Consider the following 68,638-nt stretch of genomic DNA (forward strand, 5'->3'; position numbering starts at 1 on the left):
GGGTGCGCACGCACACACACACACACACACACACACACACACACACATTTTCCATTCAATAATACTGTGTTTTTGAAAATTTATCCTGAAATCAACATCTCTTCCCCATTTGCCTCATCATTAGAATGTGATGGCAATCAGCAGTGCCTGAAAATGCAATAGCAATTGCCTCTTCTAAAAAGCAGTAAAGTAGCTTGGTGCTGCCCTGATAACTAAATGTGTACCCACAGCCATCTACTTCTCTGTCCCATCCTCCAGACAATAGAAATATTACAAGAAATAAAGAAATAAAATGCAAGCCACCTGTGTAATTGTAAACTTTCTGGTAGATAGATATGTTAAAAAACTAAACAGAGAAATTCATTTTAATTGCATTTTTATTCAACATAGTAGATCAAAAGTGTCAATTCAGCATGTAGTCAATATAAAAGACAGTCAATGAGGTATTTTACATTAGTTTTCATATTAATTATTCAAAGCTCCAGTGTGTATTTTACACTTAAACCATGGCTCAATTTGGATGATCACATTTCAAGTACTGGATACTGTATATGGCTAGTGGCTATTGTATTGGATAGTACAGCTCCCAGTTAACTCAGACTACAACCAAGGTACCCCTTGAAATGAAACTCCAAATTCTGACCCATGAGTGTTGAAATACCTCTACCCTACATCTTTATACCCCATCAAATTATATTTCTCTCACCTGGAAGTTCTCATTCACTAAACTTTGTCCCTAGAGCTCCACCTACCAAGTCAGAGGTGCCCATCTTGCATTTATCTGAAATCTAACATACTTCCCACTCACACACTACAAAATTCATCAGAACTGATCTTGTCGTTTTGCCAAGACCAACTCAACAAAATCTTTCACCTCCTACTCTCTTACAAAATGTGATATATTAAAATTATCCTGTGAGAAGTAGCATGAAATTACTGTGAACATATTCATAAGTTAAATGTGCTAGGTCAACAAACATGCAAAGTAGAATATTCCAAGAAAGACATTAGGCAAGAAAACATGGCATAAAGAAAACAAACTAGGTTGGGATTCAAGCTGAGATTTCAGTCCCAGCTGTGGCACCAGGTAGTTCTATATTCTTGGGTAACATACATTTCTGAGTCTCCAAAGTGTGATGTATTATACACTGGCACTGGATTAAATGATTCCAAAGTCCCACTCAACATTGAATAGTCTATAATATAGCAACTACTTCTGTAAAATAAAGAAGGAAGAGGGGAAATGAGGGTGAGGGAGGATGAATCCACTTGAAAAAAAGTTAAATCTCCTTTATATATTGGACAGAACGGATGCACTGGAACTTTTAAGTCCACACCAAATAACAACAACAATAATAACAAACATTCCAATAGAAAAATATTGGATCCTTTTTCTCAATTTCTAATATTTCTTCAAGACAACGTTATTCTATCCAAGGTTTTCTTTAGGGCAAATTTGACATCCTTATTCCTCAAGCTATAGATTAATGGATTGAACATGGGCACCACAATGGTATAGAACAAGGAGGACACTTTTCCCTGATCAAGAGGTAAAATAGAAGGTGGTTTGAGGTACATAAAAGCTCCTGACCCAAAGAAAAGAGAGACTGCAAGTATGTGGGAACTGCAAGTACTCAAAGCCTTGGACCTTCCCTCAGTGGAGCTAATGTGGAAAATGCTAGAAAGAATAAAACCATAAGAGATAAAAATGGCAACAATGGGCACCCCAATGCCAATGGTCACAACAGTAAAGACTACCAGCAAATTTACATAAGAGCTGTTACAGGAGAGCTCAAGGAGGGGAATGATGTCACACATATAGTGATTGACAAGGTTGTTACCACAGAAAGTCAGAAATACTATATTTCCTGTATGGGCCATAGCCCCAAACACTCCCATCCCATAGACCCCCAACAAAAGAAGTAAACACACCTGAGGAGACATGGTGACCGTGTACACCAGTGGCTTACAGATGGCGACATAACGGTCATATGCCATTGCGGACAGGATGAAGGATTCAGAAAAGACAAAGAAACAGAAGAAAAAGAGCTGAGTCATACACCCTGCATAGGAAATGAAGTTCTTCTCTGAGATGAAACTTGTCAGCATTTTAGGGACGATGGCAGTAGAGAAACTAAAATCTATGAAGGACAAGTTGAAGAGGAAAAAGTACATGGGAATATGAAGGTGAGAATTCAGTCCAATCAAGGTTATCAAGCCCAGGTTGCCCACTACAGTGACCATGTAGAAACACAGAAACAGGAAGAAGAGGGGGATCTGGAGTTCTGGCTGATCTGTTAAGCCTGCGAGGATGAACTCTGTCACAGAGGAGGTGTTCGCTTCGGCCATTCTCCTCTAGGAAGATCTGTGAGGGGAAAAGATTTGTTCAGAGAAAGAGAGGAAAAAAGTCCATCTTGAGAATGGCATTTGAACTGAGAGATTTTTGAATTTCAGGAAGATGGCATTTCTTCATACCTACTCTGTTTTCATGGTCCCCAAATGCCATGAACCACCCTAGTAACTGTCTGTGGGTGATATTTGCTTTCAGAGTAAAGGCTGATACAACCAAAGAGAGCCCATGAACTCATCCTGCCACCTTTTCCTGTACCCCTTCTGTGCACTTCCTCCCCTCCACAGCCCTTGGTCAAGTATGTAAGACCTGGGGCCCTTCTCTAGGGTTGCTCTTGAGACATGGAAGCTATTCAACCCTGCCTAGACCTTCCACCTTGGGTCTCAAACTGCACAGAGCAAGATGATGAAGTCATGTGCCCAGGGTCTTTGGTTGGAATGGTTGTGAAATGATTATGTGATGACAATAATAATGATGGTTTCCCAGGTTGCTCAGTGGTAAAGAATCCACCTATCAATGCAGGAGATACAGAAGACATGGATTCCATCTCTGGGTCAGGAACATCCCCTGGAGCAGGAAATGGCAATCCACTCCAGTATTCTTGCCTGGGAAATTCCATGGACAGAGGAGCCTGGTGGACTGCAGTCCAGGGATTGCAAAGAGTCAGACACGACTGAGCATTCACACACACACTAATAATAATAATGGAGTCGTAATGCAAAGTTATCGATAAACTTTAAGAAAAAGAAAAGGAACACTTACACGGCTCTAACTTTGGGATAGGTATTGTTCTAAATGCTGCATAGCGTTATAGTTATCTCCACGTAACTGATGAGGACACTGGACTTAAGTGACTTGCATAAATCCCAGTTGTAACAGAAGGTGAACTCAGGTGGTCTGGCTCAGAGCATGATCTTGTAACCTCTCTGCCACAGGATAGACCAGGTCAGGCAGACACCCACTCACCCTTCAGTTTGGAGTCATAGTTCTGTGCTCTGCTGGCTCTCATCTATCTCTTTCATGCAACTCAAATGCCCTGGTGAAAAGAAAGTGAAAATTCAGAGTTCAGATGCTTCTGCTTCTGCTTCTCAACTTTAAGGATCAAAACCTCTAGTTTATCTTGCTTCTCTTGCTGAGCAGAAGAACTTGTTCTCTGACTGTGGTTTTGCCCTGAGCCTCCTATCTAGCTTCCAGGGATGAAGTAGCAGCCTTTCCTTATGCCCATAGATAACAGGAAACTGAAGACTTTTATTCTGGATCAGAGATCTCAGTTGACCTCATTACAAGAGACTCCTCGGGATTACGGCTCCAAGAGACCACCTTCCCCAGGGAAGAAGAAATGTTTGTTTACATCTCTGACAATGTTTGACAAGGCTTTTAATGACCTATTCTGTTATTCAGGATACATCTTTTTAAGAACAAAGAAGAGCAAAGCAGTGTGGGAAAAATAATTCTTAAGACTTTGCATTAGGCACTTATACTGTGTTCCAGAAACCTCATAGGAAGGATCCAAAGTAACACACAAATAATTTTATCTCATTAATTCCTCATCAGTTCAGTTCAGTCGCTCAGTCATATCCGACTCTTTAGTGAAAGTGAAGTCGCTCAGTCGTGTTCCACTCTTTGCGGCCCCATGAACTGTAGCCCACCAGGCTCCTCCGTCCATGAGATTTTCCAGGCAAGAATACTGGAGTGGGTTGCCATTTCCTTCTCCAGGGATCTTCCCGACCCAGGGATCGAACCCAGGTCTCCCACATTGTAGGCAGACGCTTTTACCGTCTGAGCCACCAGGGAAGTCCATCTGACTCTTTGCAACCCCATGAATTGCAGCACGCCTGGCTCCCTGTCAATCATCAACTCCCGGAGTTTACTCAAACTCATGCCCATCAAGTCAGTGATGCCATCCAGCCATCTCATCCTATGTCATCCCCTTCTCCTCCTGTCCCCAATCCCTCCCAGCATCAGGGTCTTTTCCAGTGAGTCAACTCTTCGCATGAGGTGGCCAAAGTATTGGAGCTTCAGCTTCAACATCAGTCCTTCCAATGAACACCCAGGACTGATCTTTAGGATGGACTGGTTGGATCTCCTTGCAGTCCAAGGGACTCTCAAGAGTCTTCTCCAACACCACAGTTCAAAAGCGTCAATTTTATAGCGCTCAGCTTTCTTCACAGTCCAACTCTCACATCCATACATGACCACTGGAAAAACCATAGCCTTGACTAGATGGACCTTTGTTGGCAAAGTAATGTCTCTGCTTTTTAATATGCTATCTAGGTTGGTCATAACTTTCCTTCCAAGGAGTAAACATCTTTTAATTTCATGGCTGCAATCACCATCTGCAGTGATTTTGGAGTCCCAAGAAATAAAATCTGACATTGTTTCCACTGTTTCCCCATCTATAACAACCTATTAATAGGCTAGACCTGTTAATCTTCACTTTAAAGGTGAAATGGGCACACAGCTTGTAGGTTTCAGAATCTTAACACAAACTCTGGTCTCTCCAACTCCAAACTTCACAGGAGCCAAGGACATCGTGCTTATTGTATGTTACTGACAGCAACCAATTTGTCTCTAGACATCAGGCTTGGCTACTGTAAATTGTACACATTCTCAAACAGTTTTCAGAAAGGAATTTCATTCAAATAGAGACTAAAGAGGCAAGTTGTACTCTGCATCTCTTACCAGGAGCTTTTATATACTAAGGATGACAGGTTTCATAGTCAAGAAATAAATCTTGATATGGGGAAACTTGAGATTTAGTGTGCCAGTGGCTTAGAGAAGTTTTGGTTCCGGGATAATAGCAGAAGTCCTCTTACAAAAGTTATGAAATGAAAGCACAAAGGCAGAAGTCTGTCTTCCTCCAGGAAAGTCTTACTAAAAGCACTGCACCCAGGCCAGTGTGTGGTTATGAGTTTGTGCACATACCTCAGTGAGGACCTGCTCACCCTCAGCTAAGACTTAGCAATAATGGTGCTTTATCTTTCTGATATGCATTTAGAATTTTCCACGTCCCAGAGTAACCCTAACGAATCGCAATCCCACTACACAAAAGTTGAAAATGAAGAAAGATAATTCATTAAAATGAAATTAAAATAGGCTCTCCTTGAGATACAAGTGCAAAGAAGATATGGGGTGGGGGGAGTTTCTCAGAACACTCTAAGGGGATTTGTTATTTCAGAGACAGTTACCATGGCAACCTGATTCCCAAATGTATCTTAAGCAGAACTCCTCTGAAGCTATGTTACCTGATGCTTCAGTACAAGCAGAAAGTAAAATCAGAAAGAAAAAAGAAAAGGCCATTTTGTTTTTCTGTTTGTATAGTACTGTTACCTGTCCCAAACCTGAATCTCTGAAAAATGACTTCCTTCTTCTATTTTTTTCTAACTTACAAATTATATATTATACATGAAATATCAAAAGGCAGGTGAAGATTTACACATGATAAAATGTCTGCAAATATGTCTCATACATGTGCATTAGCTCTCAGACTTCTGGTTGTTCATTGGAGTTGTACAAGCAAGGGCCCAAACCAATCCCTACCTCTCATAGAATTGTTTCTTTCGTTATGCAGAAGCTCTTAAGTCTGATGTAGTCCCATTTTATTATTTTTGATTTTGTTGTTTATACTTTTAGTGTCATAATCTGAAAAAAATCATTGCAAGAGCAATGTCAAGGAGATTCTTCCCTATATTTTCTTCTAGAAGTTTTATGTTATTAGGTCTTCTCTTTAAGTTTTTAAAGTTAAAATTAATTTTTGTGAAATGTGTAAGAGAGTGGGCCAATGTCATTGTTTTGCAGTATTTATTCAGTTTTCCCAGGAACACTTCTTGAGGAGACCATCCTGTCCCTATTGGCTCCCTTACTCACTCGGCAATATTAGCTGACTTTGTATGCAAGGGATTAATCCTGGGCTCCCTTGCATTGGTCAATATGCCTATTTTTTATGCCAAAACCATACTGTACACACTATCACTTTGTAGTGTATTTTGAAATCAGGAAACAATCAGGAAATTATTCTTTCTCAAGATTTCTTTGGCTACTTGAGGTCTTTTGGTGTTTCCATAGAAATTTTAGAATTTTTTTCTATCTATGTGAAGAATGCCATTATAATTTTGACAGGGCTTCTATTGAATCTATAGATGACTATAGATGGTATGAACGTCTTAACACTACTAATTCTTCCAACCCATGAATGCAATGGTATATCTTTTCTTTCGTGTCTTTGATTCCTTTCAACAGAGTCTTGTAGTTTTCATTATACAGATCTTTCACTTCCTAGGTGAAGCTTATTCCATATATTTTATTGTTTTGATGCTATTGTAAATGGGATAGTTTTATTTATTTTTCAAGTATGTATCAAAATTCATTTGTTTCTGTATATTAATTTAATATCATAATATCCTGCAACTTTACTGAAATTGTTGATTAGTTTCAAAAACTTGTTGGTTGACTCTTTGGGATTTTCTATATACAAAATCATATCATCTGCAAATAGCAACACTTTTACTTCTTTTCTGATTTTAATGTCTTTTATTTCTTTGTCTTACCCAATTGTTCTAGCTAGGATTTCAGTTCTGTATTGAATAAGAATGGTGAGAGTAGGCATCCTTTTCTTGTTCCTGAAATTAGAGGGAAATCTTTCAATTATTCTTCTCTGAGTGTGTTAGCTGTGATTTTGTTATATACTGTCTTTACCATGTCATTCTATACATAATTTATTATGTTATCATGAAAGGATGTTCTATTTTGTCAAATACTTTTTCTGCATCTACACTGATGTGCATGTAATTTTTATTTTTCATTCTATTAATGTGATATATTTCATTTCCTGATTTGCATATGCTATTATGTTGTGAGTTTCTAGGAATTTGTCCATGTTGTCTGTGTCACCTAGTTTTTTAGCATACGTGTACTCAGTTGCTCAGTCATGTCTGACTTTCTGTTACCCCGTGGACTGCAGCCTGCCAGGCTCCCCTGTCCATGGGATTTTCTAGGCAAGAATACTGGAGTGGGTTACCATTTCCTCCTCCAGGGGACCTTCCCAACCAAGAGACTGAACCCTTGTCTCCTGTGTCTCCTGCATTGGCAGGTGGATTCTTTACCACTTAGCCACCTGGGGGCAGACACTAATAATATGCTTTTGGGGTCCTATGTATTTCCATAGTATCATTTGCAATGTCTTTGCTTTCATTTCTAATTTATTTGTTTGCTCTCTTTTTTTCTAAATTAACCTAGCTAAAGGTTTGTCAGTTTTGCTTATTTTTTCAAAGAACCAGCTCTTAGTTTCACTGAACCTTTCGATTATTTTCACTGGTCTCTATATCATTAATTTCTACATGGATCTTTATCATTACAGTCTCTCTGCTAATTTGGGGGTTAATTTGTTCTTCTAGTCTTTTGAGTGTACAATTAGGCTGTTTATTTGAGATCTTTTTAATTCCTTTTTATTGAAATATAGTCTATTTACATTATATTAGTTTCAGATATGTAACAGTGATTCAATATTTTATAGATTATATTTCATTCAAAGTTATCACAAAATAATGGCCATATTTTCCTGTGCTGTAAAACATATCTATATGACATTTATTTTCTATGTGGCAGTTCATGTCTCAATCTCCTACTCCTATATTGCCCTCCCCCTTTCCTCTCTCCATGGGTAACCACTAGTTTGTTCTCTGAATGTGAGTCTATTTCAGTTTCAGAGACCTGTTTTGAATCTATTTCTGTGTTGTTATACGCATTCAGTTGTTTTGTTTTCTTAGATTACACATATAAGGGATAACATAGAGTACTTGTTTTTGTCTGACTTATTTCAATAAACATAATACACTCCAGGTCCATCCATGTTGCTGCAAATGGTAGCATTTCATTCTTTTTATGGCTGAGTAATATTCCACTGTGTGTATATAAACATACAAAAAAAATACATATATATATCACATCTACTTTATCCATTCATCTTCTTATGGATCTAATTCCTTAATATATGTATTTATTGCTATAAACTGTCTTCTCACAATTGTTTTTGCAGAGTCCCACTGGCTTCCCTGGTGGCTCAGTCGGTAAAGAATCTGCCTGCAATGCAGGCGACCCAGGTTTGATCCCTAAGTGGGGAAGATCCCCTGAAGAAGGAAATGGCAACACACTCCAGTATTCTTGTCTGGAAAATCCCATGGACAGAATAGCCTGGCGGGCTACAGTCCAGGGGGTCACAAGGAGTTGGACACAACTGAACAACTAAACAGCAGCATGGGATTTGATATGTTGCTTTCCATTTTCATTTGTTTCAAGATAATTTTTATCTTTTGATTTTTTCTTTGATCCGTAGTTGCTCAGAAGTATGTTATTTAGTTTGCACATATTTTAGAGTTTTGAACTTTCCTCTTGTTATTAATTTCTAGTTTTATACCATTGTATTCATAAAAGATAGTTTGTATAATTTCAGTGTTAATTTTGCTAAGATTTGTTTGGTGTCATATATGATATATTCTGAAGAATGTTCTAGGTGCACTTGAGAAGAATGTGTATTATGCTGCTGTTGGATGGAATGTTCTGTGTACATCAAGTTCACTTGGTCCAAAGAACAGTTCCATTCCAATGTTTTCATGTTGATTTTATGTCTGGAAAACCTATTCATTGCTCCCAAGGAAGTATTGAAACCCCATACTATTATTGTATGGTCCATTCAGATCTGTTAGTATTTGCTTAAAAAATTTAGGTGCTCTGATGTTGGGTGAATATATATTACTGGTTATTATATCTTCTTGATGTAATAACCCCTCTATCACTATGTAATGACCTTTCTGTCTCTTGTTATCATTTTTGGTTGAGCTCCATTTTGTCTGATATATATATGACTATCCCTGCTGTCTTTTGGTTTCCACTTGCTTGAGCATCTACTTCCACCCTTTCACTTTGAGCCTGTGTGTGTCTTTAGAGCAGAAATGAGTGTTCTATAAGCAGCGTATAGTAGGGTTTTAGTTTTTATCCGTGGTTACAAAAAAAACTACATAAAATGTCTCATAGATAAAACAATCTATTTTATGCTGATAGAAACTTATCTTCATTCCCCAAAGACTTCACCCTTTTACTTCTCCTCTGCTGACAAGGATGCTGGTATTGCTACTGCCAAAAGTTCAGTCCCTTGCAGAGTTGCTCTAGGGAGTATGCCTGCCTTGATGAGTTCCTTTCTTGCCTCTGCATCAAAAATCATCTTTATCTCACATCAGTGGCTTCCAGCATCTCCTGTCTGGCAGGCTATAGGATCATCAGACATTTTCACAATATGCTTTACAGAAGAAGAAAATGGAGTAATACATTTTAGATACTAAAAAAATTAAACATGAATGATGATTAATTTTGATGCAGCCAATCTGATTTCAAATACAAAAGGTGCAGATGAACTACTATTAACTGATAAAAACTCAGGGGATCTTGTTACAATGGACAAATTTTACTAAACAGACATGTGTAGCATTAAGTACTGTTTTTTACCTTTAAATCTAAGAAGGGTCATTGCCAGGGGTTGGGCATGGGGAAAATGAGGGTACAGATTTTCAATTATAAGATGAATAAGTTCTGGGGATCATATGTACACCATAGTGCCTATAGTTAATAATATTGAAATGCACACTTAAAATTTGCTAATAAAATAGATTTTAAGTGCCCTCAGCACAAAAAAAAGGTAACTATGTGAGATAATGGACATGTTTATTGGCTTGATTGTGGTAATCATTTCACAATATATATGTATGTCAAATCATCACATTGTACACCTAAAAACTCACATGTACTTAAATGTATATAATCTTTGTCATTCATATCTCAATAAAACTGGAAAAAATAAAAAACAGAAAAACTAAGCAAGGTTAATTACCGAAACATAAAAAAGTTTATTCTAGTTGAATGAAAAAAGCAGTTAACTAAAAATTTTAAAGTTTCATTTACCACTACAATATTGTAAAGTAATTAGCCTCCAATTAAAATAAATAGATTTATATTTCAAAAAAAATTTTAATAGTTTCATTTTTACTAAATTCAGTGAATTTGTTTATGGAGAAATGTCCCTAACAAGATATAAAATAAAGCCTTTGCATAATAAAGACTATAAATATAGTTCATTATACGTAAAGATGAAAACTAATGATGAATATTAACCAGGATGGTAGGGACTGACGGCAGAGGCAATGATGTTGGTGAAGGTGATGAAGATGGTGATGACTGAAGTGGTGATGGTAATGATGATGAATCTAAAAGTGTCTTAGTGTTGACATTAAGCACCAAACTTACCAGGCTACAGGTAACTCTCCCGTTAGAAGAAAAATTAACACACCTGGGAGGTAAAACATCTTTCATAGTGCAAATGGGAACCCAGACTAATTGCTCATTCAACAAGGACCCAGTCTCTGGAGCAACTGCATTCCAGGAAAGTCCACCTGTATAAACATACTCTGTGCTCCCAATTCCAGTGACCCATCTCTATGACTTTGTTAGTCCCTTTGACTGGAAATAGATGTAAAAATTTTAGCTTTCTATTTTCTGATTTTTATTTCTTGATCGCTGAAAACAAAGTACCTCCTAAGAATTTCAGGTAACAGTGTTCCAGTTTTCCTCAACACAGGTATTCAATTATAGTTTTAAGGCAATTGTGTATAAGTTAAGAACAAGATATCGTCCATGAATTCCCATTTCTACTACCGACCTTTTTATATACTATTTCTCAATCATATATCCCCCTTGTCTCAGTGCTTTTTCCCCACTTGCAAAGGAAATATATTTGTCTTCATAATTCTCTTTGTTGTCATTAGCAGCAATTTTGAGCTTCTCCTGAGCTGATAAAACTAGTGGTAAGATTTTTAGCAACCAACTAGAAATTCTACAATCATTTATAAACTAGCTAGAAAATTGCAGAAATAAAATTTAAATTCTTATTTTCTATTCATTAGAAAAGATGTTCACATCAAGAGGCAGGAAACAAAATCTCTGCTTTGTAACAATATTCTGTTTTATAAGGAACTCTGATTGCTGGTAATGATACATTTTTGTGGATTTTCTGTTACTTATCATTTTAGGAGACTCCGATTTGAGGGGATATGTAAGATATCTTTAAAATCTACTGTCACTCTCTAGATAAAATTTGTTTATCTCTTTTCTTTTAAAAATTGAAATACAATTCAAAATTCTAACTCTTACTAGTTACTAAGAAGTTTATTACCTCACTGCCAGTAATTTAAGGTATAAAGTTTAAGATAATGCAGGTTATCTTATCTTCAATACCAAAATGAACACAGGTAATATTATTGCTGTTGCTGAGCAAGTGAGTCAGTGTCTTTTCATGCTGCACAACAAACCAGGTTACAAACCAACATGTATAGTATGCTCATTTTTACTAAAAAAAAGAAACATATATTAATGCACATATATGTTAATGCATATATGCATAGAAAAATATCTAGTGGAACATACCTAGCAATTTTAGATTTTCAGTCATTAGAATAAATGAGTTGATTTTGCTTATCTGTATGTTTATTTTCTACGGTACAGATATATTGCTTTTCTAATTAAAAAAAATTCTGGAAATATAGCAATAAGATCCCTCCTTGACCTTAATGTACTAAATTAAGTTTACTTAAAATATGAAGTGCCACAAGGACATAAGTTACAGCAAGACAGCTGGAAATCAAAATAAACAGACGGTCACAACTCCTGGGTTCTGGGATCAATTCTGCTTTTCACTTGTATGACCTTGGGTGAATTGTGCAACTTGAGTCATGTTTCCTAGAGCAGGGGTTTGCAAGTGTTTACAGGAAGGATGAGATAGTAAATATTTCTTAGGATCTCTGTGGTCACTTCTCAGCTCTGTCATTCTACCACAAAAGCAACATTAATGAAGCATAAAGGAATGAATATGGCTTCACTCCAATGAAACTTTATCCCCAGAGGGATGGGATGGGGAGGGAGGTGGGAGGGGGTTCAGGATGGGGAACACATGTAAATCCATGGCTGATTCATGTCAGTGTATGGCAAAAACCACTACTGCAAAGTAATTAGTCTCCAACTAATAAAAATAAATGGAAAAAAAAAAAACAGGTAGTGAGCTGGATTTGACTGTTTTCTGAAGCCTGTCCTGGAGAGTATTTAATATTATGTAGCATCTCTCTCCCTTGTTTTTCCTATGCTCTCCTCATACTCAGAAATGAAGAGTAAACCTCAGTAGTTTGCAGCTGCAACATTGCCACAGACCTGCAATTGTATGGATTTTTATAAGCTTACAGACCAAGGGAGAGGAAAGGGCATACAGATTTTAAAACAGCAGAATTAGGTTCAAGTTTCAAGTCACCACGGGTAAGTTTTGGGACCCTGGGGGAAGCCTTAAAACTTCTGCACATCAACCTGGAGCTAATACAGTATGTGTTAGTCACTCAGGTGTTTCCAACTCTTTGCAACCCCGTGGACTGTAGCCCACCAGGCTCCTCTGGCCACAGAATTCTCCAGGCAAGAATACTGGAATAGGTAGCCATTCCCTTCTCTCTTAATGAGAATCTACTGTTTTTTCCGGGGAACTCTACTCAACAGTCTGTGGTGACGTAAATGGGAAGGAAATATTAAAAAGAGTGAATATATGTGTACAAATAACTGATTCACTTTGTTCTACGGCAGAACTAACAACACTTTAAAGCAGCTATACTCCAATAAAAATGTATTTCAAAAAAATGAATGGTACCTCAGTTCCACTGAAATCCAGCAGGACCCAATTCTAGGAAAAACTCATTAAGTGACTATGTTCATTGCTCCTGAAAGTTGATGCTTCCTTGTAAGATAAGTGCATTATCTCTGTCCTTCCATGAGTTTTACTTTCAAATGCTCCAGAAAGTGTTTCTTCCTTTCCTTCTCTATTCTGCAATCGGCCCTCATAATTTGTTGTAAGAATTCAAATTGTACCTAACACAATCTGTATTATTGTTTTACTGTTCAGAGAGAAATAATTGACTATTTTGAGTATTTAAAAAAAGAATATTTGAAAGTAAAATGTTTACATAATTTGCTTCAGATCACATAGTGACAGTCAAAGCTGGAATTTAACCTCACTGTGTATGACTTTTGAGTCTATAGCTACTACCACACTAAATGTCAAACATAATATTTTAACACAATTATGCCCTTTATATAAAAATACAATCCATAATATATTAATTCCACTAGTAAAAACCATAAGGGAAGACAGTATATTAATCATTTTTTTAAAGTAATGCACCACATAGTTTAAAATTCAAATGCTACTAAAAGAGTAGTCAAGAAAACTAATGGTTACCTTCCCCAAGCAGCCCCACGTCCACTCTGCTATCCAGAGGAAACCCCTTTAAAGTATGTTTCCTCTGGTATTCACTTCTGTTTCCCCATTATATGCTTATCATACACTTTGAGGATTTTATTATATTAGACATTATTCATGGCAGCAGCAGCAGCATAATGTGTGCTAAGTCACTTTAGTCGTGTCCAATTCTTTGCTACCCTATGGACTGTAGCTTGCCAGGCTCTTCTGTCCATGGGATCTCCAGACAAGAATCCCTGAGCGGGTTGCCACGCCTTCCTCCAGGGGATCTTTCCAACCCAGGGATCAAACTCACATCTCTTACTACATCTCCTGCGTTGGAAAACAAGTTAGTTACCACTAGCACCACCTGGGAAGCCCCTAAGTCATAATAGTTATTAAAAAATATTTCTTGAATGCATTACCTCCACTTAATGTAGATGCAGAATTATCTAACACTCCCCCAGCTCAGTACCCCTCCCTATTCTTCCAAAACACTTATAATATAATTTTTGGTTCTCAGTACTTCATGCCTACAAGATTAGAACTATGATAATGCAGACTTCATTATCATACTTAATTCTGTAGAGAATCATCACTGCAGAGACAAATGTTTACTTTGGATTGTGTTTCCTTATTTGTACTACTTGTAAGTTTTCTGGAATCGTAATAATTGCCCAATAATAAGTACCTCTCCTTTATATTTTCACATCCTCCATAGTATCTAAGTACTCATTACTATTATTTTCCAAATGTCCCAACATTTGAGACAATCCACCAACTTCATTTCTCTACTGAAGGCCTCCACACTCTGTTCTTTCTGGACTTGCTCTCCTAGAGTTCCCTTTGCAGCTCTCTTGTGGTGAGTCCCCTCTATCCCAGGTCCCTGTCTTCACACTGAGATGTCTCATCTCATATTTGCTTTTTGTATTTTGTTTATGACTCTCTCCTTTCTCTTCTCTCTCTCTCTCTCTGGCTAGACATTTTTTCCTTTATTGATATTTTCAGACTGTTTTTCATTTCATTTATTTCTTTCTTCTGTTTATCAGTTTCCTTGATTTATATGTTTATTTTTTCCTTAATTGTGATTATTTTGTAGCTTATTAGGGTGGAAACCTAGATTAATGATTTTAGAATTTTCTTTTGTTCTAAAGTGTCACTTAATGACAAGTTCCACTATTAGAATTGTTTTATTTTATTTTTTTGTATTATACTATTTTATTTTATTTTTTGTGTGTTCTTTTTATTTTTATTCTTTTTTTCCATTTATTTTTATTCATTGGAGGCTAATTACTTTACAATATTGTAGTGGTTTTTGCCATACATTGACATGAATCAGCCATGGATTCACATGTGTTCCCCATCCCGATCCCCCCTCCCGCCTCCCTCTCCATCCCATCCCTCTGGGTCTTCCCAGTGCTCCAGCCCTGAGCACCCATCTCATGCATCCAACCTGGGCTGGTGCAGCATTCCAAAATTTTTTATTGATTTATCTTCTTGTTCATTCAGTTCAAAATGTTATTTTCTAATTTAATTTATGATTTCTTCTTTGACCCATGTTTAATTTTCAAGTATATGATAATTTTCTAGATATCTCACCATAAAGTATTCGTAGTTTGTTTTGATAAAGGTACATACTGTGTATGATTTCAACTTTTTAAGGGTACTGGGGTTTGTCTTAAGGCTTCCCAGGTAGCTCAGCAGTAAAGAATCTAAATGCCAATGCAGGAGACCAGGGTTTGATCCCTGGATCAAGAAGATCCCCTGAAGAAGGAAAAGGCAACCCACTCCAGTGTTCTTGCCTGGAGAATCCCATGGACAGAGGAGCCTGGTGGGCTACAGTCCATGGGTTCACAAAGAGTCAGACAGGACTGAGCACACACATGCGTGTGGTTTGATTACTCAGAATAGGCTTTATCCTGAAAAGTGCTCCATGTGTACCTGAAAGATTGTGTATTCTGGGTGCAGAATACAAAATGTCAATTTGTGAGTGGTTTTTGTGTTGTTACTTATTTTTCTACTAGTTCTATCAATTAATTTTTTTAAAAAAAGAGTATTGCAATCTTGAACTAACAATGGACTTTATACTCTCCTTTCAGTTCTGTCATTTGGGTTCATGTGTTTTGAAACACTGTTAAAAGGTAAAATTCTTTGTGAGTTTTATGTCACCTTAATGAATTAACTTCTTTATCATTATGAAATGCCCCTCATTATTGCTAGTAATATTTCTTGCTTTGAGATCTGCTTTGATTAATGCTGATATAGTCAGTCTGGATTTCTTTTGATTGATATTTGCATTGTATATTTCTTCCATACTTAAAGTTTTAACTATTGGTATGGCTTCCCTAGTAGCTCAGTTGGTAAAGAATCTGCCTGCAATGCAGGAGACCCAGGTTCAATCCCTGGGTCAGAAAGATCCCCTGGAGAAGGAAATGGCAACCCACTCCAGTACTCTTGCCTGGAGAATTCCATGGACAGAGAAGCCTGGCAGGCTACAGTCCATGGGATCACAAAGAGTCAGACATGACTGTACAACTATGTCCATCTATATTTAAAGTAGGTTTCTTGGTAAAGAGTATAATTGGGTAATACCTTTTATCTAGTCTAACAAAAATTTGCATTTTAATTAGAACATTGAAGGTCTTTCCATTTAATTCAGTCATCAATGTGGTTGAGATTAGGTCTACCATCTTGCTACTGGTTTTCTACTTCTACCAATTGCCCTTTATGACAATTTTTCTTTGACTCTTCTGTACTAATTGAGTGTTTTGATGGTTATATTTTATCTACACTATTGGATTATTAGCTGTAACTCTCCCTTTTACTATTACTTAGATGTTGTTCTAGGTGTTAACAATATTTATTCTTTCTGGGTTTGTCCAACTGGAGGGTAGCATGAAATATTTCTACAGGCAATTCCTACAGGTAAGCTGATGTAGTCACTGGGATCATGATGTATTTTTCCCTCCTCTAAGGAATCATTTGTGTGCTGCCTGTGTTCAAGTGTCTGGAAATAGTTGTCTCATATATCTTGTCTGATCTTCTAGTTGTTTATGGTGTAAATACAGTTCCTGTATGAGTTCACCGTTTGTGGCAGGAAGTGAAAGTCCACACATTAACTTTTTTTTAAACAACAAAGCCAGCTCTAGATCCAGATCACCTGGTTCCTATTTCAACTCTCTTCTCATGATAGATACCTTGTCTAAGCTTTAAATTCATTCATTTCCAATTCATTATAATGAATAATACAATGAAAATGTCTTTATTCTCACAAAATTTATACTACAGTGAACATCAACCCAATATGTTCCCTACCCATGTATAAATTATATTCTCTCTTGTCACACATATATCACATCTTTATCCATTCATCTGTCAATGAACTTTTAGATTTATCCCATGTCTTAGCTATTATAAATACTGCTGCTATAAATATTGGGTTGCATGTATTTTTTAATTAAATTTTCCTCCACATATATGCCTAGGAGTGGAATTGCAGGCCATATGGTGGCTCTGATTTTAGTCTTTAAGGAACCTCCATACTGTTTTCCATAGTGGTTGTACCAATCTACATTCCACCAACAGAGTAGCATGGTTCCCATTTCTCCAGTGTGTATTATTTATAGACTTTTTGATGAAGGCCATTCTGATGGGTATGAGGTGATATCTCTTTGTAGTTTTGACTTGCATTTCTCTAATGATTAGCAATGTTGAGCATCTTTTCATGTGCTAGTTGGGCATCTATATGTCTTCTCTGGAGAACTGATTATTTAGATCTTCTGCCCATTTTTTTTTATTGGGTTGTTTGTTTTTTTCAATATTGAGGTATATAAATATATATATTTATATATTTTGGAAATTAAGCCCTTGTTAGTTGCTTTATTTGCAGACTTTTTTCTCTTGTTCTGTAGTTTATCTTTTCATTTTATTTGGTTTCCTTTCTTGTACAAAAATGTTTAAATTTTTTTTCCATTTATTTTTATTAGTTGGAGGCTAATTACTTTACAATATTGTAGTGGTTTTTGTCATACATTGACATGAATCAGCTAGTCCCATTTATTCATTTTTCCTTCTGTTTTCATTACTCTGGGGGACAGATCTAAAAAGATATTGCTGTGATTTAGGTCAAAGAGTGCTCTGCCTTCCTCTAGGAGTTTTATAGTATCCAGTCTTACATCTAGATCTTTAACCCATTTTGAGTTTATTTTTGCGTATGGAGATAGTGTTCCAATTTCATTTTTCACATTTAGCTGTCCAGTTTTCCCAGCACCAATAGTTGGAGAATCTATCTTTTAAAACTCCATTGTATAGTTTTGCATCCTTTGACATAAGTTAACTGACCATTAGTGCACTGGTGTATTTCTGAGCTTTCTATTTTATTTTGTTCCTTTGATCTCTGTCTCTTTTTTTGTGCCAGTACCATGCTGTTTTGATTATTTTGTAGTATAGTTTGAAGTCAGAGAGTGTGATTTCTCCAACTCCATTCTTCCTTCTCAGGATTGTTTTGGATAGTTGGGGCCTTTCAGTTTAGTTCAGTTCAATCTCTCAGTCGTGTCTGACTCTTTGCGACCCCATGAATCGCAGCACGCCAGGCCTCCCTGTCCATCACCAACTCCCAGAGTTTACTCAAACTCATGTCCATCGAGTTGGTGATGCCATCCAGCCATCTCATCCTCTGTCGTCCCCTTCTCCTCCTGCCCCGAGTCCCTCCCAGCATCAGGGTCTTTTCCAATGAGTCCTTTGGGTTTCCATAAAAATTTTAAAATTCCGTGTTCTATTTTTGTGAAAAATGTCATTGACAGTTTGATAGAGTTTGCATTGAGTCTGTAGATAGCCTTGAGTAGTATGGTCATTTTGACAATACTGATTCTTCCAACCCAAGAATATGATATATCTTTCCATTTTTGTCTTAAGCTTCTTTCATCAATGTCTTACAGGTCTTTTGCCTCCTTAGGCAGACTTATTCCTAGGTATTTCACTCTTTTTTATGTTATGGTAAATGGGATTGTTTCCTTACTTTCTCTTTCTGATCTTTTGTTGGTGGTGCATAGAAATGCAACAGATTTCTGTATATCAATTTTGTATCCTGAAACCTTAATGAACTCATTCAAGAGCTCCAATAGTTTTTTGGTAACATCTTCAGGATTTTCTAAGTATAGTATAATGTTATCTGCAAACTGAGCATAAATAAATGAAATAGAGGTTAAAAACAATAGAAAAGATTAGTGAAATGAAAAACTGGCTCTTTGAAAAGGTAATCAAAATAGATAAAACATTAACCAGATTCATCAAGAGAAAAAAAAAGGACTCATTCTATGAGTTCACGCTCACCCTGATACCAAAAGCAAACAAAGATACCACAAAAAAGAAAACTACAAGTCAATATCACTGATAAACATAGATACAAAACTCAACAAAATACCAGCAAACCAAATCCAACAATGCATTAAAAGATCATACAACATAACCAAGTAAGATTTATCCCAGGGAATCAAGGATGGTTCAGTACTCACAAATCAATCAATGTGATATACCATGTTAACAAATTGAAATAAAAATCTTCTTGTCATATCAACAGAAGAAAAAATAGCTGTTTACAAAGTTCATCATCCATTCTTTATGTTGATAATGTATTTCAACATAATAAAGACCATATATGACAAACCCACAGATCACATCACACTTAATGGTGAAAAGCTGAAAGCTTTACCTCTAATATAAGGAACAAGACAAAGATGTCCACTCTTTTATTCAAAAGAGTGACTTTTATTCAACACAGTTTTGAAAGTCCTAACTGCAGTAGACAGAAAAGAAAAAAATAAAAAGAATTCAAATTGGAAAAGAAGAAATAAAACTATCACTGTTGGCAGGACTTGCTTAAGACAAACTTTAAACTGCCATTTTGACTTAGATATACCAAGATTCCTTCCAGGAAGTCTCTTAGGCATCTATATATTATTAACATCAGCTAAAAATCTTCTCTATACTGATTAGATTGACTCTAAAGATGGACAAACAGTAAGTATTAATCTAGAAATAACAACATAGAAAGAGAAAAATGATGAAGCAACAGGAGAGACAGTGAATATTCTAGAGGATATACTCGATGTGAGGAGAAAAAGTGACCAAGAGCATCTGACAAATAGGGACCCCAAGATTTAAGGATAAGCAAAGAAAGGAATAAGAGAAAAGGTACACACCCCATTGAAATAATGTTGCTCTTGATCTGTTAGTTGTACTATATTCTGTTTCTATGTCCACCTACTTCTAAGCCTGGCCCAACCTGAATTTTTCCTGAGTCCTTTCAACACAGTGGAGAGCAGTCTCAAACTCTTCCTCAGGAGCTTCATTTAATGCAGTATAAACTGCTTTCCATGCCAAAATTTCAAGCTACAAAGGCATTCTGGTTACAATAAGAACAAAACTTAATTATTAAAAACCTTTACTGCCATTAGTTGAATTTTGCCACCTGCCCAGAAATATCAGTTCAGTTCAGTCCCTCAGTTGTGTCTGACTCTTTGCGACCCCATGGACCACAGCACGCCAGGCTTCCCTGTCCATCACAACTCCCAGGGCTTGCTCAAATTCATGTCCATTGAGTCGGTGATGCCATCCAACCATCTCATCCCCTGTCGTCCCCTTCTCCTCCTGCCTTCAAGCTTACCAGCATCAGGATCTTTTCAAATTGATTCAGTTCTTCTCCTCAGGTGGCCAAAGTATTGGAGTTTCAGCTTCAGCATCAGTCCTTCCAATGAATATTCAGGAATGATTTCCTTTAGAATGGACTGGTTGGATCTCCTTGCAGTCCAAGGGGCTCTCAAGAGGCTTCTCCAACACCACAGGTCAAAAGCATCAATTCTTTGGTGCTCAGCTTTCTTTATAGTCCAACTCTCACGTCCATGCATGACTACTAGAAAAACCATAGCTTTGACTAGAAGGACCTTTGTTGGCAAAGTAATGTCTCTGCTTTTTAGTATACTGTCTAGATTGGTCATAGCTTTTCTTCCAAGGAAAGTCTTTTAATTTCATGGCTGCAATCACCATCTACAGTGATTCTGGAGCCAAAAAAATTAAGTCTGACACTGTTATCATTGTTTCCCCATCTGTTTGCCATGAAGTGATGGGACCAGATGCCATGATCTTAGTTTTCTGAATGTTGAGTTTTAAGCCAGATTTTCACTCTCTTCTTTCACTTTCGTCAAGAAAGCTCTTTAGTTCTTCTTTGCTTTCTGCCATAAGGGTGGTGTCATCTGCATATCTGAGCTTATTGATATATCTCCCAGCAATCTTGATTCCAGCTTGTGCTTCATCCAGCCCAGCATTTCACATGTTGTACTCTGCATAAAAGTTAAATAAGAGGGTGACAATATCCAGCCTTGAGGTACTCCTTTTCCGATTTAGAACTAGTCTACTGTTCCACGTCTGGTTCTAACTGTTGTTTCTTGACCTGCATACTGATTTCTCAGAGGCAGATCAGGTGGTCTGGTATTCCCATCTCTTGAAGAATTTTCCAGTTTGTTGTGATCGACACAGTCAAAGGCTTTAGCATAGTCAATAAAGCAAAAGTAGATGTTTTTCTAGAACTCTCTTGATTTTTCAATGATCCAATGGCTGTTGCCAATTTGATCTCTGGTTCCTCTGCTTTTCAAAAACCAGCTTAAACATCTGGAATTTCATGGTTCACGTACTGTTGAAGCCTGGCTTGGAGAATTTCGAGCCTTACTTTGCTATCATGTGAGATGAGTGCAATTGTGCGGTAGTTTGAACATCCTTTGTCACTGCCTTTCAGAAACATAGCACTCAATAAGCAGAAAATCACAGTAAATTAAAATTAATGTAAGTAGAAGCCTGACATCATTCTTTTTTAAATCTCATCAGGTGATATATATGTGTAACCAGAACTAAGAATAACTGTCCTAAGACCTCAGGTTCAGTGAAAAATTATGACAAATTCCAGAGGTCTAATGAAAATGTACAATTGTATAGCAACAATATTTGGAAAATATTGAGTTGGCAAATAGTTTGTTTGGGTTTTCCACAACATCTTACAGAAAACCCTGAACAAACATTTTAGCCAACCCAATATTTCATGTATATTTTTCCATTATATTTTTAACTTTGGAAATTGATATTGTAACTCCATATAGTCTCAAATGTGGAAACTGATTTGTCATTCAGTAATTGGAAGGGCTCTATCATCCCACACTATCTGGATTTGAGGTAAGGTGACCTCGTGCTTTCATTTCCTGGGGAGTATTTTGGGATTGCAGAGATGGTAAGGGACTTTCTCTTTCTGGAGCAAAATTCAACTCTGGACTCATAAATAAAACACACTTGTAGTTACCTACAGGGTACTTGGATAACATGAGAGTGGAAAGGCTCTATATTTTCTCCAACTTCATATTCTTCAAACCATGCCATAATTGTAGGAATCCTAGAAAACATTAGAAGGGTGGAAGAGACAAAAAATCAGAAAAAAAAATGAGTTCAAGATCACTCACTCAGGAACAGAAGCTGACACCTAGCCACACCAGAATGGTTCATACATGGTTTTTTCTAAGTATCTTCAGGGGCTGCTGCACCAATGCTCAGCATCCTTAAATAAAATGACTTGGTATTATGAAGTCTGTCAGCCCTCTATGTCCTGGATCCATGGCTGATTGAATCCTGGGATGTGTAACTGGTTGATACCAAGGGCTGACTGTATATACATTTTCATAAGTTCTTATTTCTTTTCTCCACAGAGCTCCCAACCAGAGGAGAATGGCTGCACAAAACCACTCCACAGTGACAGAGTTCATTCTTGGAGGTTTAACAAATCAGCCAGAGCTCCAGCTACCCTTCTTCTTCCTCTTCCTTGGGATCTACTCAGTCACCATGATAGGGAACCTGAGTGTGATAACACTGATTTGTCTGAATGCTCAGCTTCATACACCCATGTACTATTTTCTCAGCAGTCTGTCACTATTAGATCTCTGTTACTCCTCTGTCATTACCCCTAAGATGCTGGTGAACTTTGTGTCAGAGAAGAACATCATCTCCTATGCAGGATGCATGTCCCAGCTCTACTTCTTCCTGGTGTTTGTCATTGCTGAGAGTTACACACTGACCGTGATGGCCTATGACCGCTATGTTGCCATCTGCAGACCTCTGCTTTACAACATCATCATGTCTCATCGAGTCTGCTCCCTCCTGGTGGCTGCAGTCTATACCATGGGGCTCATTGGCTCAACCATAGAAACTGGCCTCATGTTAAAACTATCTTATTGTGAGCACCTCATCAGTTATTACTTCTGTGATATTGTCGCACTCGTGAAGCTCTCCTGCTCCAGCACCCATCATATTGAGATAACAACTTTCTTTTTGGCTGGATTTAACATCATATTCACCAGCTTAACAATCTTTGTTTCCTATGCTTTTATTCTCTCCAGCATCCTCCATATCCACTCCACAGAGGGAAGGTCCAAAGCCTTCAGTACATGCAGCTCCCATCTTGCAGCTGTGGGATTATTTTATGGATCTACCACATTCTTGTACTTAAAACCCTCCACAGGCAGTTCCCTGGCCCAGGAGAATGTGGTCTCCCTGTTCTACACCACAGGGATACCAATGCTGAACCCCCTAATCTACAGCTTAAGAAATAAGGAAGTGAAGGCTGCCATGCAGAAAACACTAAGGAGAAAACTCTTTGGGTGCAAATGTAATTATTCTTTTTCAGGTTGAAAATTTGTTAGAGAAATATAGAGGAGAAGCCCTGTAAAAACTTACATACATATAATGGAAGAACAATCACTTGTCAACATAACTCATTGAATGTATTTGCTAACTTTTTCCTATTTGCTTTGTCCCTCTCACATCTCTCATGTCTCACCTGGCTTGAATCTTTCTGGTTTCAAGTGGTGTTCTGTTTTTGTTTTATTTTGTTTTGCTTTGTTTTGTTGAGACCAGTTATTTGGTTGGTTGGTTTATTTATGATTTCAGTTCAGTTCAGTGGCTCAGTCGTGTCCAACTGTTTGCAACCCCATGAATCTCAACATGCCAAGCCTCGCTGTCCGTCACTAGCTCCCAGAGTTTACTCAAACTCATGTCCATAGAGTCGGTGATGCCATCCAGCTATCTCATCCTCTGTCATCCCCTTCTCCTCCTACCCCCAATCCCTCCCAGCATCAGGGTTTTTTCCAATAAGTCAACTCTTCGCAGGAGGTGGCCAAAGTATTGGAGTTTCAGCTTCAACATCAGTCCTTCCAATGAACACCCAGGACTGATCTCCTTTAGAATGGAGTGGTTGGATCTCCTTGCAGTCCAAGGGACTCTTCAAGAGTCTTCTCCAACACCACAGTTCAAAAGCATCAATTCTTCAGCACTCAGCTTTCTTCACAGTCCAACTTTCACATCCATACATGACCACTGAAAAAACCATAGCCTTGACTAGATGGACCTTTGTTGGCAAAGTAACGTCTCTGCTTTTTAATATGCTGTCTAGGTTGGTCATAACTTTCCTTCCAAGGAGTAAACGTCTTTTAATTTTATAGCTGCAATCACCATCTGCAATGATTTTGAAGCCCAAAAAAATAAAGTCTGACACTGTTTCCACTGTTTCCCCATCTGTTTGCCATGAAGTGATGGGACCAGATGCCATGATCTTAGTTTTCTGAATGTTGAGCTTTAAGCCAACTCTTTCACTCTCCTCTTTCACTTTCATCAAGAAGCTTTTTAGTTCTTCTTCACTTTCTGCCATAAGGGTGGTGTCGTCTGCATATCTGAGGTTACTGATATTTCTCCTAGCAGTCTTGATTCCAGCTTGTGCTTCTTCCAGCCCAGTGTTTCTCATGATGTACTCTGCATATAAGTTAAATAAGCAGGGTGACAATATACAGCCTTGACATACTGTTTTTCCTATTTGGAACCAGTCTGGTGTTACATGTCCAGTTCTAACTTTTGTTCCTGACCTGCATACAGATTTCTCAAGAGTCAGGTAAGGTGGTCTGGTATTCCCATATCTTTCAGAATTTTCCACAGTTTATTGTGATCCTCACAGTCAAAGGCTTTGGTGTAGTCAATAAGCAGAAATAGATGTTTTTCTGGAAGTCTCTTGCTTTTTCAATGATCCAGCATATGTTGACAATTTGATTTCTGGTTCCTCTGCCTTTTCTAAAGCCAGCTTGAACATCTGGAAGTTCATGGTTCACGTATTGCTGAAGCCTGGCTTGGAGAATTTTGAGCATTATTTTACTAGCGTGTGAGATGAGTGCAACTGTGTGGTAGTTCAAGCATTCTTTGGCATTGCCTTTCTTTGGGACTGGAATGAAAACTGACCTTTTCCAGTCCTGTGGCCACTACTGAGTTTTCCAAATTTGCTGGCATTTTGAGTGCAGAACTTTCACAGCATCATCTTTCAGGATTTGAAATAGCTCTACTGGAATTCCATCACCTCCACTAGCTTTGTTCATAGTGATGGTTCCTAACGCCCACTTGACTTCACATTCCAGAATGTCTGGATCTAGGTGAGTGATCACACCATCATGAGTATCTGGGCTGTGAAGATCTTTTTTGTACAGTTCTTCTGTGTATTCTTGCCACCTCTTCTTAATATCTTCTGCTTCTATTAGGTTCATACCATTTCTGTCCCTTATCGAACCCATTTTTGCATGAAATATTTCCTTGGTGTCTCTAATTTTCTTGAATAGATCTCTAGTCTTTCCCATTCTATTGTTTTCCTCTATTTCCTTGCATTGATCACTGAGGAAGGCTTTCTTATCTCTCCTTGCTATACTTTGGAACTCTGCATTCAAATGGGAATATCTTTCCTTTCTTCCTTTGCTTTTCGCTTCTCTTCTTTTCACAGCTATTTGTAAGACCTCCTCAGACAGCCATTTTGCTTTTTTGCATTTATGCTTTGCTCTCTGGTAAACATGTATCTTGACTATTGCATAAGTTTAGAACATCTAGCAATGAGTTCCATACTGTTCATGGGGGTCTCATGACAAGAACACTGGAGTGATTTGCCATTCCCTTCTCCAGTGGACCACATTTTGTCAGAGAGCTATCCATTGATTTATCCACGACTAATGTTGGGAGAGATTGGGGGCAGGAGGAGAAGAGGACAACAGAGGATGAGATGGCTGGATGGCATCACCGACTCAATGGACATGAGTTTGGCTAAACTCCAAGAGTTGGTGTTGGGCAGGGAGGCCTGGTGTGCTGTGGTTCATGGGGTCGCAAAGAGTCAGACACGACTGAGCAACTGAACTGAACTGAAGCCCTTGAGAGTACACAGACAAATAGAGATGAATTCAGAAGTCATAAGAAATAGCAAATAGTCTCTTTCTCACCCAGATTTATCCCACTTTTTTCTTTTATTGTACTTTTATTGTGTCCTTATACCTGCCACAATTATTGTTTTCCTAAAATGTCCTTCAGCTGAAAATTTATTTCCCCTCCTTTTCCTCTGTAGAGGCAAAACCTTAATGGATTGTCTTTTGCTGCAAAGCTTAATATGACAGTTAATACACAGAAAAGGTAACCAAGTACCCTTGACCCATGTGTCTGATCTCCATTTCTGCCATGATTATTTAAATGGTCCCTTCACCCATTTATTACTATCACCATCAGGATCATCACTGAATTATCACCATCACATCTCATAGTCATCGATGCCAGGCTAACATCTAAGTGTTTCATGGAATTAAGTTCATTTTAAATTAAGTTCATTTCTCAGATGAGGAAACTTTAAGTTAAGTAATCTCAGATAACATAGCTGCTAAACAATTAACACTGAGATTCACACTGATAGATCATCATCCCCCCTCTCTTGACCAACAGTATCTCTGTGTATCCTACTATTTTTAACATAATTTTAAACTTTCAATGTCTAACTTTTCCTTCCATTTTCTTCCCACAGCTTCCAGACATCAAAGGAATATTAGACATCCTTGTAGTCTTTTCTCCACACTAAATAACATTCTGCAATCTCTGCCTATATGACTTAGTAAACCAGTTGCCCTGGTACAAAATGTCTTTCAGCATTTGACTGAAACAATGAGTTATTTGCCTTGCACTGCAAATATTTGAGGGCATTTTTTTTCATTGTCATTCATAATTTTTTAAATAATACTAAGCTAATTATAAGTCCTTTGTCATTTTAATTATTTTAGATACAATATTTCATAACTTAGATGCAGAAAAATGAACAATTCTAAATTTCTTAAGCAGAAAGGATTTAACACAGGAAACTAAATGTTCAGATATTTTTCTTGCTATTTTTAACAGCTTTTTTAAGAAAAGTCTAAAGTGCACAGCAAAAGTGAGCAGATGGCATGTACTTCCCATATATTCTCTGCCCGCCATTCATGCATACTCTCCTGCATTGACAACAGCCCCCATGCGAGTGGTACAGTTTTCACAATTGGTGGACCTACATTGTCACTTCATCATCACCCAATGCCCATAATACATGTTGAGTCAGTATTGTCATTTTATACATTTGGACAAATGTATAATAATGTATATCCATTATTTCCATGACCATTATAGTATCATACAGTGTAGTTTCACTATCCTAATACTCCTCTCTGCTATACCTACCCAATCTTTTCTCCCCCAGAACTCTGGCCACCACTGACCTCCCTGCTGATCCATAGTTTAGCCCTTTCAAAACTGTGACAGAGTTGGTTTCTTTCACTTAGTAAAATGGATTTAAATTTTCTCTATGTCTTTTCATGTCTTAACAGTTCTTTTCTTTTTAGCCCTGAATAATATTCCATTGTCTGGATTTATCATAGTTTATTTATCCATTTCTCACCTGAAGGCTATGTTGGTTACTTCCAAGTTGGGGCAATTATGAATACAGATGCCATAAACACCTGTGTGCAGGTTTTGTGTGGACATAGGTTTCAACTCTTTTATAAAAATACCAAGAACCCCAGTTTCTGAATTGTGTATTATAACAATATGTTTAGGTTTGTAAGAAACTGCCAAACTGTCCAAAGTGGTTATACCATTTTCCATTCTAACCAGCAATGAATAAGTGTTCCAGTTACTCTGCATTCTTGCCAGCCACATGGTATTTTCAGTGTTCTTCATTTTGGTTATTCTAATAAGTATGTAATGGTATCTCATTATAGTTTTAATTTGCAGTTTACTGATGGTGAGTGATATGGGGCATCACTTCATATGCTTATTTGCAACCTGTATATCTTCTTTTTTTGATTTATTTCATTTTAATTGAATGATAATTGCTTTACAGAATTTTCTTGTTTACTGTCAAACCTCAACATGAATCAGCCATAGGTATACATATATCCCCTCCCTTTTGAACCTCCCTCCCATCTCCCTCCCCATCCACCCCTCTAAGTTTATACAGAGCCCCTGTTTGAGTTTCCTGAGCCATACAGCAAATTCCCATTGGCTATCTATTTTACATACGGTAATGTAACTTTCCATGTTACTCTTTCGATCCATCTCACCCTCCCCCCCCTCCCCATGTCCATAAGTCTATTCTCTATGTCTGTTTCTCCATTGTACCCTGTAAGTAAATTCTTCATACCATGTTCTAAATTTCATATATATGCATCAGAATATGATATTTATCTTTCTCCTTCTGACTTATTTCACTCTGTATAATAGGTTCTAGGTTCATCCACTTCACTAGAACTGACTCAAAGATGTTCCTTTTTTGATTGAGTAATAGTCCATTGTGTATATGTACAACTTCTTTATCCATTCATCTGTCAATGGACATCTATATTGCTTCCATGTTCTAGCTATTGTAAATAGTGCTGCAATGAACAATGGGATACATGTGTCTTTTTCAATTTTAGTTTCCTCATATGCCTAGGGGTGTTATTGCTCTGTCATATGGTGGTTTTATTCCTAGTTTTTTAAGGAATCCCAATATCATCTTTCATAGTGGCTTTATCACTTTACATTCCCAAAAAGAGTGCAGGAGCATTCCCTTTTCTCCACCCCTCTCCAGCATTTACTGTTTGAAGATGGCCATTCTGACTGGTGTGATGTGATATTTCAATGTAGTTTTGATTTGCATTTCTCTAATAATGAGCGATGTTGACTATCTTTTCATGTGCTTGGTAGCCATCTGTATGTCTTCTTTGGAGAAATGTCTGCTTAGGTTTTTTACCCACTTTTTGATTGGGTTGTTTGTTTTTCTGGCATTGAGTTGTATGAGCTGCTTGTATATTTTGGAAATTAATCCTTTGTCAGTTGTTTCATTTGCTATTATTTTCTCCCATTCTGAGGATTCTCTTTTCACCTTGCTATTAATTTCCTTTGCTGTGCAAAAGCTTTTAAGTTTAATCAGATCCCACATGTTTACTTTTGTTTTATTTCCATTACTCTAGGAGGTGTGTCATAGAGGATCTTGCTTTGATTTATGCCATCGAGTGTTCTGCCTATGTTTGCCTCTAAGAGCTTTATACTGTCTGGTCTTACATTTAGGTCTTCAATCCATTTTGAGTTTATCATTGTATATGGTATCAGGAAGTGTTCTAATTTCATTCTTTTATATGTAGCTGTCCAGTTTTCCCAGCACCATTTATTGAAGAGGCTCTCTTTGCCCACATCATACATTTTTGCCTCCTTTGTCAAAAATACAGTACCCATAGGTGCATGTGTTTATTTCTAGGCTTTCTGTCTTGTTCACTTGGTCTATATTTGTGTTTTTGTGTCAGTACCATACTGTCTTGATGACTGTAGCTTTGTAATATAATCTGAAGTCAGGAAGGTTGATTCCTCCAGCTTCATTCTTCTTTCTCAAGACTGCTATTGGCTATTCAGGCTATTGGCTATTCAGGATCTTTTGTGTTTCCATATGAATTGTGAAATTTTTTGTTCTAGTTCTGTGAAAAATGCCATTGGTAATTTGATAGGGATCACACTGAATCTGTATATTGCATTTGGTAGTATAGTCATTTTTACAATATTGATTCTTCCTACCCAGGAACATGGAATATCTCTCCATCTGTTTATGTCATCTTTGACTTCTTACATTAGTGTCTTATAATTTTCTGTCTACAGTTCTTTATCTCCTTAGGTAGGTTTATTCCTAGATATTTAATTTTTTTGTTGAAATGGTGAATGGGATAGATTCCTTAATTTCTCTTTCTGACTTTTCATTGTTAGTATATAGAAATGCAAGTGATTTCTGTGTATTGATTTTGTATCCTGCAACTTTGCTAAATTCACTGATTAGCTCTAGTAAATTTCTGATACTATATTTAGGGTTTTCTATGTACAGTAACATGTCATCTGCAAACAATGAGAGCTTTACATCTTCTTTTCCAATCTGGATTCCTTTTATTTCTTTTTCTTCTCTGATTGCTGTAGCTAGGACTTCCAGAGCTATGTTGAATAATAGAAGCAAAAGTGGACACCCTTTTCTTGTTCCTGATCTTAAGGAGAATGCTTTCAGTTTTTCACCATTGAGAATAATGTTTGCTGTAGGCTTATCATATATGGCCTTTCCTAAGTTGAGGTAGATTCCTTCTATGCCCATTTTTTGAAGAGTTTTAAGCATAAATGGATGCTGAATTTTGTCAAGGGCTTTTTCTGCATTGATTGAGATTATCATATGGTTTTTATCTTTCAGTTTGTTAATATGCCCTTTTACAGCAGCACGGGGGAATCCCATAGCTTACCCAATTGATTCTCAGCTGTAGTAACTTCGGAACCATTCTGAGGGTAACAGGCAGGAAGTTTTTACAAAAAATTACAGGTTTTTTTTCTTGTAATTGATATCTACTCTCATAGCATTGTGATCAGAGAAGATGCTTGATACGATTGCAATTTTCTTAAATTTACTGAGTTTTGATTTGTGACCCAAGATGTGGTCTATCCTGGAGAATGTTCCATGTGCACTTGAAAAGAAGGTATATTCTGCATTTGAATGGAATGTTCAAAGATATCAATGAGATCCATCTCATCTAATGTATCATTTAAGACTTGTGTTTCCTTATTAATTTTCTGTTTTGATTATCTGTCCATTGGTTTGAGTGGGGTGTTAAAGTCTCCTACTATTATTGTGTTATTTTCCATTTCTCCTTTTATGTCTGTTAGTGTTTGTCTTATGTATTGAGGTACTCCTATGTTGGGTACATAGATATTTACATTTTTTTAATTTATTTATTTTAATTGGAGGCTAATTCCTACTTTACAATATTGTAGTGGTTTTTGCCATACATTGATATTTACAATTGTTATGTCTTCCTCTTGGATTGATCCCTTGATCATTATGTACTGTCCTTCCTTATCTCTTTTAATCTTCTTTATTTTAAGATCTATCCTGTCTGATATGAGGATTGCTCCTCCAGATTTCTTTTGATTTCCATTTGCATGGAATATATTTTTCCATTCTCTCACTTTCAGTCTATTTGTGTCTTTAGGTCTGAAGTGGGTTTCTTGTAGACAGCATATGTGTATGGGTCCTGTTTTTATATCCATTCAGCCAGTCTGTGTCTTTTGGTTGGAGCAGTTTACAAAACCCATTTACATTTAAAGTAATTACTGATATGTATGTTCCTATTGCCATTTTTTTAATTGTCTGGGGTTGATATTGAGATCTTTTTTCTTCTCTTGTATTTCTGGACTATATAAGTCCCTTTAACATTTGTTGTGAAGCTGGTTTGGTGGTACTGAATTCTCTTAACTTTTGTTTGTCTGAAAACCTTTTTATTTCTCCATCAATTTTAAATGAGATCCTTGCCGGGTACAGTAATCTTGGTTGTAGATTATTCCCTTTCAATACTTTAAATATACCCTGCAATTCCCTTCTGGCCTGCAGATTCTGCTGAAAGATCAGCTGTTAAGCATATATGGTTTCCCTTGTATGTTACCTGTTGCTTCTCTCAGGCTTCTTTTAATATTCTTTCTTTGTGTTTAGTCTTTGTTAGTTTGATTAGTATGTATCTCAGCATGTTTCTCCTTGGGTTTCTCCTGTATGGGACTCTTCGTGCCTCTTAGACTTGATTGACTATTTCCTTTTCCATGTTGGGGAAATTTTCAACTATTATCTCTTCAAAAATTTCCCCATACCCTTTCTTTTTCTCTTCTTCTTCTGGGACCCCTATAATTTGAAGGTTGGTGCATTTGATATTGTCTCAGAGGTCTCTGAGACTATCCTCAGTTCCTTTCATTCTTTTTACTTTATTCTGCTCTTCATAAGTTACTTCTACCATTTTATCTTCCAGCTCACTGACTTGTTCTTCTGCTTTAGATATTCTGCTATTGATTCCTTCTAGGGTATTTTTAATTTCAGTAATTGTGCTGTTTGTCTCTGTATGTTTATTCTTTAATTCTTCTAGGTCTTTATTAATTGATTCTTGCATTTTCTCCATTTTGTTTTCAAGGTTTTTGATCATCTTTACTATCACTATTCTAAATTATTTTTCAGGTAGTTTGCCATTTCCTCTTTATTTATTTGGTCTTCTGTGTTTCTAGTTTGTTCCTTCATTTGTGTAGTATCTCTCTGTCTTTTCACTATTTTTTTAACTTATTGTGTTTGAGGTCTCCTTTTCCCAGGCTTCAAGGCAGGTTGAATTCTTTCCTTGAAGAAAATTGAATTCTTTCTTCCTTTTGGTTTCTGCCCTCCTAAGGTTGGTCCAGGTTTCTGTAAGCTTCATATAGGGTGATATTTGTGCTGAGTTTTTGTTTGTTTTTCCTCTGATGGGCAAGGCTGAGTGAGGTTGTAATCCTGTCTGCTGATGATTGGGTTTGCATTTTTGCTTTGTTTGTTGTTTAGATGAGGCATTCTGCATAGGGTGCTACTGGTGGTTGGCTGATGCTGGATCTTGCATTCAAGTAGTTTCCTTTGTCTGAGTTCTCACTATTTGATACTCCCTAGGGTTAGTTCTCTGGTAATCTAGGGTCTTGAAGTCAGTGCTCCTACTACAAAGGCTCAGGGCTTCATCTCTGGTCACAAGTGATTTGCTAAGGCATTAAGTGAGATTAAAACAAATACACAAAAACCAAAGATGAAACCCAGGCAAATGGCAGTTACAAAATCAGGCAAATAATAATTAAAATAATGGAATATACACATAAACAGGTACACCCATAAGCAAAGTCAAAACAGTCCAACTTAAAAAAAGTACAGTAGATTGACCCAGCAAACAAAGGAAATCAAAAATTATATTTAGAAGTTAGAACAAAACTAACTAAAGCAAAAACTGGAAAACAAAACTAAAGCAAGGTGCCAAATGGAGCAATGAAAACAAAACTAACAGATATGTTGAGAGGAAAGGAAAGAAAGAAAGAATAGATATGCAAAGTTAAATAGAGGTAGATGAAGAAGATTAATATACATTAAAGATTAACTGCAAGAACAGTTAAGGAAAAGAACAGTAAGAAAGGTGAACAAAGGAATACAGGTAGAAAAAATGTAATAGGCTTAAAAAATTAAAATTATTTTAAAAAAAGAAGAAAGAAAAAAGGAGGAAAAAAGGAAAACTCCACAGAAGTGCAAAAGCCCAATGTAGAGGCAGAGTTTTATAACAGAAGAAAAAGTGTGATTGAATATACACATATACATATATACCCATAGGCAAACTCAAAACAGTCCAACAAAAATATAGTACAATAGATTGACCTGGCTAATAAAGGAAACCAAATTTATATCTACCAGAATAAAGCACTAACTAAATAAAGCACAGAACTAAAGCACAAACTGAAAAAGAAAACAAATGCAAGGTGCCAATTTGGGAATAAAGCAATGAAAATAAAGCATATGTTGAGAGGAAAGGAGAAAAAGAAAAGAAAGAAAGATTATCTAGATATGCAAAGTTTAATAGAGGTAGATAAAGATTTATATATATTAAAGATTAACTGCAAGGGGAAAAGAATAGTAGGAAAAGCCAAAAAAAAAAATAGGAATAAATGTAGAAAAAATAATAGGTTTTAAAAACTAAAATTAATAAAAGAGAAAAAAAAAGAGGAAAACTCCATAGAACTGCAAAAACCCAATGTAGAGGCAGAGATTTATAACAATAAAAAATGTGACTGAGAAAAAAATTTTTAAAGCTCAAAAGCATAATTGGATTTCATACTGCCTATAAAATCAGAGGGAGGGGATGGAGAGGGAGGTGGGAGGGGGGTTCAGGATGGGGAACACATGTAAATCTATGGCTGATTCATGTCAATGTATGGCAAAAACCACTACAATATTGTAAAATAATTAGCCTCCAACTAATAAAAATAAATGAAAAAAAAATCAACAAATACAACAGGGGGTGGGGGAAGGGAAAAAAAAGAAAAAAAATCCAGAAGATTCTACAGAACAAGTCAAAAAATAAGAATAATAAATGTTTTTCTTGAGTCACTGCTGTCAGAGTCCTTTCCATTGCTTGGAGTCACAGTCCCCTCTCCAGGATGCCCTCCAACACTCTGCTGATCTCTGGACCTGCTGTGGGGGCAGCTCAGAGTCTAATCTGGTCCTAATCCTGTGTGTTCTTGCCTCCAATGTCCACAGCCATCAGAACTAGTGCGTTTTCTTTCATGGGAGCTCTCAGTGACCTTTCATATATTCCATAGACACAGGGTCTGTCTAGTTGATCGTGTGGATTTAATCTGCAGCTTGTACAGCTGGTGAGAAGGCTTGGGGTCTTCTTCCTTAGCCACACTGCCCCTGGGTTTCAACTGTGGTTTTATTTCCACCCCAACATGTGGGTCGTCCACTGGGGTTTGCTCCTGAGGCTGCCCTGGAGGACTTGGGTTTGCCTCTGTGAGGGCCAGGTGTGGAGGTGATGCAGCTGCTTCGGTCACAGGGGTTCTGACAGCACCAGGTCCTCAGAGGCATTGGCAGCTAGGGCAGCAGGAGATATAATGCTCTGGAAGGGTATGGCAACCAATATTGGCCAATACGCTCCAGTATTCTTGTCTGGAGAACCCCCCTCCCTGAGAAGCCTGGCAGGCCACAGTCTACAGGGTCGCAAAGAGTCAGACATGACCGAAGCGACCCTGCGTGCATAGACACAAGACTTTTTTTGCTGTGGCAGCTCTGCCCCAGTGAAAGTTGAGCGTGAAGGTGACACAGCTGCTTGGCTTTCAGGGACCCTGGTGGCGCCAAGTGTGCAGAGACACAGACTGCCTCCCCTGCAGGAGTTATGGCCCTATCCGGGTCTTTTCGAGCCTCTTGTAGCTGGTGATCAGAAGGCCTCTTTGGCTAGTCTTTCTCTGTAGCTCCACCCTCATGCACTTAGAGGGTTCCCTTCCCTGGGATCCTTTCTCTGTTGTTTGGCACCTCAGGCATATACAGGGGCCCCCCTGACCGGGGTTCTACTCTAGATTGGTGCATAATGCACTTAAAGGGGCACCTGGGTGGGGTCCTACTCTGTAGTTCAGTGCCTCAGGCATCTGATGGGCCAGCCTCTCCATTGTTCAGCTGCTGATGCTGGTGTGTGGGGGAAGAGAGGCTATGGTGATGGCTCCACCCCTTACATGTGACTCAGCAGTATTGCCTTGCTTCCAAGGCCGCCTGGCTTTCCTCCACAGGCATTTCCCACCACAATTTCCTCCTTCACATCCCCTCAATCCGTCTCTCTGCAGTCAACAGCACCTCTCGCCCTGGGATTGCTCCACACTCCCTAAACTCCAGATCCCAGCCGCTGCACCTTCCAGAAGACCAGCGTCCCTGTCCATGTTATGTATGGCTGCATCAAAGACAGTCTGATTCTCATTCTATTTAGGCTTCCACAGATCAGCTGTTTCACTCTCAGCCTTAAATGTTTCTCCTCTGCCTCAGACAATTGCCCCAGTGTGGGGACTGGACCCCTGCTTCAGTTCCCCCACCCACTGAGGGCAGGTCCAGTCTTACTAACACTCCTGTTTTTCCCCCAGTTCCTTCATCCTACTGAGTTTTGCATGGTTCTATATATTCTTTCCCACTGGTCGGGTACTCCTGTCCGCTGTCAGCTGGTGTTCTGCATGCGCTTCTGAAGGTGTATTCCTGATGTATCCATGGAGAGAGATGTACTCCATGTCCACCTACTCCTCCGCCATCTTGTTCTCCTTCTGGATATCTTCTTTGATGATATATCTTCCAAGGTCTGAGAGATGAGTCTTTGCCAAGACTCTGGGGAATAGCAGGATGGACAGGTAGAACACGAGAGTATTTTTAGGACAGTGAAACAACTTTGTATGTCACTATAAATGTTTATATATGTATCACTATACATTTGTCAAAATCCACAAAATGCACAATGCCAAGAGTGCCCTAATGTAATCTATGGACTTGGGTGGTGATGATGTATCAATGTGGGTTCATAAATTATAACAAATGTGCAACTCTGATGAGGGATGCTGATAATGGGAGAGGCTATGCCTATGAAGAGGCAAGAGATATGTGGGAAATCTCTGTACGTTCAGTTCAATTTTGCTTTGAGCCAAAAACTGCTCCAAAGAAAAATAATGTCTTTTTTTGAAAATGGTTTTTATATTCACAGTTACCAAGAGAAGAAAGCATGCCATACCATGACAGCTAAACACAGAAGCACAGGATTGGTCAGGAAGCAAAAAGAGATGAGGTAACTGGACAAGAGACTTTACTGTGTTTTCCACATGGAATAATGAGCAGGGCAGACTAAGCAGGTTTAGGATTGGCTAGTTTGAGTAATTTCAGCTGGTTCTCGAACACAAGGGCTGTCCCCAGTTGTCTAAAAACTGAATTTGGCTTAATTAGGGCAGATGGATAGTGGCCCAGAGTTTGAGAGCACAGTAAATGGGGTTGTTGGGTGTATGGGTCCAGCAGTGGTTGGTTTGAATTTGAAGCTACACTCATAAATGAAGGAATTCATCACAACTATGCCTGCTTCATAAGAAATGCTAAAAAAAAAAAAAAAAAAAAAAAAAATGCTAAGAAGCATTCTTCAAGCTGATGAAAAGGCACTAATTAATAACATGAAAATGTTCAAAAATACACAAGGTAATTGTAAATGTAAGTATATAGTCAAACTTAGAATACTATTATGATATAATATGGTGGTACCCAAGCCACTAAACTCTAGTATAAAGGTTAAAGGACAAAATTATTAAAATAACTATAGCTACAATATTGTGTTAATGGATTATTGTTGTTGTTCAATCTGTAAGTAGTGTCTGACTCTTTACAACCCAATGGACTGCAACCTGCCAGGCTTTCCTGTCCTTCATTATCTCCCTGAGTTTGTTCAAATTCATGTCCATTGAGTCAATGATATTAATAACCATCTCATCCTCTGTCACTCCTTTCTCCTTTTGCCTTCAATCTTTCCCAGCATCAGGGTCTTTTCCATTGAGTCAGCTCTTCACATCAGGTGGCCAGAGTATTGGAGTTTCAGCTTCAGCATCAGTCCTTCCAATGAATATTCAAGGTTGATTTCCTTTAGGATTCATTGGTTTGATCTCCTTGCAGCCCAAGGCATTCTCAAGAGTCTTCTCCAGCACCACAGTTTGAAAGCATCAGTTCTTCAGCACTCTGCCTTCTTTGTGGTCCAACTCTCACAACTGTACATGACTACTGGAAAAACCATAGCTTCAATCATATGGACTTTGGCAGGAAGCTGATGTCTCTGCTTTTTAATATGTTATCTAGGTTTGTCATAGCTTTCCTTCCAAGAAGCAAACATCTTTTAATTTCATCTTACTGATATACAATATGCTAATTGATATGAAAAGAACTAAGCTGTGACAGCAGGGGAGCGAGTAAAAGGGTAAAGTTTGTGTGCACACTTGAACTTAAGTTGCTGTCAGCATAAAACAGACTGCTATATCTATAAAATGTTTTATGAATGCCTCATGTAACCGCAAAGCAAAAAACCTAAGAGATACACAAAAGATAAAGTGAAGGGAGTCAAAGTACACCAGTATGGAAAATTATTCAAAAAGGAAAGTAGCCAGAGAGGAGAAAAGGTGCAAAAGAGCTACAAAATAGTCAGAAAATGATGATACCGTTAGTAAGTTGTTACCTATCAACTATTACTCTTAATGTAAATGAATTAAATTCCCCTATCAAAAGGCGTAGAGTAACTGGATGGATAAAAAAAAAAAAAAAAAAAAAAACTCAACTATATGATTCCTGTAAGGACTCACTTCAGGTTTACTGACACACATGGAGTCAAAGTGAAAGGAAGGGAAAAGATACTTTATGCAAGTGAAAAACAAAAGGGCAATGGTAGCTATACTCATATCTGACAAAGTGAAAGTGAAGTCGCTCAGTCGTGTCCGACTCTTCGCGACCCCATGGACTGCAGCCCACCAGGCTCTTCTGTCCATGGGATTTTCCAGGCAAGAGTACTGGAGTGGGTTGCCATTGCCTTCTCTGCAATATCTGACAAAGTACACATCAAATTTAAAATGACCACAAGGGACATAAAATTGTCATTATATAATGACAAGGGGATAATTCATCAAGAGAATATAATAACTATAAATTATATGCACTAAATATCCAAGCATCTAAATATATTAATCAGATACTAACAGATCTGAAGGGAGACATTGACAACAATACATGGTTATGACATCCCACTGCCAATAATGGATAGATCACCCAGACAAAAAAGTAAAAAGGAAATGTCAAACTTGACCTATGCTTTAGATTAAATTGTCCTAACGGACATCTACAGAATATACCATCCCACAGCAGTGGAATACTTGTCAAATGCACACAGAACATATTCTAGGATATATCACATGATAGTTCATAAAGAAGCCCTAGGAAATTTTAAAAGACTGAAATCATACAAAGCATCTCTTAAATCCACATTTGAATGAAACTAGAAATCACTAACATGAGGAAAGCCATAAAATTCACAAATATGTGGAAATTAAACAGCATACTCCTGAAATACCAGTGAGTCGAAGAATAATCTTGTTTAAATCTTGAGATAAACTGAATGGAAATACAACATACCAAATCTTATTGGCTATAACAAAAGCAGTTCTAAGAGTGAAATTTTTTCCTGTTTATTTTTATTGAAGTAGAGTTGATTTACAATCTTGTGTTAGTTTCTGGTGTACAACAAAGTAATTCAGATGGATGTATAGATAAATATAGATTGTGTGTGTGCTCAGTAGCTTTAGTCTTGTCCGACTCTTTGCAACCCTATCGACTGTAGACTGCCAGGCTCCTCCGTTCATAGGATTTTCCGAGTAAGAATACTGATGTGGGTTGCCATTTCCTTCTCCAGAGGATCTTCCCGACCCAGGAATTAAACCTGAATCTCCTGTGTCTCCTGCATTGCAGGTGGGTTCTTTACTGCTGAGTCACTTGGAAAACCATAAATATGGCTTTCTCAGATTTATCTTGATTATGTCTTATTACAGTATATTGAATGTAGTTCCCTGTGCTATATAGTAGGACCTTCTGATTTATCTATTTAAATATAGGAGTTTTTGTGTGCTAATCCTAAACTCTTAATTTATCCCTCCCCTCTTACCCCTTGGTGACCATAGGTTTGTTTCTATGTCTGTGAGTCTCTACCTTTTTGTAAGTGAATTTATTTGTATTATATTTAAGATTCCATATATAAATGATATCCTATGATATTTATCTTTCAATTTGACTTGCTTCACTTGTAAGATAATCTCTAGGTCCATCAATGTTGCTGCAAATGGCATTATTTCATTATTTGTAATGGCCGAGAAATATTCCATTGTCTCTCCTGAGGAAATAATCAGAAATCTAGACAAAATTTTAACACAAACTAATAATTATAGCATTATTTATAATAATAAAACATTGGAGTGCCTGACACAATTTTAATTTTTAACAATAGGAGAAAGATTTTTTAATGACATATTTACATGATGAAACCCTTGAAAAAGTATGATTCAAAAGTATTTATTGATAAGTAAATGCTCCCATAATGAGAAATCCAACTGTATTTTATAACATGACATACATACAGAACATGATCACACTGGAAGAAAATGTTATACTCCAGATAAGATCCTCATTTCCTGGTCTCTGAATGGTGGAGTGTGTCAGTTAGCTATTGCTATATGAGTCTCAGAAAGTCTCATTGGTGTACAGCAATGAATATTTGTTGCTCACATGTCTACAAGATCATTGTGGTGGTGCATCTTGTCTGGTATATGTGCCTATATGTATATATGTATATTGTATATATAAATGTACAAAGATATATGTTTGAATATAGACATATTCATAAGGAATAGCAACAACTGTTGCTTCTAAGGAGAATTCAGGGATGGAATAACTAGAGGGGAAGCAGACATGTCTTCACTGCATAACCTCCACTTGTGTTGTTTAATTGTTTACCATGTGCAAGAATGACTTGGTCAAAATGTTTTCAGTGTATTTTAATAATATTTAATATAAGAAAGAGCAACCCACTTCAGTATTCTTGCCTGGAAAACTTCATGGACAGAGGAGTCTGGCAGGCTACAGTCTAGGGAGTTGCAAAGAGTCGGACGCAACTGAACAACTAAGCATGTACACAAAATATAATTTTAAAATGAAAATTAGAAAAGACTCAATTTTTCTCATGAATAAGGAAGTTCTTGAAAGGTGAAGTGATATGCTTCATGCAAAAAGCAAAGGAAGTGCTGATAACTAGATGAAAGAGTTCCAGCAGGAAAGGAACTAAGATTTATTAAGTGCCTGCCGTTTAATTCTCTCAAAACCTCACAAAGTCAAAACCTCACTTTTAAAAACAGAGAAATTAATATTTAAACACATTAAGTAATTTTCTCAAAGTCACACAACTATCAGCTGAGCTTACCAGACTATTACAAAACCAACTCCATTACAAGGCTCACAAATTGATGCTTCTCCCTCTGGTATCTTTTGAAAGGGTCTTAGTCACTTCATCCACTAGGCACATAAACCACACATTCAAAAGTTCTCCTGAATTCAATTCTCATTCCCTGTTGCACACTGAGTTAAGCAAAACCTTCCCCCAGCACTCTCAGTTTTATAACTTTGATCTAAATGGCAAACTAACCACACATTCAAAGTTCCCTTTTTCCCAAAGGAAGAGAACCTTCCCAAGGAAAAGCTCATATGACAAAATGCCTCTTCAGCATTTAACATGTTAATACTTTTCCAAAGAACTTTCCTTTATTACTAATTAATCATTGAGACCCAAGGTGTTCTGATGTATTCTATACCACTTTACCCAGTGTTTTAGGTGTATAAAACAGTCGAAGTGAATTATCTCTTTCCGATACATGACTGCATGAGAAGATCAGTGCAATCTGTAGTGCCTTAAAATCCTGTGGAAATGACCTCTTCTAATAATCAGCTGCTTAGTACTTCCATGATAACTAACTAAATCCCCAAATTATTTACTCCTCTTTTATAACTTACAGACTCTAAGTAGTCTATCCCGAGCCACAGACTCTTTCCATCAGAGCTAAATACCCAAACTAACCCTTAAATGACTCTAAATTCTGACTCTCTCAGTCTTGAAATAATCTAAGAAATTTTCCAATCAAGCATCTTTATAACCCTTAAACTAACAGAAATTCTAATTCACTAGCCTGGGTCCCTCAGCTTCTACACATAACCACAGGCGTTACCATGCTTCACCTGCTATCTGGGACCTACACACTTGATACCCACACACCACATTTTTAAGACAATTCTGTTGCCATTTGGCCAGGATCAAGTTTAGCAAACATTTGTTTCCTACTCTTGTGAAAAAATATAATATTCAAAACTTATATACTGATAATTTATATTAAATAACTGTAACTACAGTCAGATTTTAATATACTTATATATCATACTTTCAAAATGAAATCTGCAAGGGCAACAAGGAAATGACACAAGAACACAGGGCACAGAGGGAAACGAAGTAGATTGAAATTCAGGCCTGGATTCCAGTCCCAGCTATGGCACCAGCTCTGTGGCCCTGGAAAACATCTGTAATATTTCTAAGTCTCCAAGTTTGTTAAATGAGGAGACTAGATTAAATGGTTTATAAGACCCATTCAAGATTAAAAGATCTATGATTGTAGAGCATATGCATAAGATGATATTAGAATATTCAGGGTGGGTCATGGGACAGGGGAAATAGATCTGAACCAAACCCTCAGTGCTCACTCACTTCAGTTGTGTCCAATTCTTTGCAACCCTGTGGTCTGCAGCCCAACAGGCTCCTCTGTCCATGGGATTCTCCAGGAAAGAACACTGGAGTGAGAATTATCAGAGAAATGCAAATCAAAACCATAAAGAGGTATCATCTCATGCTGGTCAGAATGGATACTAACAAAAAGTCTACAAACAATGAATGCTGGAGAGGGTGTGGAGAAAAGGGAGCCCTCCTACACTCTTGATGGGAATGCAAACTAACACAGCCACTATGGAGAACAGTGTGGCAATTCCTTAAAAAACTGGAAATAAAACTGCCATATGACCCAGCAATCCCACTGCTGGGCATACACCCCAAAGAAGTCAGAATTTAAAGAGACACACGTACCCTAATGTTCATCGCAGCACTGTTTACAATAGCTGGGACATGGAAGCAACCTAGATATCCATCAGCAGACGAATGGATAAGAAAGCCGTGGTACATATACACAATGGAGTATTACTTAGCCATTAAACAGACGCATTTGAGTCAGTTCTAATGAGGTGGATGAAATTGGAGCTTATTATACAGAGTGAAGTAAGCCAGAAAGAAAAACACCAATACAATATATTAATGCATATATGTGGAATTTAGAAAGATAGTAACAATGACCCTATATGTGAGACAGCAAAAGAGACAAAGATATAAAGAACAGACTTTTGGACTCTGGGAGAAGGCAAGGGAGGGATGATTTGAGAAAATAGCATTGATACATGTATATTACCATGTGTGAAATAGACGACCAGTCCAAGTTTGATGCATGAAACATGGCACTCAAAGTCGGTCTACTGGGAAAACCCAGAGGGATGGGATGGGGAGTGTGGGAGGGGGGCTCAAGATGGGGGGACACATGTGCACCCGTGGCTGATTCATGTCAATGTATGGCAAAAACCCACCACAATATTGTAAAGTAGTTAGCCTCAAATTAGTTCTTTACCACTAGTGCCACCTGGGAAGCCCAAAGTGAAAGTGAAAGTGTTAGTTGCACATCCAGACACAAAGACTTAAAATTTTCTGTACAAGAGAGGGAAAAAAATGGAATTTACATCCTTCATTGAAAACACACACAAGCTAAAAAACAAAACATTTTATCTACTTCTTCAAATACTACTCCTTTCTCAAGAAATTAATTTTCCCCAAGGTTTTCCTCAGGGCAACTTTGACGTCCTTGTTCCTCAAACTGTAGACCAGTGGGTTTAACATGGGCACCACAATGGTGTAGAACAGGGAGGACACTTTCCCTTGGTCAAGGGGCAAAACAGAAGGTGGTTTGAGATACACAAAAGCCCCAGAACCAAAGAAAAGGAAAACCACAATTATGTGGGAGCTGCATGTACTGAAAGCTTTGGACCTGCCCTCAGTGGAGTGAATGAGGAGGATGCTGGAGAGGATTAGAGCATAAGAGATGGAGATGGTGACAGTGACCATTCCAATAACAGTGGTCACAACTATGAAGACCACCAGTTCGTGCACATAAGAGCTGTTGCAAGCTAGCTCAAGGAGAGGAGGGATATCACACATGAAATGATTGATGAGGTTGTCAGCACAGAAGATCAGGCTTGCTATGCTTCCTGTGTGGGCCATGGCCCCTGAAAACCCCATCACATACACACCCAACAAAAGGAGTAAGCAGACCTTAGGAGACATGGTGACTGTGTACACCAGTGGCTTACAGATGGCAACATAGCGGTCATACGCCATCGCTGACAGGACGAAGGACTCAGAGATGACAAAGAAGCAGAAGAAAAACAGTTGAGTCAAACACCCTGCATGCAAGATGGTGTTCTTCTTTGAGACAAAACTCATCAGCATTTTGGGAGTGATGGTAGTGGAGTAACAGAAGTCTATGAAGGAGAGGTTGAAGAGGAAGAAGTACATGGGGGTGTGCAGGCGAGAGTTCAACCCAATCAGCGTTATCAAGCCCAGGTTCCCCACTACGGTGACCATGTAGAAACCTAGACACAGGAAGAACAGGGGGATCTGGAGTCCTGGCTGGTCTGTTAAGCCTGTGAGGATGAATTCTGTCACCGAAGAGTTCTCAGCTGCCATCCTCCCCTGGGGAAAAGGTGGTCCATGGGGAAAAGAAAAGAGAACCATTTTGAGAGAAACACCACTACCACCCTCCCAGTACCCACCTCACATTCTTGAGAATGAAATCCACAGAGACATTTGAGCTTTAGTGTGGAAGGAAGGTTTTTACTGTTTGCTATGGAGCTACTTTAATAGCTAAGGGACTTGAAATTCCAGAGAACAAGAGGTTAGACTTTGCCTCCAGAGTGACCACATGGCACTTCTAGAAGAAGCAGAAACATATTCATATTCCAGTTCATTCAAAAATAAGAGATGTCTTTTAGATCTTTAAGTCAGTCCATTTTCTGTGCCCTCTCTCTCCTACTTCTGTTTGACACTGGGGACTTTCCCTTGACTGGCAGAAGACACTGTGACTTCTCAGAGCTCCCATCTCTGGGCCAATGTTGACAAATAAAGAAGGAGAGCTCATATTTTTCCAGGATCTCCTGTCTCTAATGGCTTTAGGTTTAATGATAATTTTTCAAGCTAACATTTATTTCAGTGGCTACTGTGTGAAGCTGTGTACTAAGAGCTACGTGACAATGCTATTATCCACATTTTGCAGATGAGAAAGCTGAGTTAAGTAACTCACCCAAAACTCAGCCCTAAAACTACTGAGTAGCTGCCAGAAGGTGAACTTGGGCAGTCTGACTCACAGTTTGCACTGGTAACCACCGTGTTACATGACTGACCAGTGCCAAACACGTACTCACCTTCCTTTAGATTAGAGCTGTAATGCCATATCCCACTGTCTCTTGTCCACAACTGTCCTGGGAAAGAAAATGACCATAGTGAATTGAAGATGGCTGCTTTGAGCTCAGAACTCTCTCCTCACAGTCTGGTCCTAAGAATCAGAATCTCTGATTTATCTTGTATCTCATTCTGCTTTGAAGAGCATGTTTCCAATTACTGGTTTGCTCAAAACCCCTCCAGCTACGAGGAAGGAGACAGCACCTTTGTTTTATTAGGATTGTGGATCTCAGTGACTTGATTATTCAGAGATTCCCTCAAGACCATTTCCTGAGAGATTACTTTCCCAGGGATAAAAATGTTTGCTTATACCCTTGATATTACTTGCTTTGGTTTTTAAAGACAGTTTCTTTCAGCAAACAGTTATCTGGGAAAAAAATCATTGTGAAAAATGACCATTTCCTGAATATCCATTACTGTGCCTGACAAAGACCTTTTACACTTTCTGGCTGCCAAGATTGAAAACATCATGCACATATATTCTATTTCTCATAATAATGATATTCATTTTAAAGGTAAGTTGCTCACAGAGACAATGTTTTTCCAGGCCACGTGCCTGGGTCTGTCTAAATTTAGGCCCCTATATATAATCACTATAACTTCCTCTTGTTAAGGGTCACTGGAATCCTTAAAGCAGGGTCCCTGCCTTCTGAAATCTGGCAATTTTGGGGAAAGTAACAAATAAATATGAAATGACTTCAATAAAAACAAGAAGTGAATATGTCAAGAAACAATTAACGCTAAGGGTTATCTATTATAATTTTTTTTTTTGGAAGGTGTGTTTGTTTATTTTTCCCCCATTTATTTTTATTAATTGGAGGCTAATTACTTTACAATATTTTAGTGGTTTTTGCCACACATTGACATGAATCAGCCATGGAGTTACATGTATTCCCCATCCCGATCCCACCTCCCACCTCCCTCTCTACCCAATCCCTCTGGGTCTTCCCAGTGCACCAGGCCCGAGCACTTGTCTCATGCATCCAGCCTGGGCTGGTGATCTGTTTCACCCTTGATAATATACATGTTTCAATGCTGTTCTCTCAAAACTTCCCACTCTCGCCTTCTCCCACAGAGTCCAAAAGTCTGTTCTGTACATCTTTGTCTCTTTTTCTGTTTTGCATATATGGTTATTGTTACCATCTTTCTAAATTCCATATATATGCGTTAGTATACTGTATTGGTGTTTATCTTTCTGGCTTACTTCACTCTGTATAATGGGCTCCAGTTTCATCCATCTCATTAAAACTGATTCAAATGAATTCTTTTGAATGGCTGAGTAATATTCCATGGTGTATATATACCACAGCTTCCTTATCCATTCGTCTGTTGATGGGCATCTAGGTTGCTTCCATGTCCTGGCTGTTATAATTTACAGTAAGGTACGCTTCTCAGGTGGCTCAGACAGTAAAGAGTCTGCCTGTGATGCAGGAAAATCAGATTCAGTCCCTTGGTCAGGAAAATCTCTGGGAGAAGGAAACCCACTCCAATATTCCCACCTGGTAAATCCTGTGGACAGAGAAGCCTAATGGGCTACATTCCCTGTGGTTGCAAAGAGTCAGACAAAACTGTGCAACTAACACTTTCACTGTTCACTTTCATTCAATAGTGTATTCATATTTCATTCATTCTAGGAATAACTGCACTGTCCAGCAAACAAGAAGATTTCTCTGATTCTCTGCCCTTATCTTCTCATAGGGTGTAAGTCTAGTGGTAGCAAAGGTTCTCTATCAAGTACTTCGTCTTAGCATCTGTCAGAAGCAGCTTTTCTCTCAATTAAAACTCCCTTTGGCTGTCCCTACCTTCCACCCACTTTTAATCGAGTGCTCCTCTCTATTGACTTTCTAGCTTCTCAAGTTCTCAGGCTGAATCCTCGTAGATCAGATTCCCAATCCAGGGATACCTCCAGATTTGTTCTTCCTCTTTGGTTTGCTTTTCTGTCTTGTGTCTTCTACTTCTCAACATAAACTTCTGCCTTGTCAAAAATTGTCATTAGATTAAAGCCTCAATGCACTAGTGTTGTTGTTTTACTGAATGATGTCAGATGATGCATGACTGTAGGTGAGATTTTCAAAGTTGAGGTGCTTGTGGAAGAAATTATATATGGAAATTGATACAGTCACTATGAAGGACATTATGGAGATTCCTCAAGTAGGAGTAAAACTATCCTATGACCCAGTAGTCCCACTACTGGGCATATTCCCTGTGAAGACCATAATTCACAATACACAGTGGAAACAGTGGCAGACTTTATTTTTGAGGACTCCAAAATCACTGCAGATGGTGACTTCAGCCATGAAATTAAAAGACACTTGCTCCTTGGAAGAAAAGCTACGACCAACCTAGACAGCATATTAAAAGGCAGAGGCATTACTTTGCCAAGAAAGGTCTGTCTAGTCAAAGCTATGGTTTTTCCAGTAGTCATGTATGGATGTGAGAGTTGGACTATAAAGAAAGCTGAGCGACAAAGAATTGATGCTTTTGAACTGCGGTGTTGGAGAAGACTCTTGAGAGTCCCTTAGACTGCAAGGAGATCTATCCAGTCCATCCTAAAGGAAATCGGTCCTGCATATTCATTGAAAGGACTGATGCTGAAGTTGAAACTCCAATAGTTTGGCCACCTGATGCGAAGAACTGACTCACTGGAAAAGACCCGGATGCTGGGAAAGATTGAAGATGGGAGGAGAGGGGGACGAAAGAGGATGAGATGGTTGGATGGCATCACTGACTCAATGGACATGAGTTTGAGTAATCTCCAGGATTTGGCGATGGACAGGGAGGCCTGGCGTGCTTCAGTCCATGGGGTCGCAAAGAGTCAGACACACCTGAGCAACTGAACTGAACTGAACTGAACCCCAATGTTCATTGCTGCAGTCTCCCCTGTCCTTTACTATCTCCAGGAGTCTGCTCATACCCATATTCGTTGAGTCAGTGATGTCATCCAACCATCTCATCCTCTGCTGCTCCCTTCTCCTCCTGCCCTCAATATTTTCCAGCAATAAAGTGTTTTCCAATGAGTTGATTCTTCACATAAGATGGCCAAAGTATTAGAGCTTCAGCTTCAACATCAGTCCTTCCAATGAATATTCAGGGTTGATTTCCTTTAGGATTGACTGGCTTGATCTCCTTGCTGTCCAAGAGACTCTCAAGAGTCTTCCCCAGCACCACAGTTCAGAAGCATGAATCCTTCAGCTCTCAGCCTTCTTTATGGTCCACCTCTGACACCTATACATGACTACTGGAAAAACCATAGCTTTGACTAGACACACCTTTGTTGGCAAAGTCATGTCTCTGCTTTTTAATATACTGTCTATGTTTGTCATAGTTTTTCTTCCAAGGAGTAAGTGTCTTTTAATTTCAAGGCTGCAGTCACCATCTCAGTGATTTTGGAGGCCAAGAAAATAAAGTCTGTCACTGTTTCCATTGTTTCTCAAGCTATTTGCCATGAAGGGATGGGACCGGATGCCGATTACTCAGCTATAAAAAGAAACAAAATTGTCTGTTGTAGTGATGTGGATGAACCTAGAGTTTGTCAAACAGAGTGAAGTAAGTCAAAAAGAGAAAAATATATATTAATGCATATGTATATATGGAGTCTAGGAAAATGGTACTATCTGCAGGGCAAGAATAGATACAGATGTAGAGCATGGACTTGTTGAACAGTGAGGGAAGGAGAGGGTGGGATGGGATGAGCTGAGAGAGTGGGACTGACATGTGTACCCTACTGTGTGTAAACAGACCGCTGGTGGGAGGCTCCTGCAGGGCACAAGGGGCTCAGCTCAGTGCTCTGTGATGACCTAGAGGCGCGGGGTGGGGGATGCGGGAGGGAGCCCATTGGGTGGGGATATATGTATATATATGGCTGACTCATGTTGTTGTATAGCAGGAATTAACACAGCATTGTAAAGCAATTATCCTTCAATTAAAAATTAAAAAAAAAACATTTTAAAGAAACTTACCACAGAAATAATGAAAGAATTTGGTTATGGAGCTTCCTCAGGGCTCATCTTTGTTACTAGTAACACCTCAAAGGTCTTCAAAACAAATTTTTATCTTAAGCTTTACATTTCAGGAACAAATGTACTATTTTAAAAAGAAAATCTGCCTGTACAAGGCTATAAAATCTACAATTTCCCAAGGATGAAAGATAAATCAAGATTATGAGGTGAACTGACATAAAAGGGGATTAATTAGGGAAAAAACTAACATCATCTCAAGTCCAAACTGTGTGGCTTAATATGTTGGAGCAGGGAGATGATTCTTAACACAATAAAACATCTCCATGGACAAGAAAAAGTGTTTCTGAAAACAGAAGTATTAGACAAATAGAAAACAAAGATTGAAGGGATTAAATGCAATTTATAGACCTTTACTGAAAATGAAAACCACATACTTTCTCTAAAAAGTGTTTCAGAACTTTACAAAGCCTTTTCCTAACAACTTCATTTAGGTGTCTAGCTCACATCTGGAAGAGATGTGTTACTGTGGAAGGAGCCAAATCTAATTGTACTGATTATACTGCCTTGAACCAATCCTGACTGTACTTCCTTGTACAAGATGCTAAGTTCTCTTTGCTGGTGTTCCCCCCTTTACAGCATGGCAACATTTAAAACTGATTTGTCTGTGTCACAATATTGTTCATGAATTACATCAGATGTTTTAAACCAAGTGGATATTCTGATGTCCTGTTTACTTGATACCATTGACAACTTCATTTTCTTTTTTTTTTTTTATTATTATTATTTTTTTTTCCAGTAGGTTTTGTCATACATTGATATGAATCAGCCATGGATTTACATGTATTCCCAATCCCGATCCCCCCTCCCACCTCCCTCTCCACCCGATTCCTCTGGGTCTTCCCAGTGCACCAGGCCCGAGCACTTGTCTCATGCATCCCACCTGGGCTGGTGATCTGTTTCACCATAGATAGTATATATGCTGTTCTTTTGAAATATCCCACCCTCACATTCTCCCACAAAGTTCAAAAGTCTGTTCTGTATTTCTGTGTCTCTTTTTCTGTTTTGCATATAGACAACTTCATTTTCAAGACACCTTAACTTTCCACCTTTCCTCCAACTTCTGGCCACTTATTTTCATTCTCCTTCAAGATTCCTTATTCTACCTGTCCATAAGTGTTAATAACAACAGATCCTCAACTTCTTTCCTCTTGTCCTACTCACTTTTTCTGAGCCATCTCATCTACTTGCTCACACTGAATAAATTGAAAGTACAATCTATATTTCTAGGTGGGATTTTACACCTATAACACCAGCAACCCACTGCACATCTCCACCTGAATGCCCCATAGACACCTACAACTCAATACACTGAAAACTTATTATTTTCCCTCTAAAGTGGCTCCTGCTACACTACCCTGATCAGAATATGGTGCCATTTTTCTGCTTGCTTCCTCCTCTCCATCATAATTAAATCATTATAAGTCGATTATGTCTTTTAAATGATTTATGCCAGTGGCCTGAAAATCAGTTACTGAAAATAATTCACCAACTGGACAGTTTGCTGAGAGCTAATTCACTGAATAGCCAGTATGTAAAATGGCCAATTTAGTATGTTTAGTTTTACTTTCAGGTTTTTTTATGCAATAGGTATTCATTTCATAAAATTAGAAACTATAGGTAAAGTGAAAGTTTAAATTACTGTAAGCTGTTATCTTTTTTAAACAGCTTAAAAGAAGAAAACACTGTTTATAATAGCCAGTACATGGAAGCAACCTAGATGCCCATCAGCAGATGAATGGATAAGGAAGCTGTGGTACATATACACCATGGAATATTACTCAGCCATTAAAAAGAATTCATTTGAATCAGTCCTAATGAGATGGATGAAACTGGAGCCCATTATACAGAGTGAAGTAAGCCAGAAAGATAAAGAACATTACAGCATACTAACACATATATATGGAATTTAGAAAGATGGTAACGATAACCCTATATGCAAAACAGAAAAAGAGACACAGAAATACAGAACAGACTTTTGAACTCTGTGGGAGAAGGTGAGGGTGGGATGTTTCGAAAGAACAGCATGTATATTATCTATGGTGAAACAGATCACCAGCCCAGGTGGGATGCATGAGACAAGTGCTCGGGCCTGGTGCACTGGGAAGACCCAGAGGAATCGGGTGGAGAGGGAGGTGGGAGGGGGGATCGGGATGGGGAATACGTGTAAATCTATGGCTGATTCACATCAATGTACGACAAAACCCACTGAAATGTTGTGAAGTAATTAGCCTCCAACTAATAAAAAGAAAAAAAAATAAAATAAAATCTAAAACAAAAAAAAAAGAAGAAGAAAACAAGCTTTTTTATATTTAAACACATATTTACTATTCCCAACAATCTTCATTCCTTTGCGTATACTCAAATATCCATCTGGGGTCATTTTCCTTTAACATTTCTTATAGGGAAGACATGACAGCAATGAATTCTCTAAGCTCTTACTTTTCTGAAGGAAAATAAAATTTACTTCACTTTAATTTTGAAGAATATTTTCTCTGTATATAGTTCTGGATAGACAGGTTTTTATTTTAGCATTTTAAACATATTGTCTCGTTGTCCTTTGGTGTGTATTCTTTATGACAAGAAGTCAACAATAATCTTCATTTTTGGTCCTCTATGAAATTTGTCTTTATAAGCTGGTTGGTATAATATTTTTTTTAAAAAACACTGATTCTAAGCAATTTGATTATGGTGATATTTGATGTGGTTTTCTTTGTGTTTATTCAGCTTGAGCTTCATTGAGCCTATCCTGCGGGTTTATAGTTTTCTTCAAAGTTGGAAATTTTCAGCCATCTTTGATTCTAATATTTTCTCTAACCCATGCCAGTCTTTGGGTCCAGTTAAGCTACATTGGATCACTTGATATAGTACCACAAGGCACTGAGTCTGTTTATTTTTGAATCCTTTCTCTCTCTCTCTCTTTCAGCACTGTCTCTTGCCAGATATTCAAGTTTTTAAATTATTTCTTCCATAGTGTCTACTGTTCTGTTAAGGTCATCTACCAAATTTTCTTTTCACATGAAGCATTTTCAGTTATTCATGTTCCATTCGGTTTTCTTTTGTAGTTTCCATTTTTTCACTCTGTTACATTCTTATTTTCCTTAACACCCTTGAGTGTGTGTATAAGGCCTTTTTAAAGTTCTTGTTGACTAATTCCAATATTTGTATAATTTCTGGTATGTTTCTACTGGCTGACTTTTGCCCTGGTTGTGATTTGCTTTCTTTTTTTTTTTTTTTTTTTGCTTTTTGTACTGATTTTTATTGGATTCTAAACATTATGACTATAACATTGTTGAACTTCTAAATTATCTTGCTCTCCTTTACAAATTTTAATGGCTTATTTTATGACCATTAAGTCAAGCATATAAGCTTAATCTTTTTGAAGTTTCTAAGATTTTTAAAAGAAGGTCTAATTTAGAGTTGGACAAATTTAGTACTACTCCTAAACTATTATCTTTCATGGGCCTGTACTGAATTTTCCTTCAGGTTTCAGTAAGCTGGATGGTGCAAGTTCAGATATCTCCAGGCTTTCTGTGAGTTCTGGGAATCATTCAGCTTCCAAATCAGCAGTAGTTATTATTAACTTGGCCTCATGGAACTTCACCCTATACATTCACAGTTTAGTATTAGCTGAAGAAAAAAGAGGACTGTTTTCATGTTTCTGGAGCTCTTTCTTTACCTAGTTCGTGTCCTCTTCCTCATAAGTTTGAAGTGACTAAGCCTCCTGTGTTCTGATCTCTGATTCTACAACTAGTAGCAATTTTGTGCTTTGCTTGGGCAACCCCTCTGGTGGCAGAGTCTGACTAGACTGCCAAAATGAAAGCTTGGGCAATTATAAGACTTACCTGATTTGTTTTCCTTCCATCACAGATACCAGCCCAGAGATGCCTGTTGTCAGACATCTAAAGAATGATATCTACTTTTCCAGTCTGGTTTTACAGTAGGAAGGTGAGTCTGGTATGAGTTACTCAGTCATGGCTGCATGAAGACTTCATTTAGTTTTGACTGGATTTTAGTGACTACTAAATATTGGAGACAAACAAAAATACCAAGCAGTCAAAGAAAAATATGTGCATGAGAAGATATGCCTGCAACAGAGTAGGCACTCGGTATTATGAATACTTAAATAATATATTTAATGTAGTAATCTACTTCTTGAATGTATTTTTCCTGGGTGTATACATAAGAATATATGTGTGTATGAAGAAACAAACTCAAAATTAATTAAAGATCTAAATGTAAGACAAGAAACTATAAAACCCCTAGAGGAAAACATAGGCAAAACACTCTCTGACATACATCACAGCAAGATCCTCTATGAACCACTTCCCAGAATAATGGAGATAAAAGAAAAATAAACAAATGGGACCTAATTAAACTTAAAAGCTTTTGCACAATGGAGGAAACTGTAAGCAAGGTGAAAAGACATCCTTCAGAATGGGAGAAAATAATAGCAAATGAAGCAACTGACAAAGAATTAATCTCAAAAATACACAAGCAGCTCATGCATCTCAATACCAGAAAAATAAACGACTCAATCAAAAAATGGCCCAAAGATCTAAACAGACATTTCTCCAAAGAAGACATACAGATGGCTAACAAATGCATGAAGAGATGCTCAACACCACTCATTATCAGAGAAATGCAAATCAAAACCACAATAAGGTACCATCTCATGCCATTCAGAATGGCTGCTATCAAAAAGTCTACAAACAATAAATGCTGGAGAGGGTGTGGAGAAAAGGTAACCTCTTACACTGTTGGTGGGAATGCAAACTAGTACAGCCACTATGGAGAAAGGTGTGGAGATTCCTTTAAAAACTGGAAAAAGAACAGCCATATGACCCAGCAATCCCACTGCTGAGCATACACGCTGAGGAAACCAGAATTAAAAGAAACATGTGTACCCCAGTGTTCATCACAACACTGTTTACAATAGCTAGGACATGGAAGCAACCTAGATATCCATCAGCAGATGAATGGATAACAAAGCTGTGGTATATATATGCAATGGAATATTACTCAGCTATTAAAAAGAATGCAGTTCTAATGAGGTGGATGAAACTGGAGCCTATTACAGAGTGAAGTAAGTCAGAAAGAAAAACACCAATATAGTATATTAACACATATATATGGAATTTAGAAAGATGGTAATGACAACACTATATGTGAGACAGCAAAAGAGACAAAGATATAAAGAACAGACTTCAATACTCTGTCGGAGAAGACAAGGATGGGATGATTTGAGAAAATATCATTGAAACATGTATATTACCATATGTGAAATAGATGACCAGTCGAAGTTTCATGCATGAAACAAGGCACTCAAAGCCAGTGTACTGGGACAATCCAGAGGGATGGGATGCGGAGAGAGGCTAACAGGGTTCTGGATGGGGGACGCATGTACACCCGTGGCTGATTCATGTCAATGTATGGCAAAAACTACCACAATACTGTAAAGTAATTAGCCTCCAATTAAAATAAATAAACCAGTTTAAAAATTAAAACAAAAAAAAGAAATTATATGTGGAAACTTACAGTGGTAATAATGAAAAATATTTTGATTGTGCCGCTCCCTCAGGACTCATCCTTGTTACAAGTATACCCTCAAAGCTCTTGAAACAAATTTTTATCTTAAGCATTACATTTCAGGAACATGTGTCCTATTTCATAAAGGAAATATCCCTGTGCAAAACTATAAAATCTATAATTTCCCAAGAATGAAAGATAAATCAAGATTGTGAGGTGGATTGAAATATTTTTAAAAAGATTAATAAAGATTAAAAGTAATATCATCTTCAAGTCCAAGGTGTGTGGTTAAATTATTGGAGAAGGGAGAGGATAACACAATAAACACATCTCCATGACAAGAAGATGTCCCAAAGAAAGGCAATGCCAAAGAATGCTCAAACTACCACACAATTGCACTCATTTCACATGCTAGTAAATTAATGCTCAAAATTCTCCAAGCCAGGCTTCAACAGTACGTGAACCATGAACTTCCAGATGTTCAAGCTGGTTTTAGAAAAGGCTGAGGACCCAGAGATTAAATTGACAACATCTACTGGATCATCGAATAAGCAAGAGTTCCAGAAAAATATCTATTTCTGCTTTACTGACTATGCCAAAGCCTTTGACTGTGTGGATCACCACAAACTGTGGAAAATTCTGAAAGAGATGGGAATACCAGGCCACCTGACCTGCCTCTTGAGAAATCTGTGTGCAGATCAGGAAGCAACAGTTAGAACTGGACATAGAAAAACAGACTGGTTCCAAGTCAGGAAAGGAGTATGTCAAGGCTGTATATTGTCACCCTGCTTATTTAACTTTTATGCAGAGTACATCTTGAGAAACACCAGGCTGGATGAAGCATCAGCTGGAATCAAGATTGCCAGGAGAAATATCAATAACCTCATATATGCAGATGACACCACCCTTATGGCAGAAAGCGGAAAGGAACTAAAGAGCCTCTTGATGAAAGTGAGAGAGAAGAGTGAAAAAGTTGGCTTAAAATTCAACATTCAGAAAACTAAGATCATGGCATCTGGTCCCATCACTTCATGGCAAATAGATGTGGAAACAGTGGAAACAGTGTCAGACTTTATTTTGGGGGGCTCCAAAATCACTGCAGATGGTGATTGCAGCCTTGAACTTAAAAGATGCTTACTCCTTGGAAGAAAAGTTATAACCAACCTAGACAGCATATTAAAAAGCAGAGACATTACTTTGCCAACAAAGGTCCATCTAGTCAAAGCTATGGTTTTTCCAGTAGTCATGTATGGATGTGAGAGTTGGACTATAAAGAAAGCTGAGCGACAAAGAATTGATGCTTTTGAACTGTGATGTTGGAGAAGACTCTTGAGAGTCCCCTGGACTGCAAGGAGATCCATCCAGTCCATCCTAAAGGAGATCAGTCCTGAATATTCATTGGAAGGACTGATGCTGAAGCTGAAATTCCAATACTTTGGCCACCTGATGCAAAGAACTGACTCTTTTGTTTTCTATGAAAGTCTATAAATTGCAAATAACCTCTTCAATCTTTGTTTTTTATTTGTCTAATACTTTTGCTTTAAAAAACATTTCTTCTTGTCATCAGTTTAGTTCAGTCGCTCATTCGTGTCTGACTCTTTGAGACCCCATGGGCTGCAGCCCACCAGGCCTCCCTGTCCATCACCAACTCCCAGAGATTACTCAAACTCATGTCCATGGAGTCAGTGATGCCATCCAACCATCTCATCCTCTGTTGTCCCCTTCTCCTCCCATCTTCAATCTTTCCCAGCATTCGGGTCTTTTCCAATCAATCAGTTCTTCGCATCAAGTGGCCCAACTATTGGAGTTTCAACTTCAGCATCAGTCCTTCCAATGAATATGCAGGACTGATTTCCTTTAGGATGGACCGGATAGATCTCCTTGCAGTCCAGGCGACTCTCAAGAGTCTTCTCCAACACCGCAGTTCAAAAGCATCAATTCTTTGTCGCTCAGCTTTCTTTATAGTCCAACTCTCACATCCATACATGACTACTGGAAAAACCATAGCTTTGACTAGACAGACCTTTCTTGGCAAAGTAATGCCTCTGCCTTTTAATATGCTGTCTAGGTTGATCATAGCTTTTCTTCCAAGGAGCAAGTGTCTTTTAATTTCATGGCTGAAGTCACCATCTGCAGTGATTTTGGAGTCCTCAAAAATAAAGTCTGCCACTGTTTCCACTGTGTATTGTGAATTATGGTCTTCACAGGGAATATGCCCAGTAGTGGGACTACTGGGTCATAGGATAGTTTTACTCCTACTTGAGGAATCTCCATAACGTCCTTCATAGTGACTGTATCAATTTCCATATATAATTTCTTCCACAAGCACCTCAACTTTGAAAATCTCACCTACAGTCATGCATCATCTGACATCATTCAGTAAAACAACAACACTAGTGCATTGAGGCTTTAATCTAATGACAATTTTTGACAAGGCAGAAGTTTATGTTGAGAAGTAGAAGACACAAGACAGAAAAGCAAACCAAAGAGGAAGAACAAATCTGGAGATATCCCTGGATTGGGAATCTGATCTACGAGGATTCAGCCTGAGAACTTGAGAAGCTAGAAAGTCAATAGAGAGGAGCACTCGATTAAAAGTGGGTGGAAGGTAGGGACGGCCAGAGGGAGTTTTGGGGGTTTTTTTGGTTTTTGTGTTTTTTTTGGTTTTTTTTTGTTTTTTTATTAGTTGGAGGCTAATTACTTCACAACATTTCAGTGGGTTTTGTCATACATTGATATGAATCAGCCATAGATTTACACGTATTCCCCATCCCGATCCCCCCTCCCACCTCCTTCTCCACCCGATCCTCTGGGTCTTCCCAAAAGGGAGTTTTAATTAAGAGAAAAGCTGCTTCTGACAGATGCTAAGACGAAGTACTTGATAGAGAACCTTTGCTACCACTAGACTTACACCCTATGAGAAGATAAGGGCAGAGAATCAGAGAAATCTTCTTGTTTGCTGGACAGTGCAGTTATTCCTAGAATGAATGAAATATGAATACACTATTGAATGAAAGTGAACAGTGAAAGTGTTAGTTGCACAGTTTTGTCTGACTCTTTGCAACCACAGGGAATGTAGCCCATTAGGCTTCTCTGTCCACAGGATTTACCAGGTGGGAATATTGGAGTGGGTTTCCTTCTCCAGAGATTTTCCTGACCAAGGGACTGAATCTGATTTTCCTGCATCACAGGCAGACTCTTTACTGTCTGAGCCACCTGGGAAGCGTACCTTACTGTAAATTATAACAGCCAGGACATGGAAGCAACCTAGATGCCCATCAACAGACGAATGGATAAGGAAGCTGTGGTACATATACACCATGGAATATTACTCAGCCATTCAAAAGAATTCATTTGAATCAGTTTTAATGAGATGGATGAAACTGGAGCCCATTATACAGAGTGAAGTAAGCCAGAAAGATAAACACCAATACAGTATACTAATGCATATATATGGAATTTAGAAAGATGGTAACAATAACCATATATGCAAAACATGAAAAAGAGACACAGATGTACAGAACAGACTTTTGGAGTCTCCGGGAGAAGGTGAGGGTGGGATGTTTTGAGAGGACAGCATCAAAACATGTATATTATCAAGGGTGAAACAGATCACCAGCCCAGGTTGGATGCATGAGATAAGTGCTCGAGCCTGGTGCACTGGGAAGACCCAGAGGGATGGGGTGGGGAGGGAGGTGGGAGGGGGATTGGGATGGGGAGCACATGTAAATCCATGGCTGATTCATGTCAATGTATGGCAAAAACCACTACAATATTTTAAAGTAATTAGCCTCCAACTAATAAAAATAAATGGGGGAAAAAATAAACAAACACACCCTCCAAAAAAAAAAATTATAATAGATAACCCTTAGCGTTAATTGTTTCTTGACATATTCACTTCTTGTTTTTATTGAAGTCATTTCATATTTATTTGTTACTTTCCCCAAAATTGCCAGATTTCAGAAGGCTTTAAGGATTCCAGTGATCCTCAACAAGAGGAAGTTTAATCTAGTGATTATATATAGGGTCCTAAATTTAGACAGACCCAGGCACATGGGCTCTGAAACACATTGTCTCTGTGAACAACTTACCTGTAAAATGAATATCATTATTATGAGAAATAGAATATATGTGCATGATGTTTTCAGTCTTGGCAGCCAGAAAGTGTAAAAGGTCTTTGTCAGGCACAGTAATGGATATTCAGGAAATGGTCATTTTTCACAATGATTTTTTTCCCAGATAACTGTTTGCTGAAAGAAACTGTCTTTAAAAACCAAAGCAAGTAATATCAAGGGTATAAGCAAACATTTTTATCCCTGGGAAAGTAATCTCTCAGGAAATGGTCTTGAGGGAGTCTCTGAATAATCAAGTCACTGAGATCCACAATCCTAATAAAACAAAGGTGCTGTCTCCTTCCTCGTAGCTGGAGGGGTTTTGAGCAAACCAGTAATTGGAAACATGCTCTTCAAAGCAGAATGAGATACAAGATAAATCAGAGATTCTGATTCTTAGGACCAGACTGTGAGGAGAGAGTTCTGAGCTCAAAGCAGCCATCTTCAATTCACTATGGTCATTTTCTTTCCCAGGACAGTTGTGGACAAGAGACAGTGGGGTATGGCATTACAGCTCTAATCTAAAGGAAGGTGAGTACGTGTTTGGCACTGGTCAGTCATGTAACACGGTGGTTACCAGTGCAAACTGTGAGTCAGACTGCCCAAGTTCACCTTCTGGCAGCTACTCAGTAGTTTTAGGGCTGAGTTTTGGGTGAGTTACTTAACTCAGCTTTCTCATCTGCAAAATGTGGATAATAGTATTGTCACGTAGCTCTTAGTACACAGCTTCACATAGTAGCCACTTAAATTTAAGTGCCAGCTTGAAAAATTATCATTAAACCTAAAGCCACTAGAGACAGGAGATCCTGGAAAAATATGAGCTCTCCTTCTTTATTTGTCAACATTGGCCCAGAGATGGGAGCTCTGAGAAGTCACAGTGTCTTCTGCCAGTCAAGGGAAAGTCCCCAATGTCAAACAGAAGTAGGAGAGAGAGGGCACAGAAAATGGACTGACTTAAAGATCTAAAAGATATCTCTTATTTTTGAATGAACTGGAATATGAATAAATTTCTGTTTCTTCTAGAAGTGCCATGTGGTCACTCTGGAGGCAAAGTCTAACCCCTTGTTCTCTGGAATTTCGAGTCACTTAGCTATTAAAGTAGCTCCATGGCAAACAGTAAAAACCTTCCTTCCACACTAAGGCTCAAATGTCTTTGTGGATTCCATTCTCAAGAATATGAGGTGGGTACTGGGAGGGTGGTAGTGGTGTTTCTCTCAAAATGGTTCTCTTTTCTTTTCCCCATGGACCACCTTTTCCCCAGGGGAGGATGGCAGCTGAGAACTCTTCAGTGACAGAATTCATCCTTGCAGGCTTAACAGACCAGCCAGAACTCCAGATCCCCCTCTTCTTCCTGTTTCTAGGTTTCTACATGGTCACCGTAGTGGGGAACCTGGGCTTGATAACACTGATTGGGCTGAACTCTCGCCTGCACACCCCCATGTACTTCTTCCTCTTCAACCTCTCCTTCATAGACTTCTGTTACTCCACTACCATCACTCCCAAAATGCTGATGAGTTTTGTCTCAAAGAAGAACACCATCTTGCATGCAGGGTGTTTGACTCAACTGTGTTTCTTCTGCTTCTTTGTCATCTCTGAGTCCTTCGTCCTGTCAGCGATGGCGTATGACCGCTATGTTGCCATCTGTAAGCCACTGGTGTACACAGTCACCATGTCTCCTAAGGTCTGTTTACTCCTTTTGTTGGGTGTGTATGTGATGGGGTTTTCAGGGGCCATGGCCCACACAGGAAGCATAGCAAGTCTGATCTTCTGCGCTGACAACATTATCAATCATTTTGTGTGTGACATCCCTCCTCTCCTTGAGCTAGCTTGCAACAGGTCTTATGTGCACGAACTGGTGGTCTTCATAGTTGTGACCACTGTTATTGGAATGGTCACTGTCACCATCTCCATCTCTTATGCTCTAATCCTCTCCAGCATCCTCCTCATTCACTCCACTGAGGGCAGGTCCAAAGCTTTCAGTACATGCAGCTCCCACATAATTGTGGTTTTCCTTTTCTTTGGTTCTGGGGCTTTTGTGTATCTCAAACCACCTTCTGTTTTGCCCCTTGACCAAGGGAAAGTGTCCTCCCTGTTCTACACCATTGTGGTGCCCATGTTAAACCCACTGATATATAGTTTGAGGAACAAGGATGTCAAAGTTGCCCTGAGGAAAACCTTGGGGAAAATTAATTTCTTGAGAAAGGAGTAATATTTGAAGAAAAAGATACAATGCTTTGTTTATCAGTGTTTTCAATGAAGAATGCAAATTCCAGTTTTTTTCCCTTTTATATATAGAGAGAACTTTAAGTCCTTACATTTAGATCAATGTTTAGTACAGACCTATTTTCCATGTTCCTTAACCCACCTTTAGTGTTCCAAGACTATTTTATGAAAATTTTCTACAAGCATTGATAATTTAATTTTGAATGGGTTAAATTATATGTAACCCATTAAATCTATAATTTATACATAATTTAACCTAATCTCCTCAATAGCAGATGTTGGAGACTTGGAAATATTATATATGTTTTCCAGGCCCATACAGCTACCTGGTGCCACAGTTGGGACTGGAATCAAGTCCCTTGAATTCTAATTTACTTTGTTTTCCTTTATGCTATGCTTTCTTGCTTCATTTTGTTGCTGCCCTTGCAGATTTCATTTTTAAGTAAGATATATCAGCATATTAAAGTCTGATTCTGCTTATAGTAATTTACTTTACTTCACAACATGTCATTTTTGAATATTGCATTTTGACCAATGACATTAGAGCTATGTTAAAATTGTGGTGTGGGGGTGGCAAGTATGTAAATCCGAGATACTAGGTGAAGCATGGTAATTCCTGGTTATGCATGGCAGCTGCAGGAACTGGCCTAGTGATTATGAACTTCTGTAGGTTTAAGGGTTAGAAAGATGCAAGATAGTAACAATAACCCTATATGCAAGACAGAAAGACACAGATGTATAGAACAGACTTTTGGACTCTGTGGGAGAAAGCAAGGCTGGGATGACCTGAGAGAATAGCTTTGAAACACGTATATTATCTGTGGTGAAACAGATCGCCAGTCCAGGTTAGATGCATGAGGCAAGTGCTCAGGGCTGGTGCACTAGGATGACCCAGAGGAATGGGATGGGGAGGGAGGTGGGAGGGGATTTCAGGATGGGGAACACATGTAAATCCATGACTGATTCATATCAATGTATGGCAAAAACCACTACAATATTGTAAAGTAATTAGCCTCCAACTAATATAAATAAATGACAAAAAAAAAAGGAAAAAAAAAAAAAGAAAGATGCTGAGTGGAAAATTTCAGACATTATTTCAAGACTAAGAGAGTCAGATTTCATAATTTTTTCCTAAGGATTATTTTGGGTGTTTTAGCTATGATGGAAAACTGTGGCTCAAGATACTCAGCTAAGTGTAAGTACTAATAAAGAAGTAAATAATTTGGGGATCTAATTAGTTATCAAGGTAGTACTGAAAGTATCTGATTATTAGAAGAGGCCATTTCCACAGAATTTTAAAGCACTATAGATTACACTGATCTTTTCATGCAGGCATGTGTGGGAAATAGAGTCTTCCTCTAGACTGGTTTATGAATCTACAACATTGAGTAAAGTTGTCCAGAATGCATCAGAACACTTTGATCTCAATGACTTATTAGTGATAAAGGAAGGTTTTTCGGAAAAATGCCAACACGTTAAGAGCTGAGGAGTCACTGTCCTGTGAGTTTTTCTTTGGAAAGAGTCTCTTTTGGGAAAAAGGCAACTTTGGATGAGTGATAGAGTTTGCCATTTAGTTGACACAGATCAAAGGTGGTGAAGTTATAAAACTGAGAATGCTGAAACACTGATTATGGGACCTGAGCACCTGAAGGTTTTGTTATCCAAGGTGGGTCCTGAGACCAATCTTCTGCAGGTGCTGAGGGATGACTATGCTTCAGCGTGGAAGTTTGCCTTATTGGTCAGAACTCTGTCACTCAGTTAGTAGTATTATGGAGCTATATCTTGCCATGGTTTCATTGTAGGTAGCATATATTTCTGTGCCTCACTGATGGTCAGCTAGGACACGTGAGCCATTTTGGTCAATCAGATATTAGCAGATGTGCTGTAAGCAGGTGCAAGGATGCGTGAGCAAGGGATGTGTTTGCCAGGTGGGACTTGCCCTCTCATGCTTCTGCCTTGAGAAGAGCTTCTCTTAGGTAATTGGTACTGCTTCTAACTGATTCTCACAGCAAACACATGTGGAGTAGTTTTTTTTTCCCATTTAGTGACTTTAATATAATCACAGTTGTATAATTATTACACAAAGATTTTATTTTATTTTACTTTTTGTATTAATAGAAAATCAGTTTATTTTTTAATTTTAATTTTATATTGGAGTAGAGATGATTAACAGTGTTGTGTTAATTTCAGGTGTAGAGCAAAGTGACTCAGTAACATGTACACATCTATCTATTCTTTTTCAAATTCTTTATCTGTTTAGACTGTTACAGAGCATTGAGGAGAGTTCCCTGTGCTATATAGTAGTTTCTTGTTGGCTATCTATTTTATTTAGTTTTATAATTAATTTTTATTATAGTATACTTGCTTTCCAATGTTGTGTTAGTTTCTATTGTACAGCAAAGTGAATCAGCTATACATATACATATATCCTCCTTCTCTTAGGAGTTTCCTCCCATCTAGGTCACCACAGAGCACTGAGTTCCCTGTACTACACAATCAGTTCTCCTTTATTATGTATTTACACCGAGCATTGATCGTGTATATGTGACGTTTCGAATCTCTCAATTCCTCCCATCGCCACCTTCCTCCTTGGTATCAATATGTCATTTTCTACATCTGTGTCTTCACTTTTGCTTTGCAAGTATGATCACCTGTACCATTTTTCTAGATTCCACATGTGCTTTAACGTATGATATTTGTTTTTCTCTTTCTGATTTACTTCACTCTGTGTGACAGTTCATAGGTCCATCTATGTCTTCTCAAATGACCCAATTTCATTCCTTTTTATGGCTGAATAATATTCCATTGTGTATATGTACCACATCTTCTTTATCTATTCCTCTTTTGAAGGGGATTTAGGTTGCTTCCAAGCTATTGTATTTTGCTATAGCAACTGCAATGAACTAAGATAGACTTGAATAGATATTTTTCAAAAAATAACATATAAATGGTCAACAAGCAACTGAAAAAATGCTCAATATTACTAAACACCAGACAATGTAAGTTGAAAGTAAGTCACAATGAGGTATAACCTCACCCTTATTATGATGGCTACGTTAGAAAAGAATCCAGAAAACAGCAAGTGTTAGTGAAGATACAGAAAAATTGGAACCCTTGTCTGTTACTGGTGAGTCTGTAAAATGGAGTAACCACTATGGAAAATAGTATGGAGGTTCCTAAAAAAATAAAGAATAGAAGTACAATAGGATCCAGTATCCTACTTCTGCAATGTATCTAAGAGAGTTGAAAGTAGGATTTGCATACCAACGTACATGCAGCTGTATGCGCAACAGCCAAGAGGTGGGAGCAACCCATATGTGCATCAGTGGTGAATGAATAACAAAATTTGATGCATACACACAACAAAATAAACATTCATCTTTTAAAAGTAAGGAAATCCTGCTATAATGCTACAATATGGAAGAACTTGAGAATATTATGCTAAGTGAAATAAGCCAGCCACAAAAAGACAAATTTTGTACGATTCCACTTATATAAGCTATTTGAAATAGTCAAATTCATAGGAAGAGAAGAAGAACGGTGGTTACCAGGGGCTGCAGGGAGGAAGAAAAGGAGAATTGTTGTATAATGGGAATAGAGTTTCAAGCTCACAAGATGAAAAATTTCCAGAGATCTTTTTCACAACAATGTACATATAGTTAACACTGCTAAACTGAATTATGCACTTAAAATAGTGAAGGTAGAAAATATTATGTTATGTGTGTTTTTTTAACCACAATAAAAAGTAAATAAAAAATAAACCTAATATGGTGTTAAATAAATTATGTTCTCATTTCCTACCTGGACAAACTACTTCAACAACCTTGGAAGGCCTGATTAGAATCCTAGGAGACTGTGAAGTCCCAAGCCAAAAGGCAGTTGCTCAGGGAGAGCCACCCTGTTCTTAGGCACCTGCCCATGGGCCACAGCTTACTCTTGCTGCTCCTCATTTCCACTTCTTTTAAAATGTGAGGGGGTGACACATACACAGCATAAACACCTCCAGTCCACATGCCCAGTTCTCGTCCTCATCCCCTGCATACAGTTTCTGCCGGATCTCCCCTTGAAGTGAACACATCCACAGTATAGTTGTGTCTGCTGCTGGGAGAATGGACTCATAATACAGGCCTGAATAGATCCTTGAAGCTGAGGAGTCATGCTCCAAGCAAATATCTATGTGTGATCTTTTGAACCAGAGCATAAGCGATACAAGAGTTTTCGTTGCAGGCCTGGCAGGCCACATGGGAACGCTCCAGCTGGGTTTAGCCTTCCGTGTAGAGAAAAGGAAATACCCTACTCCAGTCCATTCTGGCTGCTTCCCTGGTGGCTCAGATGGTAAATAATCTGCCTGCAATGCCGGAGACCTGAGTTCAATCCCAGGGTTGGGAAGATCCCCTAGAAAAGGAAATGGCTACCCACTCCAGTATTCTTGCCTAGAGAATCTCATGGACAGAGGAGCCTGGCAGGCTGCAGTCCATGAGGTCACAGGGAATTGGACATGACTGAGCAACTAAGCACCTTAGCACCAGCCCACTCTAGCCATCCTGTCCAGGTTTACATATGTTCAGTGGCGAATTCTAGCAAATATTTTAAAAAGAAATAATATGCATTTTGTAAAATTTCTCTTGGATGATATAACCAGAGGAATTACTTCCAAGAACATTCTATAAGGTCAACATTACCTTACATCTAAAAGTAGACAAAGACAGTATATAAGAGAAACTAACAAAAACTATAGACTAATCTCTCTCATAAACACAGATACAAAAATCTTCAACAAAATATCAGCAAATAGAATCTAACAGTATAGAAAAAAATTATACACCTTGACTAAGTGGTATTTTTTCCAGTTATGCAAGATTGTTTCAACATTTTAAAATCAGTTGATGTAACTTAACCGATAAATGGTTTAAGGAAGAAAAATCACATGATCACACCAATGGGTGCAGAAAAGGCATTTGATAAAGTCCAAAACTCATGCATGATAAAACCTCTCTGTAAACTAACAGTAAAGAGGAACTTTCTCTGCTTGAAAAAGAAAACCTACACAAAACCTAAAGTTAACATCATACTTAATGATGAAAAACTTGAAGCTTCCCCACTAAGATTAAGAGCAGGGCAAGGATGTCACTCGCATGACTGCTTTTCAATATAGTATTGGCCCTCGGTAATCAGTAAGACAAGGAAAGGAAATAAAATGTATACAGATCGGGAAGAGAGAAATAAAACTGTCTTTGTTCATAGATGGCATAATTGTCATGCAGAAAATCTAAAAGAATCAACAAGAAAACTCCTAAAACCAAAAGTGATTATAACAAGGTGGAAGTATGTAAGTTAACATAGAAAACTCAATTGCTTTCCTGTTTCAGCAAAGACCATGTGAAATTTAAAGTTACAAACACAATCCCATTTACATTAAGTTCAGTTCAGTTCAGTCACTCAGTCATGTCCAACTCTTTGCGACCCCATGAATCGAAGCACGCCAGGCCTCCCTGTCCATCACCAACTTCTGGAGTTTACTCAAACTCACGTCCATCGAGTCGGTGATGCCATCCATTTACATTAGCACCCCACAAAATGAAATGCTTCAGAATAAATCTAGCAAGATATGTGCAAAATCTTTATGAGGAAGACTACAAAACGCTGATGACATAACTGAAAGCATAACAAAATTAATGGAGTTACTCCATGTGTGTGAACCTGAAGACTCGATATTTTCATGATTTCACTTCTTCTGAACTTGATCTATAGATTCTATACAATTCCAGTCAAAGTCCCAGGAGGTTATTTTGTGGATAATGACAAACTGATTACAAATTTTATACAGAGAGACAAAAGACTCAGAATTTCCAACTCACACTGAAGAAGTAGAACTGAATGAAAAGTTGGAGGACTGCCACTACTCAATATCATGACTTACTATTGATCTAAAGTGATAGTAATCGTGTATAGTAGGCAGGTTAGACAAAGAAATCAATGGAATAGAGATCCTAGAAATAGACACACATGAATATAGACAACTGATCATTGACAATTGACCTTTGTAAAGAAAAACAAACAAACAAACAATTGAGCCAAGATAGTGTTATTAAAGAATGGTTCTGTACAACATGTAAGAAAATGAATCACACAAGAGTTTACATTGCTCACAAAAACTAACTTAAAATATCCCAAGCTTAAATGTAAAATAAAAAACTGTAAAATTCCTAGAAGGTAACTGGAAAAATCTAGGTGACCTTGGGTGTGGCACTGACTTTTTAGGTACAAGACGAAAAGAATGATTTATAAAACAAGGAATTGAGAAGCTGGACTGCAATAAAATTAAAAATTTCTACTCTATAGAAGGACATTATCAAGAGGATGAAAAGACAGGCTATAGTTTACATGAAAATATTTGCAAAAGATATATCTGATAAAGAGCTGTTATCTAAAATATTTAATACAAAGATTGGATGAACTTTGAGTATATGATGCTAAATAATGTAAGTCAGCCAAAGAAAAACAAATACTGCATATCACTTACAGATGGAATCTGAAAACATCAAACTTGTAGAAGTAAAATGGTGGTTACTTGGAGGGTGGTAAGGATATAAGACAGATGTTTAAGGCACAAACTTGCAATAAGTAGTAAGTAAGTCCTAGAGATCTGATGTACAACACAGTGAAAATAGGCAACAATATTGTATTACAGTCCTCAAACTTGCTAAGAGACTAAAACTCAATCATTTAAACCACTGAAACCAACTGATAACTATATAATGTATTGCTGTTATTGTTCAGTCACTCAGTGGTGTCTGACTATGACCCAATGGACTGTAGCACACCAGGCTTCCTTGAGAGAGGTGTTAATTATTGCTATAATGGCAATCATATAAAAATATATCAGACTAACATGTGTACAATTTAAATTCACACAATGTTATATGTCAAATATATTTCAACAAAAATATGGAAAATAAAGAAACAACCTGATTAAAAAATGGGCCAAAGACTTTAGGAGACACCTAACACAGAAGATATACAGATGGCAAACAAACATATGAAAAGATACTCCACAACACTTGTCATCAGGAAATGCAAGTTGAAACAAGAGTCACATACTACTACACACCTATTAGAATGTGCTGGTAAGGATGCAGAGTAACATGAATTCATCCACTGCTGGTGAGAATGGAAAATGGCACAGTCACTTTGGAAGACAGTTTGGCAGTTTCTTATCAAACTAAACACACTCTTATCACACAATCCAAAAACTGTGCTCTTCAAAGACAAAAATATGGATCAATGGAACAGAATAGAAAGCCCAGAGATAAGTGCACGAACCTATGGACACCTTATCTTTGACAAAGGAGGCAAGGATATACAATGGAAAAAAGACAACCTCTTTAACAAGTGGTGCTAGGAAAACTGGTCAACCACTTGTAAAAGAATGAAACTAGAACACTTTCTAACACCATACACAAAACTAAACTCAAAATGGATTAAAGATCTAAATGTAAGACCAGAAACTATAAAACTCCTAGAGGAGTTTTATGTCAGAGAGCAAAACACTCTCCGAATAAATCACAGCAAGATCCTCTATGACCCACTCCCAGAATATTGGAAATAAAAGCAAAACTAAACAAATGGGACCTAATGAAACTTAAAAGCTTTTGCACTACAAAGGAAACTATAAGTAAGGTGAAAAGACAGCCCTCAGGTTGGGAGAAAATAATAGCAAATGAAGAAACGGACAAAGGATTAATCTCAAAAAATATACAAGCAACCTGCAGCTCAATTTCCAGAAAAATAATGACCATCAAAAAATGCGGCCAAAGAACTAACAGACATTTCTCCAACAGAGACATTACAGATGCTAAACAAACACATTTGAAAGATGTCACATCACTCATGTATTAGCAGGAAATGCAAATCAAAACCACAATGAGGTACCATTACACACCAGTCAGGATGGCTGCTATCCAAAAGTCCACAAGCAATAAATGCTGGAGAGGGTGTGGAGAAAAGGGAACCCTCTTACACTGTTGGTGGGAATGCAAACTAGTACAGCCACTATGGGAAACAGTGTGGAGATTTCTTAAAAAACTGGAAATAGAACTGCCATATGACCCAGCAATCCCTCTTCTGGGCATACACACTGAGGAAACCAGATCTGAAAGAGACACGTGCACCCCAATGTTCATCGCAGCACT

At 38.0% G+C, this 68,638-nt stretch overlaps 4 protein-coding genes across 4 annotated transcripts in view; 2 read left to right on the forward strand and 2 right to left on the reverse strand.

The window, feature by feature from the left end:
• The window catches only part of LOC122431186 (olfactory receptor 145-like), an 8,364-nt gene extending 6,015 nt beyond the window's left edge, over nucleotides 1-2,349 (reverse strand). The window contains exon 1 of the mRNA XM_043452318.1: nucleotides 1,933-2,349. Within this exon, the coding sequence (XP_043308253.1) occupies nucleotides 1,933-2,349 (417 nt within the window). The remainder of the gene's footprint in view (nucleotides 1-1,932) is intronic.
• Nucleotides 2,350-22,424: 20,075 nt separating this feature from the next.
• LOC122430711 (olfactory receptor 151-like) lies at nucleotides 22,425-23,387 on the forward strand. The gene has a single exon (XM_043451544.1). The coding sequence runs from the start codon at nucleotides 22,428-22,430 to the stop codon at nucleotides 23,385-23,387; it is 960 nt and encodes a 319-aa protein (XP_043307479.1). The 5' UTR covers nucleotides 22,425-22,427.
• Nucleotides 23,388-42,853: 19,466 nt separating this feature from the next.
• On the reverse strand, nucleotides 42,854-43,801 carry LOC122431128 (olfactory receptor 8B12-like). The gene has a single exon (XM_043452235.1). It carries the CDS (start codon nucleotides 43,793-43,795, stop codon nucleotides 42,854-42,856), a length of 942 nt encoding a protein of 313 aa, XP_043308170.1. The 5' UTR covers nucleotides 43,796-43,801.
• Nucleotides 43,802-59,484: 15,683 nt separating this feature from the next.
• Nucleotides 59,485-60,578, forward strand: LOC122431163 (olfactory receptor 8B12-like). The gene has a single exon (XM_043452290.1). It carries the CDS (start codon nucleotides 59,491-59,493, stop codon nucleotides 60,430-60,432), a length of 942 nt encoding a protein of 313 aa, XP_043308225.1. The 5' UTR covers nucleotides 59,485-59,490; the 3' UTR covers nucleotides 60,433-60,578.
• The last annotated feature ends 8,060 nt before the right edge of the window (nucleotides 60,579-68,638 follow it).

The sequence above is a fragment of the Cervus canadensis genome, chromosome 29 (assembly GCF_019320065.1).
Source record: "Cervus canadensis isolate Bull #8, Minnesota chromosome 29, ASM1932006v1, whole genome shotgun sequence".
NCBI lineage: Eukaryota > Metazoa > Chordata > Mammalia > Artiodactyla > Cervidae > Cervus > Cervus canadensis.

Coding starts and splice junctions, on each gene's coding strand:
- LOC122430711 (XM_043451544.1), top strand. CDS start 22,428: ATGGCTGCACAAAACCACTCCACAGTGACAGAGTTCATTCTTGGAGGT.
- LOC122431128 (XM_043452235.1), bottom strand. CDS start 43,795: ATGGCAGCTGAGAACTCTTCGGTGACAGAATTCATCCTCACAGGCTTA.
- LOC122431163 (XM_043452290.1), top strand. CDS start 59,491: ATGGCAGCTGAGAACTCTTCAGTGACAGAATTCATCCTTGCAGGCTTA.